Source organism: Panthera tigris, chromosome C1, assembly GCF_018350195.1.
Source record: "Panthera tigris isolate Pti1 chromosome C1, P.tigris_Pti1_mat1.1, whole genome shotgun sequence".
Classification (NCBI taxonomy): Eukaryota; Metazoa; Chordata; class Mammalia; order Carnivora; family Felidae; genus Panthera; species Panthera tigris.
The window spans coordinates 24,991,297-25,057,043 of NC_056667.1; the positions used below are offsets into that span (position 1 = coordinate 24,991,297).

The 65,747-nt window shown below is 52.0% G+C and overlaps 2 protein-coding genes across 3 annotated transcripts in view; one reads left to right on the forward strand and one right to left on the reverse strand.

Moving 5' to 3' along the window:
• The first annotated feature begins 22,217 nt into the window (after window positions 1–22,217).
• On the forward strand, window positions 22,218–60,614 carry ZNF362 (zinc finger protein 362). 2 transcript variants are annotated; one of them, XM_042996368.1, is made up of 9 exons: window positions 22,218–22,345; window positions 34,525–34,650; window positions 39,984–40,047; window positions 40,235–40,481; window positions 44,648–44,969; window positions 45,728–45,952; window positions 54,791–54,869; window positions 54,981–55,139; window positions 58,808–60,614. In XM_042996368.1, exons 2-9 carry the CDS (start codon window positions 34,613–34,615, stop codon window positions 58,922–58,924), a joined length of 1,251 nt encoding a protein of 416 aa, XP_042852302.1. In that variant the 5' UTR covers window positions 22,218–22,345; window positions 34,525–34,612; the 3' UTR covers window positions 58,925–60,614. The 2 variants fall into 2 exon arrangements, with proteins under 2 accessions (XP_042852302.1, XP_042852300.1); XM_042996366.1 differs by lacking the exons at window positions 22,218–22,345; window positions 34,525–34,650 and adding an exon at window positions 35,628–36,376.
• A 3,976-nt stretch (window positions 60,615–64,590) lies between these two features.
• Window positions 64,591–65,747, reverse strand: part of A3GALT2 (alpha 1,3-galactosyltransferase 2) — a 2,287-nt gene continuing 1,130 nt past the window's right edge. The window contains exon 4 of the mRNA XM_042993829.1: window positions 64,591–65,278. Coding sequence (XP_042849763.1) covers window positions 64,591–65,278 — 688 coding nt within the window. The remainder of the gene's footprint in view (window positions 65,279–65,747) is intronic.

Below are 65,747 nucleotides of genomic sequence, written 5' to 3' on the forward strand. Positions count from 1 at the left end.
TCCATCTATCATTGCTTCTGTTCTTCTGGAGAACCCTAGTACAGAGGTGGAACTCAGCTTATCCAGAACGCAACCCCTTGGGCACTGATGTGGCCTGAAGTGAAATGCTGTTGAGGCTCCTGAATCAGAGACACCCGGGTTCAAATGCTAGCTGTGTGACCTTGAGCAAGTTACTTCGCCTCACTGTGCTCCATTTCCTCATCTGTAAAATGAGGAAACCGATCTCTACCACGGAGGCTTGTTATGTCTATGAAAGATTCACCTGGCACAGAGCCCAGCATATAGTAGGGGCTCAAATACCTTCAGTTTCCTTGCCGCCACCCCGTGTGATAATTTTTGCCCGGGGCCACATCAGAAGAAAGGATGTTAGGAAATTGGCATCTGTCCACTTAAAATCTCAAAAGATAAAGTAGTCTTTGTGATTTAAAGACCCATTCCCTGCCCTGTGCTGTCCAGGCCCCTCCCCCACCATTCCAGGGGCCTTTGAACTTACTCAGCTCTGACAGGAAATGGACCCCCCACAGCAGAGGGATCGGAAGGAGCAGACCCTCCCTGCCTGCTTCCCGCAGAGCTGGAGGAAGCTGAAGGAACACTGAGGAGTGGAGGCAGCCCTGGGTGAGCACAGTGGCCCCCCACGCAGGTTCCCCAGTCACCCACTGGCTACCTGTGCAACCTTGGTGGGGGCCTGCTCCCCTCAAGGCTCCATTGGACCCATCTGTCCAATGAGGTTGGGTTCCATGACCTCTGAGGTCCCTTCTGGACCAGGCATTCTGGGATGCAGGAAGTGGGACCCCTCGGCTGCTAGGGAGATCAAAGGGTGACTTCCCAGAGGAGGCCTCACAGCTGCCTGCCCTCTGGAGCAGCTCCTGGCTTCCTGCTCCGCACGGAGCCTGCCGTGCAACCCTGGGAACTGCGGAGGCCTCAGCCAAGGTCGGACATTGGGTTTCCTCAACCCCCTCATGCTCCCAACCCGTCCTGAGTCATAAGTTTGAGATACTTGACTCCATTTTCCTCTGTTGGCCACCTGGGATGGAGGTACCATGCTGTGTATTCTTCAAGTTTAATTGACCGGAAATGCCTGTCTGTGCCTTAGGACCCTGGGGAACTTCCCTCTTCACCCTTCCGGAACCTCCCAGGACTATGCAGGGTTAGTGGATCCTATCCATGCTCCTCACCTGGCCTTTGACACTCATGATGCTTTGCCTGGCCTCCCATCCTCCAGTTGTGGCTGGTTGATCTCTCCTTACTGTGCTCAATGCCACCCCTACATCTTTATAGGTGCTGTCCCTGCCCTGCACACCCGCTTCCTGCGCCCGTATGCCCAGCCTGACAGAGGACAGGTGCTTTTCTAGGTCATCTCGCTTCTTCCTGGCAAAAGCCTCTGAGGGATATATTGTTGCTGTCTGCATTTCCCAGGAGGGGGAAACAGAGACTGGGAAAGGTGAGGTGCCCTGCTGAAGGTCTCTGGGCTGAGCCCAGTCTAGAAGCCGGCCTCCTCTCTCCACCTCCTGGGCCCGTCCCACACCCTCCCCTCCCAGCTTCCATTGGCTAGGACTCTTGGGTTTGCACAGCACAGAAACCCAACTTGAAGAAGCTTAAGCCAAAAGGAAAGGTACTGATTTCTTAGAAAGATACAGAGTAGATTTTAGAGTGGGACTCAGGAGCCAAACTGTGGGCAGCAAACCCTGATTATGCTATTTTCTACCATGCAGCCTCCGGCAAGTGAGGGCACCTCTTAGTGCTTCAGTCTTCCCATCTACACGACAGACAGAGTTATAATGACACCTCCTTCCCTGCGTTGTTGGGAAGGGTCAGTGAATTAGGGCAGTGACTGTAACCCACAATCAGAAAGCTTTTTTATATCAGAGCCCAGTACACACATAATATAAAACAGAAGTCATAAAACAATATCTACCCTTATTATGTGTGATGTACTCTGATAATTTCTGTTGTAGTTTAGTCTAATCTATTTTGTTTATTAAAAAATACTGGTACCTGGGCGTCTGGGTGGCTCAGTCGGTTAGAGCGTCCGACTTCGGCTCAGGTCATGATCACGCGATTTTTGGTTTCGAGCCCCGCGTCGGGCTCTGTGCTGACAGCTCAGAGCCTGGAGCCTGTTTCGGATTCTGTGTCTCCCTCTCTCTCTGCCCCTCCCCTGCTGCATGCGCGCGCGTGCTCTCTCTCTCTCTCTCTCAAAAATAAAAAAATGTAAATTTTTTTTTAAAATATTGGTATTAATCCCTTCATGGCCCCTCTCCCTACCATGGGTTGTGGCTGATGTTTGAAAATTGTTGGTGTCTAAAAACTTTTCTGGCATATAACATTTGCTACACTTTTTTTTTTAATGTTTTTATTTATTTTTGAAGGAGAGAGAGAGAGAGACAGAGACAGAGCATGAATGGGGAAGGAGCAGGGAGATAGGGAGACACAGAATCAGAAGCAAGCTCCAAGCTCTGAGATGTTAGTACAGAGCCCGATGCGGGGCTCAAACTCATGAACTGTGAGATCATGACCTGAGCCGAAGTCGGATGCCCAACCGACTGAGCCACACAGGCACCCCCATTTGCTACTCTTAACGTTTTTTTTAAAGTTTATTTCTTTATTTTGAGAGAGAGCAAGAGAGAGCTCTTGCTGAGAGGCAGAGAGAGAGAGAGAGAGAGAGAGAGAGAATCCCAAGCAGTCTCCGTACTCTCAGTGCAGAGTCTGACACAGGGCTTGAACTCAGGAACCATGAGATCATGACCTGAGCCAAAATCAAGAGTTGGACTCTTAATGCACTGAGCCATCCAGGCTCCCCTTATTGTTGTTATTAATTGCAGACCCACCAAGACTAGAGAAGGACAGGTATGATTACAGCAGGTGCTTTAGTGCAAACAGGAAGGACTCTCACCTTGGCTTCTCCTTCTGTGTCAGCATCTCTTCTTCATGCTTGGCCTTCCCCAGTCATATGAGCCATAACTGCAGGCAGCTCTCAGATGACATTGATATGGCTCTACTACCAAAAAGGAAAAAAGTGCCTTCCTTTTCCCCCATCTAGCTTCAGTGATAATCAAAACTAACCTTTATTGAGTGCTAATGAGGGCCACTGTTCTCTTTACAGAATTCTCTGACTCAATCCTCATGATAACCTGGAGTCCCTGGCGAGATCGGCTGGATGCTCATCGAATTCATTTCCTCTTCCCGGACCCACAGATGAATTGCATTTCCCAGTCCCCATGCACCTGGCTGGGGCCATTGGACTAACTCTTGCCAATGGAATGAGTAGAAATGATCTCTGGTTCGAGGCAGTACAGCCTTCTTTGTGCTCTCTTTCTTTAACCTGCCAGTGGGCTGGGGACAGGGCAACCTTGAAGCCATGTGTTAAGGATGATGGAACCGCACGAGCGTCGGTCTCGGAATGACCTCACAGAGCAGAACTGATAACGCACCACTGGCCTCTGACCGTCAGCAGTGGAGTATGACAAACAGAAGAATTTTGTTGTACCAAGTCAATGAGATATTGGGGCTGTTTATTACAGCAGCTAGCATCACCTGGCCTGATTCAAACAAAATACTTATTTGTCCATATTTTATAAATAAGGAAGTTGAGGCATCGAGATGTTAAATAATATACATTTTGTTGCAAAATTAGCAGGTGATGAAGCCAGGATTTGAATAGGAAGCTGCATTATGAACACAGATTCATTTTTCTATGCTGTAGATCAAGTTCAGCAAACTTCACCTGCCACAGACCAAATGCTACCAGTGCTGTTCATTTATCATCTTTGGCTGCTTTCACCTGCAGGGGCAGAATTTAGCACAGAATTGATCATTGTGAAAGAGACCATAACCCCCTTGCCCACCAAAGCTGAAAATATTTACTATTTAGCTTTTTATACATAAAAAAAAATCTTGTCAGGGGGCACCTGGGTGGCTCAGTCAGTTAAGCCGCTGACTCTTGATTGCAGCTCGGGTCACGATCTCAGGGTTGGTGAGTTGGAGCCCCAAGATGGGCTCTGTGCTGACAGTGCAGAGCCTGCTTGGGATTCTCTCACTCTCTCTCTCTCTCTCTGCCCCTGCCCTGCTCACATGTGCATGCATTCTCTTTCTCCCTCAAAATAAATAAATAACTTTTTTTTAAAAAAAGCTTAGAACCTCTGCTCTAAATTGAAAGATAACTTCTCTTCCAAAGTCAGTCTGAGTCATGTGTTTTGGGTGGACTATTCCACATAGGGGAGGAGAGTGAGGTGCTGTGATTGGTCAAGTTTAGGTCAGGTGCTTGCCCCTCGGACAATCAGTGCAGCCAGGAAGGCAGGGTTGTATAAAAGCATAGAGCCAGAACTAAAGGAGAATGTTAGGGACTGAATTGTGTCCCCCTAAAATTCTCATGTTGAAACTCTAACTCCCAATGATTACACTTGGAAATAGGGCTTCTAAGGAGGTTAAATAAGGTTAAATAAGGTCATAGGTTAAATAAGGTCACTGGTGTCCTTATAAGAAGAAGAAGAGGGGCACCTGGGAGGCTCAGTCCGTTGAGTGTCTGACTTTGGCTCAGGTCATGATCTTTTGGTCAGTGAGTTTGAGCCCCGTATCAGGCCTTTCTGTCAGCCAGCTCAGAGCCTGGAGCCTGGAGCCTGCTTCGGATTCTGTGTCTCCTTCTCTCTCTCTGCCCCTCCCACATTCATGCTCTGTCTCTCTCCCTCTCTCAAAAATGAATAAACGTTGAAAAAATAAAAAAAAAAAGAGGAAGAGACATCAGAATTTGCTCTCTGTTCATGTGCGCACAGAGAAAAAACCACGTGAGAATGAGGAGAAGGTGGCTCCCTGCAAGCTGAGGAGAAAGTCCTCACCAGGAACCAACGCTTCTTGGCACTTTGATTTTGGATATCTAGCCACCAGAACGTGAGAAAATAAATTTCTGCTGTTTAAGCTACCCAGGTTATGGTATTTTTTTTTTTCAACGTTTTTTTTTTTTTTTTTTATTTTTGGGACAGAGAGAGACAGAGCATGAACGGGGGAGGGGCAGAGAGAGAGGGAGACACAGAATCGGAAACAGGCTCCAGGCTCCGAGCCATCAGCCCAGAGCCTGACGCGGGTTTCCAACTCACGGACCGCGAGATCGTGACCTGGCTGAAGTCAGACGCTCAACCGACTGCGCCACCCAGGCGCCCCCAGGTTATGGTATTTTGTCATGGCAGTCCCAGTAGCTGAGTACAGGAGGAGTGGTTTTCCGAATGGCGTTTGTTGGTTGAGGGCATGGGAAACACAGACATGATGAATTAGTACTGGGAGAATCACCGTGAGCCAGGTAACAAACACCCACATCCCCCAATCCGTCCTGCTGCACCATGATCAAGTACTACTAACATAGTATCTGGTGTTGCAGCCCAAATCCAAAGGAGATCTCAGATTTGCTCTCTCCTGCTCCAATATTCTTTAATGTTTATTTATTTTTGAGAGAGAGAGAGAGAGAGAGTAAGCAGGGGAGGGGAAGAGAGAGGGGAGGACAGAGGATCTGAAGTGGCCTCTGCACCGAGAGCAGCGAACAGGCTCTGACAGCAGTGAGCCCGATGCAGGGCTCAAACCCGCAAACTGTGAGGTCGTGACCTCATCTTCAGGGAGCTGAAGTCGGATGCCCAACTGACCAAGCCACCCAGGCGCCTCAGCCCTGCACCAGTATTCTTGGCAGGACCCTGCACACTGGGCCCCAATGGGGTCCCCAACATTCCATTTGGGGGACCCTGGGTCATTTTCCTGGTACTGACATACATATTGGCACACAGACACATACTGCTATGCATTATACATATTGGTACACAGCAGAAGGTAAGGAAGTGCTCAAAAGAACGATGGGACATATCAAGAGGGTACAGGAGCTAATTTGAAGAGGCTCCCACTGGCCAAATCAGGGACAATCTGAAAGTCAAAATAATAAATGATAATAATGGATTATAACCTGTTGAATGAAATAATTTATGAGTCCATACAGAAGGAAAGGAAGGAAGGAAGGAATGAAGGAAGGAAAAGAAGGAAGGAGGGAGGGAGAGAGAGACAGAAGAAAGAAAGAAAGAAAGAAAGAAAGAAAGAAAGAAAGAAAACATGTCATCTACTAAATATAGAAGGAATAAGAATTAGAAAATCACCAAAGAATGGTAGAACTAGTGGGTAAACGCTCACAAGCAAGAGGATATTAATGTGGTCTCAGAGTATCTCTCCCATGCTACTTAAAAAGGGAAACATGGAAACTTTACAAAGGTTTCTACTTTCACCAAGAGATCAAAGCTAACATGGCCAGTATCAGGAAGAGTTGACATGTGTGCTTCCTGATATTATGCCCTGGATCAGTGGCATATCAAGGGTGTGGCTGTGGGGCAGGGACTCACTGCCCTGCATGCAGGCAGTAAGGAATAAATTGTGCTCTAAAATTTTAAAATAGTGAAACTGGCTAACATTGATTTCTTTTTTATTATCACCATGTACTAGCAATTTGGTGATGAAGCAGCCCTGTCTGAAATCATCTAAGCCACTGCTGCTGTTACTTTGAGTTTTAACTATATATTTAAGTATATATTTGGTATATATTTAATTATGTGTATATGTATACATATATACACAAATACCCGGGTACGTATTTCAAATTAGCACATTTTAATCACTTATGTTCTAATAAACGTTGGGATTGACATGGAGTTTATTTGGCAAATTCCCAGTTACACAGCTGGCCCCGGTGTATGTGGATTCTGCAGAATGTGTTTCTTTTTTCAGAGTAAGTTAATTTCAGTTCTCATCCATTCAAGCTAACTGGTGCAGTTTTTGCCTCCAACCCCCCCACCCCCCGCCCCCGCGCCCCCAGCAACTGCATATCCCGTGTTCAAATAGTGGACTCAAAATAAGCAATGGGAGCAGAGTGATGGCAAAGAAACTAAGCCCCAGTCAGTTTAATTCTGACATCCTGTGTGACTAGCTGGGGTATTTTTCCCATGCGTGACATTTTTTGGAACTTTAGAAAAAATGAAGTCGTTCTTTTCAGCCTCGCTTCATTGATGGGAAATGCTGCAGAATGAGGAACAGTGAAAAGGCTTTCCCAGACAAAATGATTGCTCACACGAAGCTGTGCATGTGCCGGAGACGATGTTTGAAAAGTTAACCTCAGCCTTTGAAGAACCGTGTGATCCAAAGAAGGATCCGTTCCGATTGTGCTCTCTGCCGAACATGACTATTTTCTCCTGAGTTTATCAAGTGTGAAGTTTTAGGTGAGGTCAATCAGACACAAAAATATTTGAATCAGCCAGGATCGACCTTGATCACTGGACGGTATAATATCCAGCTTTAACACTGCTTCTTGAAGGCTGGGCGGACAGAAACTGTGGGGAAGTCCATTAACTATGCAGCAACACATGTAGGGAAGTAGACATTTACAGAGAAAAAAAAATAATCAGATTTCCAAGAAGGGAGCGGGGAGGAGCAACAGAAGATGCCGGTCTTACTCTGCCAGGAGAAATAAAAGGGAAATGCTTGGATGCTTGCAACCGTTTTCAGCAAGAATTGGATACACTTGAAAGACAATGGATCAAACAATGTTAGTTTTCAGCCATTTTGTCTGTTTTTGCAAAAGAAGAAAAACTTTGGAAGTTGTTGTTGTTGTTGTTTTTAACCAAGTATAATAGAAATATTTGACGAATGAATTTTCTGGTGAATGGGTTTTAGTGGAAAATTTTTTGACAGTAGAGATGTTTGAGTCAGTATCAATCCCAAAGAAACAAAGCCAGGAGCTGCACTGCAATTTCTTGGATTTATTGTGAAAGGGATTTTTATGAGTCTCTTCCAAACTTGCCCCTGTGTTGAATACTTTTTCTAACTATCGTATATCTGATGATTCATACGAAAGAAACTTTTCTAAATAGTTAACATTAATAAAAAGTATTCTTTGATCAGTTGTGAATAGACAGATTTACAAACCTGGCTACATTTTCTGTTGAACATGAACATATGAATAAGGTGGAATCTGATGAAGTCCTGAGAAATTTACATCAGTTAAGGCACAAAAACAGGAACTGTACGGTTGTTATGCATTTCTGTGACAGATACGTTTTTCTTCCCTATTCTTATGTAATTAAACACTATTAACGATTGTGTTTTCCTTTTGTGTACTATAATTTTAAAAAATATGTTCTCATATTTTTAGTTTAGTGGTATTTCTGTGTTTCTTTTCTAGGCCATTATTATCACTCATATCATTTCATGATTACTTCTGAAAATGATTGTGTCATATAGAAGAGGGGAGTATAGAGGCACCTGGGTGGCTCAGTCGGTTAAGCGTCTGACTTCGGCTCAGGTCATGATCTCACGGTCCGTGAGTTCGAGCCCCGCGTCGGGCTCTGTGCTGACAGCTCAGAGCCTGGAGCCTGTTTCAGATTCTGTGTCTCCCTCTCTCTCTGACCCTTCCCCGTTCATGCTCTGTCTCTCCCTGTCTCAAAAAATAAATAAAACGTTAAAAAAAATTAAAAAAAAAAAGAAGAGGGGAGTATTAATTTAAAACAGATTTGTTCTGGGGGGTCAAATGCCCTAGGTCAGACACAGACATTCAATGGTATTCCCACCAAAAATGTATCATCTGATTCTGGTCATGAGGAAACATCAGACAGACCAAACCTGGAAGACATTTTATAAAATAACTTGTCCGTGGAATCTTCAAAAATCTCAAGGTCAAAAAAGACAAAGAAAGTCTCAGGAATTATTTCAGATTAAAGGAGACTAAAAAGATACGACAATTAAAATCATTGCGTTGGGGTGCCTGGGTGGCTCACTTGGTTAAGCGTCCGATTTCAGCTCAGGTCTTGGTCTCACAGCTTGTGAGTACAGCCCCATGTCGGGCTCTGTGCTGACAGCTCAGAGCCTCAAGCCTGCTTCGGATTCTGTGTCTCCCTCTTGTTGCCCCTCCCCTGCTCATGCTCTGTCTCTGTCTCTCAAGAATAAATAATAAAAAAATAAATAAGTAAAATAAAATCATTGCATCATCTTGGATTGGATCCTGGACTGGGAAAAAATAATTATAAAGAATATTATTATTATTTTTTTTTTTAATTTATTTTTGGGACAGAGAGAGACAGAGCATGAACGGGGGAGGGGCAGAGAGAGAGGGAGACACAGAATCGGAAACAGGCTCCAGGCTCCGAGCCATCAGCCCAGAGCCTGACGCGGGGCTCGAACTCAGCCCAGAGCCTGACGCGGGGCTCGAACTCACGGACCGCGAGATCGTGACCTGGCTGAAGTCGGACGCTTAACCGACTGCGCCACCCAGGCGCCCCTAAAGAATATTATTTGAACAATTGACAAAATTTGAACATGGACAGTGGATTAGACAAGAAAATCATATTAATGCTAAATTTCCTGTGCTTGATGATTGTATTATTGTTCTTTATTAAAAAAAATTTTTTTTTGAGAGAGAGACAGAGCAGAGACAGAGCATGAGGGGGGGAGGGAAGGGCAGAGAGAGAGGGAGACACAGAATGGGAAGCAGGCCCCAGGCTCTGAGCTGTCAGCACAGAGCCCGACATGGGGCTAGAACTCATGGACCGTGAGATCATGACGGGAGCCGAAGTCAGATGCTTAACCGACTGAGCCACCCAGACGCCCCTATTGCTCTTTAAGACACTACTTTTGTTCTTAGGAAATATACCCTGAAATATTTAGTGGAAAGGGGCAGGGTGTCTCCATATGGGTGTATATTGTGTGTATGTGAAGATACATGTTTAGATAGAGATAAAATAACAGTGAACGAGGCAAAATGTGTACAAATGGTGAACCTGGGTAAAAGGTATCCGGGAGTTTCTTGTGCCGTTACTGGAACTTTTCTATAAATTTGAAATTATTTCAAAATGGATGTTTACCAATCGACAAACAGACAGGTGAGGCTGGACCCAGCTGCACCCAGCTGGACCCAGTGGTATATGGGGTAAAGGCAAGAAAAGACCTGAGAAGCATACTTAGCTACTGATTGTGGAAGAAATTACACAGAGAAGAGAGAACCAAGGATGAACCCTAGGGAGACTAAGATTTTTTTTTTTAATTTCTTTTTAAATGTTTATTTATTTTTGAGAGAGCATGTGTGCGAGCAGGGGAGGGGCAGAGAAGGAGGGAGACACAGAAACCAAAGCAGGCTCCAGGCTCTGAGCTGTCAGCACAAAACCTGACATGGGGCTTGAACCCATGAACCACGAGATCTTGATCTGAGCCGGTCTGGTGTTTAACTGACTGAGCTACCCGGGCACCCTGTGGGACCAAGACTTAAGAGCTAGCTGAGACCAAGATTTAAGAGCTCCACTGGCTGGCTCAGTCAGTGGAGCATGTGACTCTTGATCTTGGCGTTGTGAGTTTGAGCCCCATGTTGAGTGTAAAGATGACTTAAAAATAAAATCTTAAAAAAAAAAAAAAAAACTAGCTGAGGAAGAGAAGTCAGCAAAACAAACAGGAGTAATCAGAGAGGCAGAGGGAATGTTAAGTGACAGTGGTGTCACAGAAGTCCTGGGAGGTAAGAATTTCCCCAGGAGGAAGTGGTCAGTGGCAACATATGCTCTGAAAAGTTAAATAGGATAAGGACAAACTTTTAAAATCGGATCCAGCAAGCAGCTAGAGGCACACCCACGATCGTACCTATGAAGACTCAGAAAAAGACAAAAATTCATTAAGACATTGAAAACCAGGGTTGAAAATCAATCCATGGTCAGAATCAAGGCTTCCCACTGATTGGAAGGTGGTGGGGATGGATTGAGAAGTGGAGCTGGTAAACGACCTGCGGTATCTGATTTGCAAAGTGCTTTTACAAACGTTATCTCATTTTGCAGACTTTGCCAGCTGGATGGGACCCCGGGGTCATGAACTCCAGCCAGGGTAGCACATGGGAGACCTCTGTGCTCCTGTAAGCTCCCAGCCTCAGGAAGGCCGGCCTCCCAGCACCCCACCCCGCCCTGCCCCAGGTCCCCTGTCGCCTCAGCTCCTCCCAGCCTGCTCCACTCCCTGCCTGGACAAAGCTGCAGGCATTTCCTCCTCATCTGTGTGTGCAGAGCACCAGGTATATGGGGTGCCCGTGGGCCTCCGTTTCCAGATCCCAAGACCCATCTGGGGCTCCCTTCTCTGGGGCTCTTGAACGTTCTAAGCTTTGTTTCTCCCTCCCCTCTGATTCTCCTTCCTCCTTTCCTATCTCCAGGGTAGGAAAGGGTGGGCGGGAAGGGGTGTATTTTGCCCTCTCAGGGATTATCAAATGTTCTCTTAAGTCATAGGTCTAATGTCAGGGCCTAGGGTTTTGTTACCTGTGTTGTCCTGTTATCCTTTCCCTGAGGCACTAACCGCAGGAATGCCCTCTCTACCCACATTATTTTCTTCAACAAATATTTATGGAGTGCCAGCTCTGTGCCAGGCACTATTGTAGCCACTTAGTGTACAACTGTGAATGAGACAAAGTCTGAAGGAGGAGGGACATTCAGAAGGTCGTCTCGCTGGGCTTCTAAGGGCCTCGATGTTACTGCTCGTGGGGAGGAGACACTCAGGGGGAGAGCTTTGCTGAGGCAACGTGGTGCACACAGGTGCAGCATGCGGGGTCCCACCGGGCCCCACCGTTCACTTGCTCACCTGGGCCTGCCACATCTCCCTGAGCCTCAGCAACTTGGTTTGTAAAATGGGGATCCCGAGAGCTGCCACATAGGTTGTACTGAGGATTGAAGTGAGGTCAAGGGCAACTGAGTGTGGGACCTGGCACTCAGGGTGGAGGAGGACTGGGTGGGGAGCAGCTACCAATATTGTGTTTTCTTGATCTCTGGGATTTTCCTATGTGACTGCGAACCTCATTTTGTCAGCCTTCGGATTCCTGTCCTTCTCTGGGGCCAACAGACTTGGAAGGAGGCACTAGCCCTCAGCTCTGCAGAAGTTTGCTTTTGTCGGGTCTAGGGAACCTGATGAATGAACGAGGCGTCATGTGGTTACTCCTCTGTAAGGACCTGGGTTCTCTGTCCGCCACCAGGGCTCAGGAGACCAGCTGGATGGAGAGTATAAATGGTGAGACTGGGTCTTCTGTGGGCCATTTCATTTAATCCACTCAATAACTCTGTGGATATATTGTATTAGCCCCATGTTTATAGGTAAGAAACAAACCCTGAGGCTCAGAAAAGGATCACATTCCCCTAAAGGAGGTAGAATTAGTTTTTCAAATGTTCTGAGTCCAGAACCGGAAAAACGGGGTGGGGGGAGGAAGGGGCGGGGTATCAATCCATGCCTAATGCCAAGGCACATATGAGTGAGGGTTCTGTGGGTTACAAGGACACAAGGCAGAGCACGCCATAGAGGGTTAAATGGTAACCCCTGTGTCCTAACCCCCAGAACCTACGAATGTGACCTGATTCGGAAAAAGGATCTTTGCAGATGTAATCAAGTTAAGGATCTTGAGATGAGATCACTGTGGGGTATGGGGGTTGACTCTAAATCCAATGACAGGTGACCCTATAAGCGACAGATGGAGAAGGCCATGTGGAGACAAAGGCAAAGGGGGAATGGATGCAGCCACAAACCTAGGGATTCCTGGAGCCGCCAGAAGCTGGAAGAGGCAAAGAGGGATTTCTCTGTAGAACCTGAGGAGGCAGTGTGGATCTTGATTTGAGACTTCTGGCCTCCAGACCTGTGAGAGAATAAGCTCCTGCTGTTCTAAGTTCTTGTGCTTGTGTTACCTTGTTAACAGCAGCCCTAGAAAACCAGCACACCTGCCCAAGGGGAATTCGACTGGCTCATCACAGCCAAGCCAAGGTAGGGGGACTTGGAGTTAGGCTGCACTCTGGGGGGTGGGTGGAGGCATGGGGGTCTGGGTGGAGGCATGGGGATGCTGCCTAGGGCCTTCTTCCCTGGACTCTGCCCCTCTCAGCAGGGGATTTCTATTCTCTTGGACGGTCTCTTCTGAGACCATTGCCTTAGGTGCCCAAGGCAGGAAGAAAAATTCTGATTGGCCTGGCTTGGGTCACGTTGACGTCCAGTCCTCACTGGAACCACCTGGTTAGAATAAGAGTTGCAGCATTCCCCCTACGAAGGACGGGGCACCGAGTGCCACCGACGGGGGGCACTCATGGAGTATTTCCCCCAGGCCATTGAGAAGCCTGGAGACCGCATCTCCCCTCGTTGCTGAAGCATACAGAATGGTGCCCAAATAGGACTGGGTATACAGATCAGCGAGCTCTTGTCTGAAGCCTCTACAGCTTTCCCCTGCCCCCTCCCAGGCAAGCCTCTCAGCATTTCTGTATTCCTGGTGATTTATACCATTGCTCTGGTTTTATGACACTTCTCTTTCGCTTTTCTACAGGCCCTGGGCAAGAATTTCGCTTTAGTGAATAATTATTATTTCACCTGCCCAGTGCCCCCTACCTCTTGTGGGCGCCCTTCTCACTCCATCCCTATCAGTCGCCAGGGGTGTTATAGACGCTGCCCTACTAGCTGCAGCTGATTGGCCCCAGGGTGGTCACCTGACTCAAGCAGGGACAATGAGAGCAGAGTCCGTTAGGCGGCTGAAGCTCTAAACCTCAGGTTAGTATAGCTGTTGGTGCGCTCGGCAGGTAAGTGGAGAAAGAATAAAGTTGGTATATGAGGGAGGCAGAGAGGAGGGAGGCCTGAAGTGTCCTTGACCCTGGTTCACTTGTTCCCAAGACCTCTGCTTCTTGCATGCCAGTAACCTTTTTCTGCTTATGTGCTACCCTGAGATGGATTTCTAGCTCTTGCAACCCAGTGGCAAAAGAATTCCTTAGTATTATACATGAATAGAATAAAGCCTAGAACAACAGACTTATTGGTCAAGTGTTGGTTCCATCTCATTTTACATATGGGAAAAACGAAGCCCAGAGAGGGTAAGTGAACCAGTCACAGCCACACAGCTTGTGAGCATTGGAGCCGGGACCCCAAACACAGGCCCCCAGCTGTCTGCCAGTCTGAGTCACTTCTTTAAAGGTCTTTTCATGACTCCGACATCCTGATTGGTGTATGGCATAGGATGATGGCTCGCTTTATTTCTTTCTTTGCCTCAATTTCCCCATCCTGTCCCTGTGGGCACACAATTCCTGGCAGAAGAGAAGAGAACCAGATGTTATCCATGTGGGCTGCTTTGAGTTCTCAGGGCCTACAAAAGGCTATTATTATTTAATTACTGCAAATGGTAATTATAAGGGAAGGTAATTGTCTGCCCTTTCATTATGGCACTTTTGCCCTTTTCTTCTGGCAGCCCTCGGGCCAGTCATAAAAGACAACTGGGTCCAGATCTTCTGTGACAGCCCATCACTGAAGGATTGGAGCAGTTGGGGGGAAGGGCTGTAAATAGTTACTGCCATCACCTTCTGAAGGTGATGTGTGGATAATACAGCCCTTCCATACCCACAAACTCCTTAGATCCTATAGGAAATGGGGAATTAACGCTCCCTGAGAACTGGCCAGGTCCTGGGCACTGTGCCTTCCCCAAGTGAGATCATGCCCATAAAAAGCCCAGCAAGATGCCTCACTTATAATAAATGTTTGGTAAATGGTAATGTATACAATTTCTAAGCCTGACACAGTGTCCTGTGAATTAAGGATTCTTACCCTCCTTTTATAAATGAGAAGACCGAGATGCCTTTAGGTCCTACAGCTAGTGGGAGTATTTGAACCCCGTGTGCCTGATCTGAAAGCAGTCATGACTTTCACCTACAACTTGTCACAAGTTCCACTGACCTACTTTGCAATGGAAGAAATTGAGGCCCAGCATTGCAAGGTGGCTTGCCCCAGTTCATCGAGGGATTTACCAGAGTCATGACCTGGATCCACATGTCTTGCCCTGCCTGGTTGGGGCTCAGACTTGCTTCTGGCTCTGCTGTACCCCTCTCCTCCCCCATCCTCTCCCCCCATCCTACAAGCCCCATTTCACTACTAATGGTAGAGACACAACAGGTAAGACATAGTCTTGGCGCTCTGGCTGAGCAAACACTAAGCTAAATGGTAGACCTGGGGGCCCCAGCATGAGGCTGGTCTATGTACTTAGCTGTCACTGCTCATGATGGACATTGCTAATCAGTCACAACATTTTCTGTGTTTAAAGCCCAGATTTTGAGTCCTTTGAGATTTAAACAAAAATTTGCTAGAATTTCCTCCCTCACATCGTGTGGAATCCCCAAGATTTCTTCAAGTTCCAGTGACTTATGAAGTCCTGATCACTTACAGCTCCTGCTTTCTACTCCCAGTGCCCTTGCGTTCTCTCCTCTGCTTGTTTTTCCTCTCAGCTCGGGGACAATCTGGGCACCCCAGTGCCAACCAAAGATCCAGCATGCGGCTCATTTTCCTGAAGGTTGGAGGAAACCGTGGGGGGGGGGGTGTCATGGCAACGCAAAGGGCAGAAAACTGAGTAATATTTCTGTTTCGACAAGTTCTGCAGTCGACTATTCACTGGCACCCCTCTCCGCTGGCTCACCCATTTCACCAATCATCCCCACATCTCAGGACAATGCTCACCTATTTCAGCTTGTTCATTTTCAGAGCCTCCTCGCCTTCAAAAACTCAACCCCCCTCATTTATTTTTTATTGGATGAATGAATCAACAAATATGTATTGAGTACCCAGTTCATCGTGTGATGTCAAATCATGGGATTAGAAATCTGAATGCAGAATCACAGCTGGGGCAAGTGTACAAAAACCGCTGAGTCCGTGGAGCTATGAGGGCATCCTGAAAATAACGGAAGGCTCCCCTCAGCATGTGGCTATGAGCCATGGTGTGTTAGGTGAGTAGGTGTTCACCAGGTGATTGGGGACATGGTGGGTATGGTCAGGCAGGGAGCACATGCCAAGAGGAGGGTACTGCAAAGGCTGTGTGACAATAGGAATCAGCATGCCTTCCATGAGCCCACAGGAGGCCTGCATGGCTGGAGCACAGTGGCCGAGGGGAAAAGTAGTCCTGGTTAAGGATGGAGGCTTTTCGAGGGGCCAGACCATGTGACATTTGGGGGCCATAATCCCTGTCATTTCATCATGTAGAGCAATTTAGGTCTCCATCTCCTGCTCAGCTCCCAGACAGCCTTGGTGTAGCCTAACCTCCATTAATATCTCTGCTAACAGAGGCCAAATACTCAGAGTCTTTCCAGAGGAAGCAGAAGTTTTTCCTCCCCTTCTCCCCTGCCAAAAAAGCAAAAAAAAACAAAAAAACAAAAAAACAAAAAAACCCAAAACCCAAAAAGCAAAACAAACAAGCAGAAAACGGAAAGGAGAGTACAGAGAGATGTGGCTTCACCCCAGTATGAGTTGTGCCACCACTTTAAGAAGGCAGAGTGGCCAGTTTGGGATTTAAATGACCCTTCTCCGGGTTATAACTTGGATGGTACAAACTGAAGGGCTTGAGAAGTTCCTGTTGGGGGTGGGGAAGTGTGGGGGAGTGTGGGCTGGTGTTCTCAGGGAAGATTTTTCCCCGGGGAGGGGTGGAGGGGGGTGGGTCCCTGAAGTTCAGGTAGCTGCATTGCCACGGCCTCACCCATGATCTCATGGGTACTTGCCCTGTGAAGTAGGCGTCAGCACTCTCAGTTTGCACAGGACAACACTGAGGCTCAGAGAGAGGAAGAAATTTGCCTGCAATTAACAGCTGATAAGTGACAAGCCAGCGTTCAACCCAGCTCTTACTGGACTCTTAAACCTAATCTATCATCTTAAACTCCACAGCCCCCTTGAAGGGAGCAAAACGAACAAAGGTGAAGAGGGTGAATGGGCAGAGAGCTCGCATGCCTACTCTCAGTCTCTCAGCTAACACCACGTAGCGCCCACTGTGAACCAGGTGCTCTGGACCGGGGGTTGGAGGGCATCAGCTGCAGGCCTGACCCCGAAACTTAGCCAACCATTTTCCTTCTTTGGGCTTCAGTTTCCCCTCCTGTGAAATGGGAGATAACATCCCTGCCAGCCTCCCTCCCAGGGGCTCCTGTGGCGTCCGATTAGTAAGTGCTTGTGTTGACGCTTGAGATTGGTTTAGTTCTTCTCCTTCTTTTTTAATGTTTATTTATTTTTGAGAGCGAGACAGAATGTGAGTGGGCGAGGGCCAGGGAGAGAGGGAGACACAGAATCTGAAGCTGGCTCTGGGCTGTCAGCACAGAGCCTGACGGGGGGCTCAAACTCGCAAACCGGGAGATCATGACCTGAGCCCAAGTCAGGCACTTAATCGACTGAGCTGCCCGGGTGCCCCAAGATTGGTTTAGTTCTGATGGGAGGTACAGCCCGTTTGAAGGAGGAGGGGGCTGCTGGCTAGCGTGGAGGGTAAGGACAGGAAGATGGAAATCTCATAGTATTGAGGTCTCACTGTGAGCAAGCTGGGGATATAATGTTGGGAAGCCAGCCTTGTGCTCAGCATGACAGGAGTCGCAGGGTCTGAGGGTTGCCTGGATACCTGCTGCTTTGCAACTCCCCACATCCGTCACCAAGTCCTTAATACGTCCCACATATTGTCCACTTCTTTCCATCTCTGCTAAAGCCACCACCACTGTTCATCTGGGAGACTCTGAAAGTCTCCCTACTGGCCTCCCTGGTTTTCTGCCTTGCCCATTCCAGTCCATTCTTTCCCCAGCAGGCACATGGACCTTTTAAAACGAAATGCGATCACATCACTTCTCTGCCTAACGCCTGCCTCCTCACGATTTCCTATTGTTCTCAAGCTAAATCCCTGCCAGGGAGCCCCAGGGTCATTTTGCAGTCCCCCTCAGTCACTGCTGCTCCGTTGTCCTTTGTGGCCCTTCAGCAGGGCCAGCTCCTCCGGGCCCCAGAACCTCCACACATAGTTCTTCTCTTCACCAGAAACGCTCTTCTCCCATCTCTTCCCTGGTCTCGACTTAAACGTCCCTTCCTCTGAGAAGCTCTCCCTGATCTCTTATCCACTCCCCAGACACCCCAAATCTCTCTTTTGCAGCTCTTAGGAGACAAATAATTATCTGCGTAACTACCTGTTACAATCTGTCTCCCTAAATTAAAGTCCGCTCCTCTTCTCCTTCCAGAGGGACGCACTTCCCAGCCTCCCTTGCACTTGGGCTGGACCACGTGATGAGTCTTGGCCAATGGGGCGTAAGGAGAGGTGGTTGGTGTGTGTGTGTGTGTGTGTGTGTGTGTGTGTGTGTGTGTGTGTCCCTTCCGGGCTGAAGCGGAGGAATATGGCGCACGATTCCCCCAGTCTGTAGTCTCCTGCCATGGTAACTAAATCGGTCGTATGTTTCTTTCCATGGGTGCAGCTTCAAGATGGCGGGGACTCGTCCGCCTAGGTCTCCAAAGCACTAGAGCAGAGGATCCAGGATAGGCATGTGGCACAAGAGAAAAAGAAACCACTCTTATGTCACTAAGGTTCCAGAGGTCTTTGGCAATGCAGTGTAATCTGGTTTATCTTGGCTAATTAATAATCCTAACTGATGCTCTATCAGAGCCGGGCCTGGACCTTATGCACTGCCTCTCCAGTGCCTGGGACCCTAACTGTGACATAGAAGAGGTGCTTTGTAAATACTTGTTGAATGCGTGAATGAGTGAAAAAACAGAACATGGAAGACATGGTTTCCTCCTCAAAGAATTTATTCTCATGCCAGGGACAGCTACTTACGCGCACAGTAGTTAGAATATAATTAGGGGCTAAACTGTAAAAGTTAAAGAAGAGGGCCACGGTGGAGGGCTTCCTGGAAGAGAATGAGGAGGGCTTGAAGAATTGGAGAGGATGAGAGTGGGTTTGCAGTCCACCCCATCATTTGCCCATCCATTCAGCAAACATTTATTCTAATGCACCATGATAAGTGCTTTGCCAGCAGTGTGGCCAGACGACCATGGTGCTCTTGGGAACCAGTGGAAAGTGCCTCTTTCCATGTGCAGACGATCTAGAACAGCTTCACAGAGGGGCGCCCGGTGGCTCAGTGGGTTGAGTGTCTGACTCTTGATTTGGGCTCAGGTCACGAGCTCACCGGTTCATGGGTTCGAGCCCTGCTCAGTGGCAGAGCCTGCTCGGGATTCTCTCTCTGCCCCACTCTCACTCTTGCCCTCTTTCTCTCTCTCAAAATAAATAGAAAACTTCAGAGAGGAAGTGATGTTTGAGCTGAGCTTTGACAAGTGGGTGTTTGCCAGAGACTGAAGACATGGGGAGAAAAGGACCAGAGGTCCCAGGCAGAGGGAACAGCATGTGCAAAGGCCTCGGAAGGGAGATGACCAGGACCAAGATGGCAGCCCACTTTGGCTGGCTGGAGCATAGCTTTCCAGGTAGTTAGACAGGAGGCTGGTGAGGCAGAGATGGACCAGATTATGGTACTCTCTGGACATAAATCCCTTATAAAGACCACAACTCAGCAATCAAAGCCTTCAGGATTCTGTCCCCCATCTCTCTCTTCACCCTAAACTCCAGTGCCTTTGCACGTGCTATTCCAGGTGCCTAGAATGACAATGATGGTGATAATAGCAACATAATAACATTTGTTGGGCCCTTAGAATGTGTTAGGTGCTTCACCAACCATCATTTCATTGAACAACGGCATCAACAACAATGTGGGTTAGTACACTTTTTTAGGAATTTCTTTTTCTTATTAGCACTATACTTTATTGGAACAGTTTTAGATTTATAGAAAAATTGAGAAAGTACTATAGAGTTCCCATATATCCCCCACCCAGTTTTCCCTATTTTTAACATCTTATGTTACTGTGTTTATCATATCTTGTTACAAATACTGATGAATGCTTTTACTGATACATTATTATTAACTAAAATCCATAGTTTATTAAGATTTCCTCAGTTTTTACCTAATGTCTTTTTTCTGTTCCAAGACCACAGGGTATTTAACTGTATGTCTCTAGGTTCCTCTGGGCCTAACAGGTTCTCAGTAACAGGTTCTCAGACTCACTTTGTTTTTGGTGACCTTGACAGTTTTGAGGAGTATCAATTAGGCATTTTTTAATTTTATTTTTTAACATTTTTAATTAATCATTTATTTTTTATTTTTTTAATGTTTATTTATTTTCAGGGAGAGAGAGAGACAGAGTATGAGTGGGGGAGGGGCAGAGAGAGAGGGAAACACAGAATCCGAAGCAGGCTCCAGGCTCTGAGCTGTCAGCGCAGAGCCCCATGTGGGGCTCCAACTCACAAACCATGAGATCATGACCTGAGCCGAGGTGGGACGCTTAACCGACTGAGCCACCCAGGCGCCCCTGTCAGGCATTTTTTAGGACGTTCTACTACTTGAGTTGGTCTCATGTTTTTTGTCATGACAAGACTGGCGTTATATAGGTTATTGGAAGACCATAGACATAAAGTGTCACTTTTATCATGCCATATCAAGTGACTTACTGAAAACATGGTTTGTGGCTGTTGGTGTTGGCCTTGATCACCTGCCTATGGTAGTAGCTGTCAGGTTTCCCCAATGTGAAGTTACTCCTTTCACCTCCCTTTCCATACCGTGCACTTTGGAAGGAAGTCACGATTTGCAGCCTACACCTTAGGAGCCTAGGATTTGCTCCCCCTCCTTGAATATCTCCATAAACTATTTTGAATTCTTCTGCATGAGAGATCCTTTTCCATTTATTAATTATTATCGCACTGAGCTTCTCAGCAATGAGTTGATACTTTTATCGCCCCCATTTTCCTGGACACTGGAAGGTCCTTCCTTCTTCCCCACCTGGTTCACCCTATATCTAATTTCAGAAGACCTCCACCTTGCTGAGGAAGAGTGGCCTCCTCTGTGTCATCTCCACTCCTCCCCTCCCTGCCCCCTCCTTGGGCTTTATAATTCCAACTAATTCCTGCCACATTGTTTAGTGCCCTCCTCTGTGCGGCACTGTGCTTGGGGCTTGGGGCTTGGGGCTTGGGGCTTGGAAACAAATGGCCTACATAGGCCCGGTCCTCTAGTTGCTCACAGCCTTGACACCCTGTACAAGACTGAACTCCCCATGGGACAGGAACTTTGTCCAACTTGTTCATGGCTGTGTTTCCAGCCAACCAGGAAAGCGTGGAATGGTGGATCCTCAGTCACTATTCACCCAACTGGGAATGCTTCCAGGAGGACCAGCAAACAACTGGCAGGTGATTGTGTGTGTGTGTCCTTCCCTGGGGACTGGGAGCTCCCTGAGGACAGGGCCAGCCTTGATTCCTCTTGGCCTAGAGGCTGGGTGGCTTTGAGTGTCACAGAAGTCTGAGTCGGTGAAAGGACCCAGGGACTGGCCGCCTCCTCAGGTAGAAGTGAAGTTTGGAAGCTGACACAGCCCGGGAGGCCGAATCCGAAGGACTTGGTGACTGATTGGCTGGGGAGGGTGAGGCGGGAGGAGGAGTCACACACAGATGGCTCGAAGGTCTGGAGCTGGGGGACAGCCGGTGCCACCTCTGACAGACTTTGCGAGAAGAACCGCTGACAGCCTCAGGCGGCCCCACCCCTTGGGGGCTCGGGCCTAGGGCCAGGGAGGGCCGGAACCTAAAGAAGGAGGGGTGGCCCGGCCAGTACAAACTTCTGCCCCCATCCCCATGTCCGCCTCTTAAAAAAAAAAAAAAAAAATCTTAGCCTGGATTTTGAGCACCGTCGTTGGTTACCAGCCGTGGGGACCCATTCCGGGGGTCCCCTCCGGCCTGCCGTCTGCGCAGGAGACCCCCAGGGGCAGCCTGGCCCCGCCGGGCCCGGGTCCCCAGCCCGCCATCACCCGGGAGGGGGCGGCGAGGCGGCGGCCCGGCCTGGGCGGGACAATGGCCGCGGCCGCCGGGGCCCCGGGAGCCCCCGCGCTGGGGAAGGGGCTGGCCTAGGGCCCGGCGCCGGTGCCCTCCCCGCTCGGCTCTGGCGGGCGGAGGGGGGCGAGGAGTTCCTTTGTGGCTCTGCCTCGGGCGCGGCGCGGGCGGGGGGCGCGGCGCAACTTTGCCAGGCGGCGGCGGCGGCGGCAGCGGCGGCGAGCGCGAGACGAGGCCCCGGGGCCCGAGCGGGGCCCCCAGCGTGCGGCCCGCCCCCGCCCCCCGCCCGGCCCCCTCCCCTCGCGCGCCGTCGCCCGCGCCCGGCGCTGCCCACTCGCGGGAGCCCCCGGGGCCGGACGGGCTGCGCAGCCGGAGAGGCGGGGGCCCGACGCGGCCCCCCCGGAGCCGGGCGCCTGGCGCGGGGGCTCGCCGAGCGCACGGGGGGCCGCGCGGCGCTGCAGACCCAGCCTCCCGCCGCCGCCGCCGCCGCCGCCGCCGCCGCCTCGGCGCTTGCAGAACCCAGAAGTGAACAGCAGGCGACCCGGAAGGTTTGCGCGCGGCTCCGCACCGAGCCGGAGCCCGAGCCGGAGCCCGGAGCCGGAGCCCCAGCCCGGCCCTGCGAGGGCCGCCGGGCGCGGGGCTGCGGCCGCGTCCCGGAGCCGCCGCCAGCACAGCCAGGTCCGTGCGGGCCCGGGGCGCGCGGGGAGCGGGCCCGGCGGCGGCGGGCGCCCGCCCGAGCGCCCGCCCGCGGGAAAGTTGCGCCGAGTTGCGGGCTGGGGCGCGGGCCGGGCGCGGGCGCTGTCAGCGCGGGCCGGGGCGCTCCGAGGGCCCGGGGCCGCCTGCGCCTCGGGCCCGGCCCGGAGCGGCGGCGGCGGCGGCGCGCGGGTAGGAAGTGTCTCCGGCGGCGTGTCTGGGTCTGCTCTCCGAGTGTGTGCGTGTGCGTGTGTGTGTGTGTGTGTGCGTGTGTGTGTGTGTGTGTGTGTGTGTGTGTGTGTGTGTGTGTGTGTTTTCTTAAGCCGGGCTATTCAAACCTGCTGCAATTCTCCGGTAAACAATGATTCATGGGGCTTAATGCAAATAAACGGATTGCAAACGGCGCGGTTCGCGCACTTTGCAGCCGGCCCGGTGGAGCGGCCAGTGCCGGATTTCTCCCCTTTTTTGCAGATCTGCAGAATATGGCGTCCCTGTCCTGTTTTAAAAATAAGCCAGGCTGCCATTTTTGTTTTTCTTTTGTCTGAAAATTTTAATAAAACTGTCTGAGAATGTGGGAGAGGCGGCTGGAAGCAGAGGGGGCACCCGAAGGGTTGGCTTTTTTTCCTTTTCTTTGGCGAGAGCCGCGAGCCTTTCGGGGAGGTGAGACACAATGCAATTGCACTTTAAAGGAAAAAAAAAAGGAAGCCGCTGGGCGATTTGGGGGGGAGGGCTGGGAATTTAAAGTTAACTCCGAAAGTTTTCTTCTTTTTTTTTTTTTAGCTTTTTTTTTTTTTTTTTTTTTTTTCGGAAGGCGGTGAAATGCCGCGAAAGGATCTCGCGGCCCATTTCTCCCCCCCTCCCCCCCCTCCCAGGCAGCCGCCTTTGCAGGATTTTTGGGAAAAAGTTAACTGCCGGTTTCCTCAGAGCTGCGGGGGGCACGTGGAGGGTTGGTGATGGGGACTTGGGGGGACCAGGAAATGTCTTTTTGGAAGAGGCTCTATAAAAATGGCATTGTAAGGAACTATATCCACAGATTTGGCAAATATGGCAATAGGGGCTCTGAATGGGCCCACGGTTTCCAACTCAGACCCCTGGCATGAGGAAATAATCCTGCTCTCCCCTGTCTTGCCTTGGAGCAGTGTGTGTGGGGATGTGGGGGTGTCTCCTTCATGGGTGGCCAGGGGGCCCCCTTGTAGGCAGGAATCATGCCCCGGGCGCTGGGGTGGCTTCTGGAGCCTCCGGCAGTGTGTTTGGTGTTTGGTGGTTGGCAGTTAGAGAGCCCCTTCTTTGATCTGGTGGGCCTCCTGGCCTCTGGAGGTGGCATCTGGTGACACATACCCCCCGGGGTGGTGGGCTTTTGTCAGGGTTCAGGCTAGGGGGGGCCCCAGTGGGTTTTATCTGAGGGGAGGGGCAGGAGAGGGCTGGTCGGTGTGTGGGGGGCACTGGTTTGCTAGTCTGAGCCTCTCCCTGGTGGTCCTCCTACCCTTTATTGCTACTTCTGTCCACACTCTGAAGGCACCTCTCTGGGAGGTAGTTTGGACTTGGGCAAAGTTATTGAAGTATCTTGCTGGACAGGTCAGAGCCTGCTGGCTTTGAAGGCTACAGGAGGGTCTGAAGGCCAGGCCCAGGCGCTGTCCAAGGCTCCAGGGCAGGTTGGGCCTGGTCTTTCCCTCTTTGGGAAAGTTTGTTCAGGAAGGACCTTGAGCCTTTTTCTAGCCCCTGTCCCAGCATCTCCAGGAGGGGAGACCCCTCTAGTTCTCAACTTCTGGTTTGTATCTTGTCTCCACATGACAATGTGAGCTCCCTGAGGGCAGAGTCAGGGATTGAAGGCGGGGTGGGATGGGGGGTGGTGGTTAGGGGTTCAGGGCTGCAGAACTTGGCATGCCTGGGCCAGAGGGTCCCAAGCTAGGTGTTTTTCAGATGAAGAAACTGAGGTTCAGAGTGGGGCAGTGACTTGCCCAAAGTCACACTGCCAGTTAGGAGAGCTGAGATAGGACCCAGATGTCTAGGCTCCCACTTCTGGGCCCTCTCCACTGTTCTCTGTGGAGGCCCTGACTGCTGGAAGAATCATTTTGGACAGAACTGAACTGGAGTAGGACAGCACGTCACCCTTCACTGCCCGCTAACCGACCATGGTAACCCTGGTTTATGAATGGAACTTTACAGTTTGCATAGTGTGGTACATGGTTGTTACCACATCAGGCTCTCCCCGAAACTCACCTGGGTTGAAATTGTCGAGGTGGGGATATTTAACCCCATTTCAAAATTTAGGAAACTGAGGCTTGGAGATGTTAAGCAGTGGCAGATGAGGGCTTAAACAAGCCTCCAGACTCCTTGTCCAGGCCTCTAGGTGGACTTTGGTGCTTGTAGATAAGACTTTCCCCTACCTTCTAGTGTTTGGTCTCTCAAATTCTTCTGCTGACCCAGCGACTGTGTAAAAATCTGGAGGCCCCAACCCTATAGAATGTCAGAGCTGAAAAGGCCCCGAGAGGTCACCTGGTCTCAGAGAGGGGAAGCCAGTGGCTTGAAGTCACCCAGCAGTTTGGGTCCCAGCTAGGACCAGAACCCTGGTCTCCTGTCTCCCTTCCTCTATGAGACACACAGAGGGAGAGTGAACCACTCTACCCTCTGCTAGGCTCCACTGGGCCCTGGGAAGCAGTGATTGCTGCTGGTGGTGATTGCTGATGGGGTAGTGGGTACTGTAATGGCCAACACCTCACCAGAGACGTGGGTTTGTCCAGGGGCTGAGAAATAGGCTATTTTCAGGCTTGGGGAATGGAGGCAAGATGGCCCCAGATGGAAAGGAAGCTGTGTGTGGGTGAGGTGTGGACTGGGTCTGAAGCTAGCCTGGCCTGCCCTTTCCTGGGCAGATACTTCCTTGCCCTGCCTTTCTGTAAAGCAAAGTCAGCCCGTCCTTCCTTCCTTCCTTCCTTCCTTCCTTCCTTCCTTCCTTCCTTCCTTCCTTCCTTCCATCCTTCCTTCCTTCCACTACTCTCAGTGTTTATTTGTTCATTGGCTTTCTAGATCATCCCTTTATTCTTTTCATTATCCATTTGTGAGTTTAGTGGTTGGCCATTTCGGTAGTCCATCCCTCCATCCTTCCATCCATCCAGTCCCCAGCTTACCCAGCACAGGTTGGATGGCCACGTGAGGTACAAGTACAGTCTTCCCGGGCTCTGAAGCCAATGGGGAAGAGGTATGAGACTTCAGGTACGTGGATCATAGGGCAGTATTCGTGGGTGCCTACATGTGTCACAGGGAAGGTCTTTTGGTGAAGAGGAGCCTTAAAAATATCAATGGTTTTAGTTCCACAGACCATCATGATGGTGGATCCAGGTCCTGGGACCAAGTCCCATTTGTGAATCAGACTTTACAGTTTGCACAGGGTGGTACATGGCTTGTGTCACTTTGGACACATTCTTCCCCTTTTTCAATCTCAGTTTCTTCATCCTTAAAATGAGGTACACTGTGAATCTCTTGTGGGTTTGGGGGAGTGATGACAAGAGTGTCTGGACTGTCTCCAAGCCCTGGCCAGGCTATGTTGTAGGAACTCAGTGTACGCGACCTGGATGGTAAGGATTGCTGATCACCAACCTAAGCCCGCCTTGATTTTGAAACCCATCATGATGTCGTCAAAATGAGCGAAATGAGATGGGGACCCTGAACACCCTGCCCTGGCTTGTCGTGCCCCTGCTGAAATTCTTCCAGTGTTTCCAGGGCATTTCAAAGAACAAAAATCCGAAGTTCTTTGTGAGCCTACAAGGCCCTTCGTGGTCTGGGCCTGCCTGGAGCCCCTCGGCCCCCCTGCACACCCCCTCCCCAGGCCCACCACCTCCGCCACACCAGCTTCTTTCTGCACCTTGAATTTACAGGTTGTTGGCAGGGCCTTTGCCTATCCTCCACCTAGAACCCTCCCAAATGTTTGCATGGCCAGCACCTTCTTGTCTCACAGGTTTCTGCTCAGATGTCACCTCCTCCGAGGGGCTTCCCTGACCACTTGCTCTGGAATAGCTTCCCACTCTGTCACGTCAGCACCTTTCCACTTTCTCTTGTGGCCCTTATCGGTATCTGAAGCTTTCTCATTTATTCTTCATTTGCACTTCTTGCCTGTCTACACTGCTGAACATGCTTCAGCCCCTCGCAGGCGAGTCGGCAGGTGTTTCCAGCACGGTGTGGCTGGGGCTTTAGTGGAGGTGAAGAAATGCCAGGAGCCCAGGTGTGGCAGTGGCCCTGCATGTAGAGCAGTGCCTGGGAGATGAAGTGACACTGAGCTCTGTCCTCTTCTCCCCCGGGAGGCTCCTGGCTGTTGTTAAGAAATAACGAGGTGATTAAATCATGGGATCTGAGAATCTCCGTCTCTTCCAATCTCAGAACCTTTGACACTTGGAGTCTTCATGTGCTCTGATCTGGGATTTAGAATCTTAGAAAAAGGACTTTCTCTGCCTTACTTATTTAACCGTGCAGAGTACTTCCTTTGGATCAGGCCACGTTCCCCGAGAGTTTATAAGTGTTAACGTATTAAATTCTCATTGTCGTCACCCCCATTTTACAGATGAGGAAATCGAGGCACAGAGAGACTAGGTAACTTGCCCGAGTCCACAGACCTTGGTGGGGGCATTTCAGGATTTGAACCCAGTACTCTGGGACTCCTTAGAATCCTACAGCTATTGAAGGGAAGTCCAGCCTCACCCGACACTCCCCGCCCCTGCACAGAGCAATAATCCCCCTCCCACATCCTTGACAAAAGGGCCTCTGATCTCAGCTGGAGTGGTGGGGCGCCCCCAGCCTCTTCTTGTCAGACAAATTGTCCTTGCCAGAAAGATTTTCTCTACAAAGTATAAAGTGCTGCGCTTCCCCTGTGAATAACAACTGGGTGGTGATGTTAGCGTTATGGAGTCCCAGTGCTTTTGACCTTGTGATTTCATGACTTTGGCAGCCTTTTTCTCCCCACTGAGTTGTGAGCTCCTTGAAGGGCAGACCGCTTTGGTGCACGGTGCTGAATGTACGGGCGAGTGAAAGAATGAGTGTGTACAAAGCATGGGTCCCGAGTTCCTCCTGTGCCTGGAGCACTGTGCTAGGCACCTGCCCAGGGTATCGGACAGGCCTGGTGTACTCGGGGAAAGAGGACAGTTCTCTCTCCACGTAGCCCCAAGAAAGTCTCCCTCTGATGATGTTTATGTACCCAATTCCTTGAGAATCATTTGAGATCTAAAGTCATGCACTAACTGGAGAGAGGTAGGCCTCACAGATTACCCAGGCAAACCTCACCCTGTCCACTGGGGGAATAAAGCAGGAAGGGAGAGGAGTAGGTAGGGCTTGTCCAAGGCCACACACACCTTACAATGCTTTGCGTGGCACGCTTTCTGCTCCCCAGGTGCCAACAGGCTGCCACAGTATGTGGCTTGGGGTTTAAGGGCAGGAACAGTGCTTGTTGGGGAAGCTGCTCCCTCTTTAGTGCCCGTCTCTTTACATCCATAAAGGAGTCACATTCCTGGATGTACAGGCCCCATAAGGGGCCCGGTGCCTCACCTGGCACTTGGGTGGGATTGAACAGGTGGGCATGGCTTCCTGGAACCTGCGGCTGGGGCCGGGCTTTGGAGACTGGGTAGGATTTGGGGAGGGGACCAAGTGGTGTCTTCAGTGGATAAGGTGTGTAGGGAACGCCAAGGGATTTGCTTCTGGGGCCCAAAGTGTCCTGGCTTGTCCCTGCTTCATCCATATAGCTATAGGATACAGCTGGGGGAGATGGGCCCCCACCATCTGGGCCCTTCTCTGAGCTTTGGGCAAAGGTTTCATGCTCCTTAAGGGGACAGACTAGCCATTTCAGGTTCTTTGATGAGGGGGAGGGTACCTGGCTGGGGTGGGCACACCCCCAGATACACTTAAACATGCACATTCATATGTAATCACACTATCAACCATTTCACTACCATCCCCCTTTTTTTTTTTTTAAGTTTATTTATTTATTTTGAGAGAGGGAGAGGGAGGGGCAGAGAGAGGGGGAGAGAGAGAATCCCAACCCAAGCTGGCCCCATGCTTAGTGTGGAGCCCGATGCGGGGTTCGATCTCCCAACCGTGAGGTCACGACCTGAGCCGAAATCAAGAGTCAGACGCTGAACCGACTGAGCCACCCAGGCGCCCCTCGCTACCGTTTTTGACGTGTTCCGCCTGCCCGGTTTTGCCAACTTGGGCTGCTCCCCTGCTATTTCAGAAACACCACCAGGCATACCCGAACCGGGCCTGCAGGAGCCAGCAGTTCAGGAGGCACGTCTGCTGGAGTGCACATCCACACACACGGTACACACACATCACACACACACATGCACTCCCGCCACTCACAGGGTTACCACCCCCGCCTATACCCTCCCAGGAAACGATGCGTAGCTACAAGCCTGTCCCTCATGTGCGTTCCCACACCAGCTTCATCATCTGCACACGGGCATACTTGGGCACGCGTGTGTCTTACATGTAGGTACATCTTGCAGGCACACACTCGTTTCCACCCACGAAGGCGTAGCCTCACATCCTGGGCCTTGCGCACGAGCCCTCAGGTGTACCCTCGCACTGGCGTGTGGACCCATGCCCTGCCTGGATCGGCTTGGGGCGGTGGAGCCGGCAGCTCAGCTTCTCCCCTTGGTTCAGTGGTATTTCTTGAGCATTTACTATATCCCAGGCCATGTGCTAGACGCTGCTGCAGGTAGAGGTGAGGAGCGTCGATGTGGTCCCTGCCCTCGCAGGGGAGACCCACATTACACCGAAGAGCACACGGATGGTGATTGATTACAGATTTTGGCAAATGCTAGGAAGGAAATACTTCTCTGGGAAGCTACGCTTCCCTGTAACTTCTTGGTTTTAGGTTTACTGTGGTGTATGTAGGGCAGAGGTGCTTCTGGGAGGGAGTGCTGAAGTGTTCCAGGTAAAGGGCATTCTGGCCAGAGAATGGCCTGGGCAAAGACCATGAAGTGGGAAATCAAGGAACATGGAGAAGGTGATGGCCCCAAGACCATCCCTTGGGGGTGATGTAAAGGGAGGGTGTAAAGGGCAAGGGCAAGGTGGGCTTGGTGTGGCAGGGCCTGTAGTAGGTCTTCCCCGGCCTGTTTGCCCCTCTCCAGGCGTCTAGCCTGGGCCCTCCCCACCCTTCTCTGACCAGCCAACCCTCTGCTGACTTGCCCTGCTTAGGGCCCACTCTCTTTGCCGGCCTCTACCCCAGGCCTGTGCTTTGCCTGACCTGCCCCACAGGCTGCCTGCCCCCCCCCCCCCCCCCGGGGATCCTGAGGCATAGCATGAGAACAGGCTGTGACCACCTGCCAGGGCTTCCCAGCCTGGGACCTCTAGGACCCGACTAGAAAGCTCCTGGGGACCAGGCCAGAGCCTGGGGGGTTCAGCATTCGGCTCTCCCGTTTGGAGTTAATCCCAGACTTGGCTCTCCAGCAGTCGGCGGAGCAGCCCCTGGGGGTCCTAAAAGCCTGCCTGAGCTGCTGTACTCCCCCCACCGCAGCCCAGTTCACCTCCTTGGTTGGTCAGATTTCCATGTGGGTCTTTGGAATGTTGGGAAGGGCTCCCTTACGCCTTAGAGAACCTAACAGAACAACAATAGCTAAGGCTTACAGAGCCCTTACTGCACCAGGCACCATTCTCAAGACTGGGTACCTACGAACTCCAAATGACAGCGACAGCCCTGTGGACACACCATTGTCATCCTCAGTTTGGTAACAATCTCAAGGCCCGAGCTGGGGTTTTGACCCGGGCTGTTTTGTACAGAAACTGCTTTTAGCCCCTGAGTTGCCATTTGTCCCTCAGAGGATCCAGGAACCCAGACTGTGATTTCGTTGAAACTCTGTTTTATAAAGGTCACACAGCAAGCTGGCGGCAGTGGGTTCAAGCTCCCTCTGCCCTCATCAGCTGTGTGACTGGGCCGGAGCCCCATTCTTGACTCCAAACAAGGAAGAGATTGGGGTAGAAGCCAGGAGGGCGGGGCCCTCAGGGGATGGGAGAAGGGACATGGGGTCGGGGCCTGTTGGGTGCCCGGGGTGTGTGTTTTCTAAGTAGTCATTTAGTTGTTCGTCTATGTTCTTAGCATCTTTCTGAATGTGTGTCGTGTTTCGAAATGCTCACAGCATCTACTTCACAGGGTCGTTTGGAGCCTGAGAGAAATGCTTGTCAACTGTCTGACAGTGCCTGGCATGGAACACAGGCTCAGTTACTTCTTCTTCTTGTCATTTCACGCCGGCAGAAGGAGTTCCGTGTGGGGATGGGAGCTGGGAGTCCCCAGGGGAGATGGAAGCAGAGAAGGGCATGTATTCTAAGCCAGCAGAAGGGTAACTAACCTCAGGAGCTCACAGCTATGCCAGGGACTGGGTGGACAAGGAACCAGGCAATTCTAGCTTAGTGGGATCAGTGCTGTGGTGGAGGAGGCCCAGGAGGCTGTGGGAGCTCAGGGGAGAGGCTGCAAATACAGCTGTGGGGGGGGGGCTGGTGAGCAGGAAGGCTTCCCTAGGGCTGTGACGCCTGAGCTGACTGGTGGTTGATGGGCACCTGGCACAGCTTTCGCTGGATGATGGAAGGACACAGGCTGTGCAAAGGCACGGTGGCATGAAAAAGCAGCTTGTTTTGGGGGAACTGCAGGTGGTATTGTGGGGCTGGAAGGAGGGAGGCCATGGGGATGTACCTGTTGGGATGCATATGGCCTGCAGAGCCTCACTGGCAAAGGCCTCTGTGCTGGGGATTTTGAACCATACCTCAAAAGTGATGGGAACCCGAGAGAGATTTCAAGCAGGAGTGAGTGACCTGGGCAGGCTTTGGCCTGAGCCTCCCCTCCGAAGCCTCCACCCAGGACGGGGAGCCCCTTCCTGGCTCTGTGTTCCTGACTGGGGTCTGGGGTGTGGCTGGAGGCTCACTGTGGGACCTTGAGCAAGCCCCTGGCCCTCTTCTAGCCCTTCTCTCCTCCTGGGTAAACCCGCAGGGCCTGAGGCCAGAATCCTCGTGGAGCTGTGGGCAGGGGTTGGGCTGTGTTGCTTAGCCTAAGCTTGCTGAACCTATAGTTTTATTAATATTCCTTTTAAAAAGTCATGTAACTACCCTGCAGAAAAGTCAGAATAGGGAAATGAGGTAAGTCCAAACCTGCCATTTCTGCTCTCACCCCAAGCCGGAAGCACCGTCACTGTTAGCATTCTGGCTTTTCCTTCCCTCCTCTCAGTACCTGGTTTTTATATGGATATCATTGCTCCGTCCGTCCGTACAATTTAGAAAATCTGCTCCCCTACCCCATCCACCTGACAAATGTATCACGAGTGCTGCATGAGTGCAGTGGGGTTCCAGTCCTTTCTAACAGATCCAGTGTTGGGGTGGAAAGCGTGGGCTTTGGAGCCTGACTTTCTGGGTTCAAACCATACACGCTTGACTTTGGGCGAGTTACCTAATCTCTCAGTGCCTCAGTTCCTTGTAAGGTTGATATGAGAGTTAAATGAGTCATTACAATGCCGGTAAACACTGGCCGTTATTAATGGTTGTAGACTATGTCACTGTGTAACATGATTTACAGAGCCATCCTCCCATTGTTTAAAATTTTAGCTGTTTTCAGTTTTTCAATATGGTAAAAAACAAAACAAACAAAAAAAAACAAAACAAAAACCACTGAAGCAAACAGCTTTGTACATAAACCTTTGTCTATATTTGGGTTATTTTCTAGGGACAGATGACCAAGAATGGGATCACTAGGCCAGGAAGTCTGAACATTTTTTTGAGCTCTTGTCACGTTATTGCCAGACTGTTTTTAGAAATGTTCCAATTTGCACTCCCACCAATAACGCATAGAAGTGCCAATTTCATCATACCCTCACCAGCATAGCGTATTATCATTTTCTTATTTCTCTTTGCTATTTTAAGAGGTGAACCTCATTTCATTTTCACTGCCAGGGAAGCAGAACTATTCTTTGTTTATTAGCTGTTAACATCCTTTTTGGTCTGCTAGCCTTTACAGAGCACACATAGCCCCTTCTCAGACCAATTAGGAAGATAGGGCTTAGATATAGGAAACAGGGAACGGAGTTTAGTGCCAGGGGAGGGGAGGGGACTTCCCTCTATCTAGGCCATAACACTCAGTTGCCTCCACATTGAGCATCCATTCATTCATTCATTCATTCAAACACTTATCAGGTACTCTTAGGGCCTAAAAGGTAAATTACCCAGCCATGATTCTGCCCTGACAGAGAGCATGTCCAACAGCAGAGATGGACAAGAACACAGACAGAAAATACAGGGATGTGTGCTCTGATGATAGATGTGTAGGGCACAAAGGGAACAGAGGAGAGGCTCCCAACACAGCCCAGGAGGTGATAGTGGTAGAGCAGTTTTGGAAGGCTTTCAGGAGGAAGTGGTCCATAAGCTGGAGCTTGAGGATAATCTGCAGTTAGCTAGTGAAGTGGGGAGGTCAGACGGTTCCAGGGAGAGGGGGCAGCCTGACTGATGGTGAGGAAGTAAGAAGGGAAGTGGAGCACTAGGGGATCTCTCTCTGGCTGGGCAGAGTATAAGGTGGCCATTGAGGCCACAGAGTCAGCAGGGACCAGACAAACAAGGCCCCAGGAATCCAGACCTTGTCTGGAGGGAAGTAGGGAGCTATGGAAGGTTCTAAGGAGGTGAATATTGTGATTTGCTTTTGTCTTTTAGAAATCTCACAGCGACTGCAGAAGGAGAGTGGAATGGGGGGTGTGGGTAGAGGTGGGGAAACCAGTGAAGGGACTCTTGCAGTAGCCGAAGAGGGCCTGGCCCCGGGCAGAGAAGGTGCTGGAGACCTTCTTTCCCTACCCTGCAGAATCCTAAAAGCAGCCTCACAGTGCACAGCGAATGTTACCTCTGCTGGGTAGCCCTTGCTGACATCCACCACTGCCAACCAGGTCATGCCTTCCTGGAGGACGGGGCGGTGCAGGGCCTGGCACGCAGTGGTCAGTTGAGTGCCTACCACCAGCTGACCCTGATCCCACCCCTGCCCCTCCGTGCCTCCAGACCCTCTGTCTCTTCCCCCTCTGCCTTGAGCTGCCAACAGTTTTCTGTCTTTTCTTTGAGAATAAATTTATTGTTTTCATTATAAAAGCAACTGAACGGCATTACGGAGACTCTGGAAATCAGAGAAACAAAGACAAAAACCAGATCAGCTCCAGCCACCTCTCCCAGCCCTCCCTCTGGGTGTGGTTCCCTGCAGCTTGCTTTTTCTGACGCAGGTTTTTATTTTTGCCTCCTTGTAATCATAGTGTCCGGACCGTTTTGGGTCCTGCTCTCTCCCATTTGCTTTGTTGGGAGCTCGTTCCTCTGTGGCCATGGGGTCTGGGCAGATCTCAGTTTTTGATGCCTGTGGGATGGTTTGGGGATGGGGGTGGGACAGGGTTGTTTAACCGCACCCTGCTGTCCTGCAGTGGGCAAGGCTAGTCACATGCCACCCTGGGCTGCCTGTCTGCATTGTGTCTGTTTGTCTGTACCTGGACCACCCCAGCCACCTGGTGTACCCCTTCTTCAGTGCCCCTTTGTGGAGCTTACAAGGCTGGCCTCAGGGGCCACCTTCCTGGGAAACGGTCATGGACAGATCTGGTTTTAAATCTAGACTTGGCTCTGTGACCTCAGGCAAGTTACTTAACCTCTCTGGACTTCAGTTTCCTCATCTGTATCATGAGTCTATTGCCCCAGTAAAATAATGGCTGTAAAAATGCCCTGACACAGTTCCTGGCCCACTGTAAGTGCTCAAGAAAAGGTAGTCAATATTATTGTGTTTTTTCATTCTACAAAGAGTTTCTGAGACCACTCTGGGCTAGGTGCTGGAATGGCAAAGATGAATGAGCACTAGTTATACCTGTGAAGAGCTCGTGGTCTGGCAGGGAAGTCACCCAGGGAAACAGATAAGCATACCAATCGGCACTGGAGTGCTGGACCAGACCTGGGTGGTGTCCTAACTCCATTACTTGCTAGCTGTGTGACTTTGGGGAGGTTGGTCAACCTCTCTGAGCTGCAGTTTCCTCTTCTGTTAAATGCACATCTCACAGGATCATTGGGAAGATTCAGTGCCATGATGCATATGACACACTCAGCACAGTGCCTGGCACGTAGTAGGTGTTGAAATCAATAGTAGCTGCCATTTTATTATTACTGTTATTGTTATTGTTATTCCCATATACAAGGTGCTGTTGGGAACACAGAGGAAGTGACTGACTGGGGGTTCAGGGAAAGCTCCGTAGAAGAGGGAACACTTGAGCTGGGTCTTGAAGGATGAGTAGAAGTTCACCAAGTGGGAAAGGACACTCTAGGTAAGGAACCTGTGACTCCAGGTTGAAATCTGTCAATGAGGGGTTTGTTCTCTGCGGGCGGGGATTAAGGAATTGTGATCATCCCAACTTCAAGTGCCCTCACTGCCTCCCCCTGGATCTCCCCTGGGGGCCGTGTGCACTCCCCTTCCTGTAACAGCACCCACCTGTCTTGGCAGCTGTGGGTTCCTGCTCTGTGTCCCCATCTGTCCGTGTGTGAGACTACAGGTCTGTGTCTGTCATGTGTGTCCGAGTTTGGTGCTGTCTGCATGTTCCTGTGACCATGTTTGTCTGCGTGGGTGTCCGGAGGGCCTCCTGGGCCACGTGGTGGGGGGCGACCTGCATGCTTCCTTGGCCTCCAGCTCCAACCAAATAGCCAGGCCTCCTCGGTCACTCTCCTCCCTGGCCCAGCTCGGCCCATGCCTCTCACTTCCATTCCATTCTCCAGGGGCCTCCTGACGGGTGTCCTCCTGCTGCCCCTCTCCTGGCCTCTCCAGTCCCTTCCGCACGCAGCAGTCAGAGGGGTCTCTCTAGACCACAGATTCTGCCCCGTCACCCACTGCTCCGAGTCCAGACTCCAGGCCTAGGATTCAGGAATCGACCTTCTAGGTCAGGTCCTGACTGCTGCTCCAGCCTCCTCCCCCCTCTCCCAGTCCTCGCTGGAATGCTCCGCTCTCCTCACACAGCGCTCCTGCTTCTCACCTCTGGGGGTGTGCCCAGGCTGCTGCTTCCGCCGGGAATGCTCCCCACTCCTTTGTTGCCTGGCTAACTCCCACTTACCCTTTAAGACCCAAAGCAGGCATCACCTCCACTGGGAAGTCCTCCCTGATCCTTTTTTCCATCCTGGGTCAGGTCCCTGGCTCTGGGCTGCTCATCCCTCACTTGAGGGGCAGGAGCAAGTGCTTTGCCCAAGATCACACAGCCGGTGAGTTGGAGCCGAGATTTGAATCCAGGTACATTGGGCTCTAAACAAAGCAGGCTGTTCCCTGGTCCAGGTGAGGTGATCGTAGCTAGGACTCGGGGAGAGGAGTGGGTGGATTTGAGGGAGAATTTGGAAATGCAGTCCCGTGGATGCGGCTTGTGGTGGATCTGAGCTGGGAGGGGAGGGCAGGGACGTGTCGGGGACCCGTGTGTGTCTGTGGCAGGAGCATCTGGGTGGTCGGGGATGGCTACGGGGGTACATGTCCTAGGGGAAGACCAAGTCTCTCAGCCCACGAGACAGCAAAAGGGAGGTAGTTGGAAGGTGGGCCCGGAGCTCCAGAGGCAGGCTTGGTCTGGGGGTGCAGACTTGGGGCGTGGCTGGGTTTTCAAATCCTAGAGTGGATGGGCCACCCAGGGACGAGGTGGGCGGGAGAGAAAAGCCTGGCCTGCGGGTGGGAGCTGTGAGAGACGCTGAGATGAGGAGCCCAGGGTCACAGCACACAGAGCTTCACAGAGGGCTGAGGCAGCGTGAGGCCATGAAAGGTCAGCCTGGACCACGTGAAGGTCCTCGGTGGCATGTAGCCGGTCTCAGGTGAGAGTTCTCTTTGGTAGACGCTTGAGGGGTCACATGTCTGCTTCCTCCACTTAGCTTGGGGCTCCCGGATGGCAGGACTCTCCCGTTTGCCTCAGGATCCCCAGCGCTGGTCCCGGTGTGGCCCAGAGAACGTATCCAGAACAAATGGATGGACAGATGGATGGATAGATGGGCCGGCTGCCATCAGGATGCTGTTGACAGAAGCAGCTCTAGGTGTTTCATTCATCCACCCATCCAACTTTCTTCACCTTTTAGAGCCAGAAAAATGAAGTGACAGTGTGCTTGGCCCGCTGTAAGGGTCAGGGCTCGGTGTTTCACGGCTCACAGCACAGTCTGGGCTTCTCTCTGGGGCTTGAAGCCCGGTGTGCACGTCCTGTCCGACCACCAGCAGTGTCTCTTCTGCCTGTCCCCACGGGAATGCTCAGCCGCAGCCCACCTGGCTCCTCTGCCCCTGCCCCCATCTCCTCTCCCCTGCCCCGGCCCTCAGGCTGCGCCCTCTGACCTCAGGCCCCTTAGCTCTGTTGCTTCCCCAGCCCAGCACACTCCCTTGATGCCTTCTCCCCGCCAGCATCCCAGCCCAGCCCCAGTGGGCACTCCGTACCCCCACTACCTCCCCTCTCCAGCTCTCTTTTTGGTGCCTGAAGGTGGCTGCTCATGGACCCGAACCTGCCTTGACCTTTCAGACCTCCATGCCTCTGCTCAAGCTGTGGCCCCTGCTGGGAAGGCCTTTCTGCTGTCCACCTATTGTAAACACACACCTGACCAGTCTTGCTCCTGCTTAAAACCCCTCCCTTAAGACAAGGTCTGAGCGCCTTAGCCCAGCCCTAGCCACCCTCCCCACTCGCCTCTTGCGACGGCCTGCCATGTCATGTAGGTCCCAGGGTTGCAGAGGTGGATACCCACCTCACAGGCTTTCTGGGAGGCTCACACGAGCTACTCCTGAAGTGCTCCTAGCAGTGTTCCTGACACTCAGTAGGAGCTCAGCAAATGCCCCCCCCCCACCCCTGCCTGCCTTCCCTGCATCTGACACACAGTAGGTATACACCAGGGCAAGGGTCACAGACTGAATCACTAAATTACTTAAGACCAGCCAGAGGAGGATGAGGAGAAATTAGGAAGAGACTGCGGGGATCAGATTAAGTGGCCCAGGTCAGACCCGTCCCTTCTGTGGGCCTGTGCCAAGCCAGGGCGAGGGGCCATCCCTGCCTGGCCAGGAGCCAGACAAGTAGCAGAGAGGTTGCTCTATTCCAGCCATGGGACCCTAGGCCAGCCACCTTCTTCCCCATACCTCCCTAGCCAGGGAGGGGCTTTGGGAAACCTGAACTTGGCATTGAGCTGAAGAGAAGTAGGAAATGCCAAGGAACAGCTGGTGTGGTAGGCAGAGCCCTGGGCCGGGGTGGGGCAGGGCAGGAATGAGGCAGAGCAGCCTGCTTCACCCCATTTCACAGATGAGGAGAACTGAGGCTCTGAGAGCCAGTGCCCAACCTGGCGGTGCAGTGCTGCCTCCGTCCTTGTGGCCTGGAGCAAAGTGCTTCCCTCTGTGAAATGGGGATGAGACTATTCCCTGCTTCCTTGGGCTCTGAGGAGAAGGCCTGTGGGTACAGAAGAGCTTTGTCAACCGTCGAACTGTATGTGGCTGTCTTGAGTTCTGATTATTATTCCTTTATGTATTCATTCCGTCATACAACTCCTGTTGTTGGTCACCTCTAGGCCTGGCTGCTGGGGATGCTGAGATGAGTGAGACAGGTGTATCCAGTTCTCGGCTCCCCTTCCCCCGCCCCAGCCTGGAGCCTCCTCTCCCAGGCTCTTCAGCTCAGTCCCCTTCACGTTTTCCCTGGTGGACGACAGCTGGGAGGGACAGCTTCTGGATGTGTGGGTGCCTGCCCCCGAGCTGTGCGCATTGTATCCTAAGACAGGGCATATTCACAAGCCTGCAGTCAGGATGCCTTGTCTTTCCCTTGAACAGCTAAGGGACTAATCAGCTGGACTTTGGAGTCAGGCAGATTAGAGGGGGAATCTCAGCTCTACTTACTTGCTGTGTGACCTTGACTAAGTCACTCCACCTCTCTGAACTTTGTTTCAGTTGTAAGATGGGGATGATGAGAGTACCTGCCTTTCAGTGTCAGTGGGCCTGGCACAGGGTAGACACTTGGTAAATGGCAGCCTCCTCACTGTTCTTGTGTTGAGGTCTTTCTGAGAAAGGGATCTGGAACAGTCAGGGAGAACTCCAGGCAGGAAGTGCGTCTTGTTCTGGGCTGGGAGGGAAGGGGCAGCTTGGTGTCTGCAGATAGAGGGAGCAGGAGGGCCCTTAGAGGGCAGGGGCCGACCCAGCCACCCCAGAGGAGGGTACTATGACCTTCCGCCTGGCCAGGCTCAGACCCTACCCAGCCCCCAGGCTGGGAGTGAAAGGGCAAAGGTTGTTCTGTGTAGGCCACTTGCATAAGAGATTTGCTCAACCAAGGACTGGGGGGTTGCAAAGCGAACTCCCCAGAGGAAAGGGCTTGAGCAAATCCACTTTCTAGTTTGACTCTGGTACCCTAGCCTGTGGTCTTGGACAGGTCCCTTCCCCTCTCTCCAAGCCTCAGTTTCTTCACCTATAAAATGGGGTAATAATACCTCCCGTGCCTATTTCTCAAGTAAAGATTACAAGGATAATTTATGTAAAAGATCTTTCTTAAAGTGTTGAGATTAGATTGTATTGAGAATTTTCCCCTAAACCCCTCTGCCTGCCATTCTGGTAGGGGCTCCTCAGGCTTCTAAGACCAGGAGATGAGGTGGAAGGCATTTCGTTTTGGCCTTGACGGTCAAACAGTCATTTAAACAGCAATACCAGTAGGTATTTAGTTAGTAATTACTGTAGGAGCAAGATAAATAAGAGAATTTTGATAGGGAGTAAGGCCTAATGGAAAACTCCGTTCAGCACGGTCCCTGTAAGTCACTTCTTGACTTACTCTAGGGTTGCAGGAAGACTTGAACCCTCTGGAAGAGTAAGATAGCTCTGAAGGCCCATCCTTCACACTGCTCTGGGTGAAAGGCCTAATTGCACAGCCTGCCAAGGAAATTGCCAGAAGTGAGGGCCACCAGATAGGCTGTCACATACTTCTACTGAAGAGCCCCCAACTGCCCTAGCCGCCAGCCTCCTCAAGCCCCTCCTTAAGCACAGTGTGTGGACACGTCCTTGTAGGTAAAGTGTTGCACGTGCCCGTGCTTGCTTCTTGAAGATAACTTTCCAGAGGTACAATTTCCTGGGTCAAAGGGCAGTAATCCTGTGGGTCTCTGTAAACCATCTTGCCAAATTGCCCTTCAGAAAGGCTGTATCTGATGACCCAGGATGCCCCCCATGTTCTGATGAGGCTGTCTGCACTCAAAGGGGCAGGGGTCAGAAGGGCAGGGATCAGGGTTGGGCGCTTGCCTCCGTTCTGTGGCCATTTACGAAGTTGCCCCAAGACTCCCCAGTGTGTCTCTGTCGGGTGGGGTGGGAATCAATCCATGGGTTCACGGGGGGCTCTGCAGCTTCAGGCCCTTCTGGGGAATGGGGATCGGTTTGCGGGCATCGGGGTGATGGGGGACCTGGGAGCACAGCTGGCCTGTCTCTGACTTTTGCCCTCTGGGGCCCACGGAGGGAGACACTGAATTCCTGACTTCTCAGCCTGGAGACGTGGTTGCCCGGGCCTGGTAAGGGGCCTGCCCTGCTGCAGGGTGAGGGTCCTGCAGAGGTGGGGGTCCCAGACGTGGGGCCAGACTTGAGTGGGTATAGCTGACGGGAGCTCGCCCCAGGCGGCTGGGGAGGGTCCCTGTGACAGTCGCTCTCTCCCCGCAGGATGGCCGAGCCTCGATTTAACAACCCCTACTTCTGGCCCCCTCCTCCCACCATGCCCAGCCAGGTAAGACTGAGCGAGCGTCGCCCTCCGGCCGCCCTCCCCCTCTTGGAGCTGCTCTGCTTTGCCCCGGGCTTCGGCCCGGCCCACGGGGCTCCGGGCTCAGGGCTCGCGGCTCGCGGGGGACCGGCGGCCCGGGGAAGGGGCCCGGCGCGGCCCAACCCCCTCAGTGCCTCTCCTCTCCCGCCCGCAGCTGGACAACCTGGTCCTGATTAACAAGATCAAGGAGCAGCTGATGGCGGAGAAGATCCGGCCGCCTCACCTGCCGCCCACGTCGGCTTCGTCGCAGCAGCCGCTGCTGGTGCCGCCGGCGCCGGCCGAGAGCAGCCAAGCCGTCATGTCGCTGCCCAAGCTGCAGCAGGTGCCGGGGCTGCACCCGCAGGCCGTGCCGCAGCCCGACGTGGCGCTGCACGCGCGGCCGGCCACCAGCACCGTCACAGGTACGGCGGGCCGGGAGTGGGCGGGGCCGGCGAGGACGGGGCGGGGCTGAGGGAGCCCGCCTTTCCCAGGCCCCGGCCAGCCTGGGAGGACAACCCTCCCCTCCCCGCCCCAGCCTTCCCCCACCCCACCCCACGCGTGACATTGACAGGACGGGGGCGGGTCAGTGCCAGGGAACTTAGGGAATCCAGAGAAGAACCTTGACCAGACCCGCTGTGGGTGAGGGGGAAGGGTTTATGTGCCGGGAAAGGTTGGCTGTTGATGAGGGAAGCGAAGCAGGAAGAGGGAACCGCACGTGCTACGCGGGTGTGTGTGTAGAAAGCAAGCGTAGGATGGGTGGAAGGGCCAGATGCTGATGATACATCACAATGACTACACTCACGATATGGCAGCTGACTCCAGTTGAGCACCTGCGTATAGCCAGCAGTGTGCCTTTATTACTCCCAGCAGTCCTGTGAGGTGGGTAGTGCTAGTATTAGGTTGAACAGTCGACCATTTTTGACTTCTAAGACAGCACTTTCGTGTGCACCCTAACCTCTCCATTTAACGGATGAGGAAAGTGAGCCAGAGTTGCACAGTCGGTAGGAGGCAGACACAGGCGGTATGGGTCCTCAGAGCCCATGTGGATTCTAGAGTCCATTGGCTCTAGCTGGTCCTGTTGACACTAGAGAGGAAGCCGACCAGATGTGAAGGGCCTTGTGGGCCACCCCTGCAGTTGGGACTTTACCCTCCGTCAGTGGGGAGCCGTGAAAGATTTATAAGTAGGGGAGGGAGATGCTCAGAGTTGGGTTGGAAAGCCGAGTCTGGCTGCGAGGTAGGGACTGGCTTGGTGAGAGGGAAGGAGGCAGGGAGATCTATAGGAGAGGGCGGTGGCCTGGACCAGGCAGTGACAGTGGGGATGGAGAGAAGGGGACAGATCTGAGACACGTTGAGGGAAATGGACAGGACTCGATGCTAGACTGGACATAGGGGTGAGGAGCAGGAAGAAGTGAGGGGGCATCCCAGGCACCGCCAGGGAAGTGGGATCACAGGAGGGGGTGGGGGAAAGAGGTGAGCTCAGTGTTGAGTGGGTTGGGACTGGGGTGCTGGGGGCATCCTGAGGCATTGTCACGGGGCTGGGTCTGCCTGATGCCTACCTCAGAGCCTGGTGGACAGGCTTTCTCTGGAGGCCACAGCAGCCAGGCCTTTGTTCCTCCCCTGGCTCACCCCTACCAACGGCCGGGTGCCTCTCTCCTCATTCCCCCCTCCTCTCAGACGCCCAGGAATTATGGGGCCCAGTGAGCCTCCCTGAGGCCCCAGTGACACTCTGCGCATTCCCCCCTTATTATGACTTTATTAAATTTATTTTTCTCATTATAAAAGTAATATTAAAAAAGTAATATAAGCATATTAAAAGAAATTTGGAAAAAAGAAAAACTAAGGGAAAAAAACCACTCATAATCCCAGCTCCTAACCCAGCCGCTTAGAGAGCCCTTTGGTTCATTTCCTTCCTTTTCCATCTTTTTTGTTTATTTTTTAATATGTGTGCGTATTTTGCTGAGCTTGTAGTAGGGCTGTACCCATTACTTTAACTTGCTGTCATAAGCATTCTATCATAAGCATATTTAATGCTTTTTTTTAATTATAAAGGTAACGCATAGTCCTTGCAGAAAATTGAGAACTCGCAGACAACCTGAAAGGAGAAAAAATTAGCCCTAGTCCTACTACTGTTGGCATTTTCATATGTTTTCTCTATAATTTATTTTGTTTTATCCTTTAATCACAGATGTAAAAAATGAATGAATTCACCAGGTAAAAAAATCAAGTAATATAGAAGCAGCTAGATAAAGTATGGAAATGTCCTTTTGCCAGAAAAGTATTCTTCCTCCCTAGAGTGAGCCATCTTTTATACACAAATTGAGTTGGATGCGTCTTCTCAGATCTCTTCCTGTACATTTACACACACATATGTATTGTCTATTACATACATATGAGGTTTAGGCGTGTGTGCCTTTAAACAGATGGGTTCATACTGTCTATGATTTGCTTTTTCACCTGACAACGGCACATTCGGGCTTCTCTCTCCGTCACTGCACAGCGTCTTTCTTGTTTTTGTGGCTGCCCAGTCCTTCACAGTGAGGATGGACCACATCTCTTTACACAGCCCCTGCTGAGGACAAACAGGTTGTGTCCAGTTTTGTCTGAGCAGAATTTTATATGGAAGGTCCCTGTACACAGACATTTGTGCTCATGGGCAAATATTTCCTTGCGGGCAATTTCTAGGAGTTGTGCACATTAGGGGCGCCTTGGTGGCTCAGTCAGTTAAGCGTCCGACTTTGGCTCAGGTCATGATCTCACGGTTTGTGAGTTCAAGCCCCGCGTCGGGCTCTGTGCTGACCGCTCAGAGCCTGGAGCCTGCTTCACATTCTGTGTCTCCCTCTCTCTCTGCCCCTCCCCCATGCAAGCTGTGTCTCTCTCTGTCTCTCAAAAAATGAATAAATGTTAAACTTTTTTTTTAAAAAGTTGGGTACATTGACACATCAATGGCTTGTGCCAAACAGCCCTCCACTGAGGGTGATAGATGTATCCTTCCACTGCCAGTGGGTGACACAAACATGTGTCCATCTCTGGAGCTTACCTTTTTCAATGCGTAGATTTTTGGTTTCTTTTTTATTTCTTAAATTTTTTATTTTTTAAAAGTCTTTATTTTTGAGAGAGAGAAAGAGAGCATGCACACAAGCAGGAGAGGGGCAGAAAGAGAGGGAGAGACAGAATCCAAAGCAGGCTCTAGTCTCTGAGCTATCAGCGCAGAGCCCGACTTAGGGCTTGAACTCACAAACCGTGAGATCATAACCTGAGCCAAAGTCAGACACTTAACTGACTGAGCCACCCAGGTGCTCCTGGTTTCTTTTCAAAAGAAGCAATGTTTTAGTCATGCAATAGATACCGTTTTCATCTTTTGTCTGTTTAACCTGGTATTGTAATGTTTCTAGTCCCCCTCCCCCTTTTTTTCAGTGTTTATTTATTTTTGAGAGAGAGAGACAGAGTGACAAAGTGCAAGCGGGAGAGGGGCAGAGAGAGAGGGAGACACAACATCCCAAGCAGGCTCCAGGCTCTGAACAGCCAGCACAGAGCCCGATGCTGGGGCTCGAACTCACAAACCTTGAGATCATGACCTGAGCTGAAGTCGGATGCTCAACCGACTGAGCCACCCAGGCGCCCCTGTAGTCCCCTCCTTTTTAAAAGAATAACTTTTATTAACAAAAGTTTATTTTATTTTTTTCCTTTTCCCTTTTTTAAAGGTTTTTTTTTTTTTTTAAGTAATCTCTACACCCAGTGTGGGGCTCAAACCCACAACCCCAAGATCAAGAGTTGCACACTCCTCCAACTAAGCCAGCCAGGCGCTCCTATATATATATCACAGAAGTTTCTTAAAAAGTTCATTGTCAAAGAATCAAAGTATAGCTAAGTAAAAAAAACAAAATAAAACAAAACACATTTTAAAAATTACTCCTAATTGCATTATCCACATCACTTTTGGTACATCTTCTCCTACTTACTTTTTCTGTGCATACGTAGGCCATTTTGTTGTTTGTTTTGTGTGTATATTTTGTTTTACAAACATAACCTCTTTTTATTTTTACTTATTTATTTTTAATGTTTATTTATTTTTGACAGAGAGACAGAGCTTGAGCGGGGGAGGGGTAGAGAGAGAGGGAGACACAGAATCCGAAGCAGGCTCCAGGCTCCGAGCTGTCAGCACAGAGCCCGACACAGGGCTTGAACTCATAGACCGCGAGATCATGACCTGAGCCAAAGTCGGACGCTCAACCGACTGAGCCACCCAGGCGCCCCATAATAACCCCCTTTTTAATGGACACTTAATGTTCAGTAGAGAAAACTGATCACAATTTATTGACCCCTTCCCTAATGTTACACATTTCAGTTCCTCTAGCTTTTTGCTATTGCACATAACACAGTAGTGAACATCTGTGTGCTTGTTTTTTTTCTGCAGTTTGAAGTATTTCCAAAGTGCCTGTTACCAACCCAGTTTAGTCCTTAGGTATCTAAGGCATCCTACACACACACACACAGCCTCTCATTTAGTTCCCCCTGGGGTGATTTACGAAGGGAAGTGGGGGTGCTTAGAAAGGCCTCTGCAGCTGCCCCCACCCCATGTCTTCCACAGGTCTGGGGCTCTCCTCCCGGACCCCGGCTGTGAGCACGTCTGAGTCGAGTGCAGGCACGGGGACCAGCACCCCGTCCACGCCCACCACCACCAGCCAGAGCCGCCTCATCGCCTCGTCCCCCACCCTCATCTCAGGGATCACCAGCCCCCCCCTCCTGGACTCCATCAAGACAATCCAGGGCCATGGCCTGCTTGGCCCCCCCAAGTCCGAGCGTGGCCGCAAAAAGATCAAGGCGGAGAACCCAGGGGGGCCGCCCGTCCTCGTAGTCCCCTACCCCATCCTGGCCTCGGGCGAGACTGCCAAGGAGGGCAAGACATACAGGTGGGGGTCTTGGCGGGAGGGGGTCCACGTGGGCGTGGGGTGGAGGCTCACACCAAGGGGTGCCCTAGGAGCCCAGCAGCTGGGGCTGGAAAGAGGGACTGCAGAGGCTGAGGGTAGGGGCCAGGTCCAGAGGAGCGGGGTCTCCTGGTGAGCCCCACCCACAGCCCATTCACAGGCAGGCTGGGGCTATCCCCCCATGCATATGCAGGGTTGCCAGAGGCCAACCTCACCACAACCTGGTGTCGTGGGAGTCCTGTTCTTCCTCCCTTCAAGCTCTCGACCCTCAAGTTGGAATCATCTGGGGAGCACTCAGAAAATGCCAATCCCAGGGCAGCACCTCCAGAAATTTTGATATAATTGGTTAGAGGGCGGACATGCAGAGGGCCAGTGAGCCCCTCTTGAAAGCTCCCCAGATAATTCTGATGTGCAGCTGGGAGGACTTCTTACTCCCAAAGTTAGGGCATGTGGCCCCGGGCACACCTTCCCAGGATTGCCAGGCCTGTCTTCCCTGGGAAATGGAAACCGTTTCCCCCACTGCTGGGAATGGGCCCCTGGGGGAAGAGCCTTTGTCTCCAGATTGGAGGGTGTCCAGGCTGGGAGCCTGTACCCCTGGGCTCCTCACAAGGAAGCTCTGTGCCCAGGTGCAAGGTCTGGGTGCTGTGGAAGGTGCCCTGAGCTTACTGGTAGGGGGCAGGGGCGGGGCGGGGGTGGTGGCGGCGGCCGTCTTCCCAGGTGTGAACGTGCCTCTTACCCCACAGGTGTAAGGTGTGCCCGCTGACCTTTTTCACCAAGTCTGAGATGCAAATTCACTCCAAGTCACACACCGAGGCCAAGCCCCACAAGTGCCCGCACTGCTCCAAGTCCTTTGCCAACGCCTCCTACCTGGCCCAGCACCTGCGCATCCACCTGGGCGTCAAGCCCTACCACTGCTCCTACTGTGATAAGTCCTTCCGACAGCTCTCCCACCTCCAGCAGCACACCAGGTGAGTGGCCCGCCTGGTGCTGCACCCCCTGCAGCCGATTTCAGCTCAGCACCTGCGCCGGGTGCATGGACCTGGTGCAGGAGGGGCAAGGACCTTCTCTAGGTGCCCACTGCCCCGAGGGTCAAGACCAAACTCCTTTACTTGGCATTTGAAGCCTTTGGTGATATGACCTCTGTGGACCTCACTGGCTTCTGCTGTCACTACTATGCCACCCTTCCCACCGTGTCTTATCTGCTATGTCCTTTGCCTGAAACACCCTCCCCCATCTTTATCCTTTTTCTCTGGCCTCTCCTAGCCATCTCTCAGTCCAGCCTCCCCACGCCCCGACAGGCCCTACGCATCCCCATCATGGTAGCGATAGGCTGTCTCGTCCTTGCCGGCTTCTTTTCCCAACTTCCAAATACATTGATGGCTCTTGAAGGCAAGGTCTTGGTCCCCTCCATCCCCATATCCCCAGTGTGTGGCACGTAATAAGCATCTGGGCATTTGTTTAATATTTGTGGAATAAATAGAACTATCTTTTATAGGTCATGTGATTCATCCATTTGACAAGTATTTGCAGAGCCTCTACCATAAGACAGACATGATTCTAGGTTCTGGGAGCGCAGCAATGAACAAAACAGACAAAACTCCCTGTCCTTATAGGCGTACAGTCTAGTCGAGCATGTCAGAGAGAGATTCAGAAATACAAATGCTTTCAGGAAAGACCAGTTTTTGCAGGGGAGTACAGACATCAGAAAGACTGACTATCCACCCGCCAAATAAAAACACCATAGGTGTTTAGAGAAACAAACCAAAGGTTACCAAGATTGCAGTTCATCTCTTCAGAGGGGAAGAAACACAGAGGTTTTCTCTCCCCTGGTGATAGCATCTGTGAGCATTGCTATGGGTTGGCCGCTATCTGCTTTGTAAAAGTCAGGGGTAATGTTTTTGTGTGGAGCTTGTAACTTGCAGGAAGTGCTCAGATGTTTTCTCTTTTGAGGACTGATGCTAGACAGAGAGACCCTAGTTTTTATTTTTAGGTTCTTAAAAATTGTTGTTCTTTTTGTGATTTATTCATACACATCCATTGCCTTTGTGTGCTTTATCGCGGGGCACAGAGTGCTTTGTCTGTTCCTTGGACTCGGAGGCATAATGTGTAGGTTTGATGGTAAGAAACAAATGACAGAGTGCCAGTAGGACAAGGCATCCGTGGTTTCTCCTGGTCCTGAGCCTCCTGAGGCATAAGGATCTGACCACAGAACTTTCCGCAGGTTTCTGATTTTTTGTCATTACTTTGATTATTTTTTAAAGTTTGGCCAGTTTTCTGGACACAGGCACGAGTAACGAGGTACTGATGAAGAAAGAAAGTCCTGCTGGTTAGAGCATACGATACTAAGGTTTGAGAGCTAACTTCTGTCAGATTTCACAAAACCCCTGGGTCCTCCTTTTAATCTGTGTGTGTGAAAAAATTCCTCATGATATTATTTAAGATCAGTAACCTAGAAGGATCCAGTTCACCTGTTGGGTTGTGCCTGTACAGCCTGTGATGGAAAGGGTACCTTGTTTTTGGAGACACCCCCCCCCCCCAACCCAGTGCGTTGGTGTTTCGGGCTGGCAGGAGTAACTTCATGTGTAACCTTGAAGGCTGGGGTTCCATAAGCCAGGGAGCAGATCTGGTCCAGTTTCCTGGAGCCTTAGGGAGTCCACATTCCCACGTGTGAAGGACAGTCCTTGTGTTTTACTATCAGGCTTATAGTAATCTAATACTATAATTAAATGAAATTTGTCTTCAAATGTGACATTTCTGGCATGGTGGTGGTTACAAATTTGATTTACCCAATTATATCCTGTTGGGAAGGAGGACAGATTCTTACTGGCCCTATTTACCAAACTAATGGTCACGAAGAGCAAATGGTCTCAAATTGTTGGCAGTTGGTCGGAGCAGGTTTTTTTTTTTTTTTTTGATATTTATTTATTTTTGAGAGAGAGAAGGAAACAGAGTGTGAGTGGGGGAAGGGCAGAGAGAGAGGGAGACACAATCCAAAGCAGGCTTCAGGTTCTGAGCTATCTGCACAGAGCCCGACGTGGGGCTTGAACTCAAAAACTGTGAGATCGTGACCCGAGCTGAAGTCGGTCGTTTAACTGACTGAGCCACCCAGACACCCCAGTCTGAGTATTTTATTCCTTGTTCAAAGATAGCTTAAATTGAGGATTAGAGGTAGATCAAAGAAGAAATGGGTTTTCTCATATGCCCTTTAGGAACTAGAAATTAACCCCAACTAAATCACTTTCATTCCGTCCAAAGTCATAATTCCTGTTCTGCTGATTTCGGGTGGTTAGTCTGCTTTGCCAACTTGCCTGCTTCTGGAGTGAAGACTCTGGGACCCTGGCTTGGCCTCACACAGTGTCTGCTCGAGGTGATGGTGTCCGTTTGGAAGCTGTGCCCATTCATCTGTTCTCTGGAGCATAAAGAACTAAGTGCGTGTGCTGTAGTCCTCTACTGAGCCCATAATCTCTTGATGTCTTCTTCAGAAGACTCAACTTCAGACCTGAAGCAGAGGTCTTTTGGCAGGTGTGAGGGGGACCTCAGATCTGTTGCTGAGACCAAATGACTCTGGTCCATTTATTGTAACAATCAACAATGTCAGAGTGGAGGAGAGTGTAGTCTTTTATTACGATATATTGCATGATCAATATTTAAGATTAAGAACAGATTTTAGGCAGCAAGGGCATTGACCCATCTTCAGACTCTTTTAATTTATCTCATAAGATGTGTTATAACTGTCACTAATTGGTAAGTGTAGTTAGTTAAATGTAGAACAAAATCTTTTTTTTTTTTTAATTCAAGTTGTTAACATACAGTGGAGTATTGTTTTCAGGATTAGAACCTAGTGATTCGTCACTTACATATAACACCTGGTGCTCATAAGGACATATCTTTTTGATTTTTATTGTATGTGAAAATAAGTTATTGTTTTTTGGTCTCCATTTTAAAAAGTGCCCAAATGTATATATTTATATTATATAGCATATATAATTCTGTATGATATACTGTATAATCGTATAAGTTACATATTATCATACATATAAAATGAATATAAGTGTATAATACATTTTCTGTATGTATATATGCACATAAAATATGAAATTAATGCAGGGAGATTGGCCATCTCTTCTTTTGATTTGCCAGCTGCCTTACAGTAGTATCTTCATAGGACAGCCCTCGCTCTAGTGTTTGGCTAATTAAAAATACAGAAAATACAAAACGCTCAATCATTTGGAGCATCCCCTCTTTTAGTAAAGCAAAGAAGGAACTCTTTGGTGTTGCCTGGTGGCCATCTGGAAAGTCCAAGAGCGTTTGGGTGTAAAAGATACTTTGATAACATTATTCTGATTGGGGGCCTGGATTCGAGAAGGCTAGGGCACAAGGTGGGCAGCCTAGGTAAGGTATGAGCATTGGTTTGGTAGTAATGGGGCACCTGGGTGGCTCAATCGGTTGAGCGTCTGACTTCAGCTCAGGTCATGATCTCGCGGTCTGTGAGTTTGAGCCCCGGTTCGGGCTCTGTGCTGATAGCTCAGAGTCTGGAGCCTGCTTCGGATTCTGTGTCTCTCTTTCTCTCTGCTCCTCCCCTGCTCACGCTCTGTCTCTCCCTCTAAAAAATAAGTAAACATTCAAAAAACAATTATTTTTAAATGGGGCACCTGAATGGCTCAGTAGGTTGGGCGTCTGACTTCGGCTCAGGTCATGATCTCACGGTTTGTGAGTTGGAGCCCCGCATCAGGCTCTGTGCTGACAGCTCAGAGCCTGGAGCCTGCTTCACATTCTGTGTCTCCCTCTCTCTCTGCCCCTCCCCCACTCATGCTTTGTCTCTCTCTCTCTCTCAAAAATAAACTTAAAAAAAAAAAAGAAACACAGTAGCAAGTAGTGATAATTAGGACGAATCCTAGTTTTTTCAGAAGTAAACCTTTGTTTTAAAATACTCATCAAGACCGTGACCAAAAAAGCAACAAAAATTTCACAGGCCTTTGAAGGAGGGGATTTTGCTGATGTTCCTTATCCAGGGATTGCTCTCCATTCCCAAGGACACACATTTTTTTTTTCCTCGAGTGATTTGAGTGCATAATGGTGGGAAACCAAACAAGCAATAGAAGAGGGTCCTATTAACATTAGAGACAAATTGTTAGTCATTAGACAGTGACACATATAATTAAACCGATGTGTCCTCACCCAGTGACAAAGAGGTGGGTGTCCCGAATACAAGTTCCAGAATCCGTTAGACAAACAAACAAACAAAAAGCTAAACACAAAGAAGCAACCAGATTCCAGGTTCCTTGTTTCCTGCCGTTCCACAGAGACTCTTTCCTGCTTTTTGCCCCTCCGTAGAAAACCAGACAGTCAAGGCACATAATCAAATCCATCTTCCAAGGGTGATGCCAGTAATGAGGGGAATAAAAGAAGGTCACGTCCAAGGCTGAACCAGCCCTGGTTACATAATAGAAATAGAGTTAGAAACAGGTTGAGCAAGATGACTCTGGTTATGGAGAAAGATGTGCCTGGAAACATTCTGGGGGGCAACGTAGTTTCGATGTGCTGAAGCACTTTGGTGGGGCTCTCTTCCATGAAAGGAAGACAAAACAAGTAAGGAAACACAGGTAGCTGGCAGAGTGTTCCAGAAGTCCAGAGTTCAGGGGTGACCCCATAAATAATAAAAACCACATGTATTTCAAAAGAAAGTCAGCAGAACTTTGCAGAGAGTCTGGTCAGCGTAGAAAAATGGCATCTGTCACACCTGCGACAGCAGTTAGCACGAGTGCGAGGTCATGTACCTGCAGCCTTACAAGGCAAAAGTCGGGGATCGCACCCGTTTTGTGAGTGGGTAGGTGAGGTCTAGGAAGAGGCTCGAGTGACCGGATGTGTTTGTCTATTCAGGCTGCAGACCGGTTTGCATTTGTTTTCTCAGCTATGTGACGTTTGTGTGCGTGTGCCGGGGTAGGCATACTGGTGGCAGGGGTAGGCGTCATTCCGTTTTTCTCGAGTCTGATGATCGTAACGGTAGTCAAATTCTACCCACAACTAGTCTGTGTCCAGGACGCCCGTGTGCCTGGCCCTGAGGCGGGTGTTTCCATACGAAGTCCTCCTGTAGTGTGAAGCTGTGTTTCTAAAGAAGAGGTAGCGAATCTGAAAAGTGGCACAGAGAGTGAGTCATCTCAAGGAAGGTTAACTTGTGCTGACCCTACCGTTGTGTTAGTTCCAAAGCATTCACCCGGCTGAAGTCGTTCAGTGTAATTTATTACCTGGGAAATAAAAGAAAAAATGAGAACTGATGAATTGTCCATAATTTTATTTAAACATTGAATAAATTCTCCTTGTTGGTTTGTATAACTTGTTTATCTTAAATAGAAAGTATCTCATGAACACCCTTTGAAGAAGTCACTGAATCCTTACGGTCATTACAATCCGTATTATTATCGCCATTTTTGGACTGAGGAAACTGGGTTGAGGGAGGCAAAGTCACTTGCCCAAGGTCACTGTGCTACGAGGAGGCAGAAGTGAGATTTGAGCCCAGATCCCCCAGGAGCCCGTGCGTCACAGGGAAGAAGGGGCTGCGGAAGAAGCTCCTATGGGTGGAGGTGCCAGCTACCACAGGGCGAGTCTTCGGGGCCCCAGGGTGGGGGGCTGCGGCGGTCCAGGGGCACTGATTTCAGCTCGGCCCCCCTGCGCTGCCTGTGGTCCGCACATGTGAGCACATGTGGGGAGCGGGCTGGGTGCTCCCCTACAGAGAAGATGCCCTGCGGAGACAGGAGTCCGATGTTGGAACTGAGCAGGGGTGGAGTCGGGGGAGGTGTTCCCGGCAGGGGCGGCAGCATGAGCACAGGCTCAGACGCTTGCTGGGGGGGGTGGGGGGGGGCGGTGTCTTCATGTGCGTAGCTCACTGGAAAGTCGGAAAGACTCCTTGCCAGGGAGAGCAGTGGTGGAGGGGAGGCTTTGGAAACCAAGGCCTTGAATGCTGGGTCACAGGGTTTGGACTCTGTCCTGGAAAAGGGGGAGACAGTGGAGGTCGCCAGGCAGGGCCATGACGAGGTCAGATCCCTGTGCTGCTGCTGTGGTGGAGGCCAGGAAGGGAGAGGCTGCTGCTGGGAGTCCAGGGAGGAGGCCAGGCAGCTGTGGTACTGGGACTGGGAGGCCACAGGGGGCTTTCCCACTCCAGAGGGCTTGGCTGGGGCCCTGAGGAAGGACCTTTGGAGGGTGCAGTCAGTCAACAAATACTTGCATCCTATATCTGAGGATGGACGTCATTGGCTATGTTGAGCATATTACTGTTGCCAATGACCGACATCAGAGAGAAAACCCTCTTTGATTCAGTCCCTGCCTATGTACAGGGTCCTCTTGGCTGGTCCCTGGGGTGATGCTGGTGAACAAGACCAGGGGAGCCCTTGCCCTCAGGAGGCAGCCCAGGAAACAGTGACTAGGCAGTGACAAAATACACATTGCTTGGGGGTGGGCTGCAGGGCCCAGGCCTGGTGTGGGGGCTCAGGGAAGGCTGCCCAATCGGGGGCTTTTACGCTGAGAACAGGAGTGTGGGTTTTCACCGGGTATTAGCTGGGGAAGAGTGTGCCCGGAAGAGGGGGCAGCCTGGATAAAGGGAGGAGCTTGGAGTCTAGTGGAGTCGGGGAGGCTGGTGGGGCCAGAGGCTGGGGGCGGGGGAGAGGAGCGGTGGGAGGCAAGGACTCTGGGGTGAGCCCTGGAGGGGTTAAGACAAAATCAGCACATGCCCTGGGGTCCCTTAGTCCCCTCTGCCACCTGACCCCAACTGAATGAATTCCCCAGCCCTGGAGGGGGTGAGGGGAGGATGGAACGGAGGGGTTGTGTCAGTCCAGATGGCCCTTAAGGTCCTTCCATTGTAGGGACAGGGTGCCATGGTTGGAATGATGTCTCCAGATACATGACACCCAGAAATGTGCAGGTAGAATGGGGTTCTCAAAATCGGGCCAACCAGCTCCACTTGGCAGGTTTCTGTGCAGCCTGTGAACTGGCTCTGGCCTTGGCATCTGAGCCTGGGCCCTGTGCTTGCCCTCCTCCCTGTTGCGTAGAGGAGATGGTGGGCGGGGAGGGGAGGGAGGGGAGTGGCCCCTGTACTGAGGATGCATCCGGATCACAGGTTTGGTGGGCAGAATCATTAGTCAGACAAGGTTGCCGGGTGAGAAATGGATCTTGGACCAGGATGTAGGGTGCATAGGAGCAGGGAGGTGAGGCCAGAGCACACGATGAAGGGCCTTGAATGACACACTAAGGAATCTGGACTCTTCCCGTGTTCACGGTAGGCAGCCAATGTCTTCCTGATGGCGGGGAATGTTGTTTATTCAAGCCTATCCAGCATGGGGCCTGCTGGGACAGGGACCTTAGTTTGTTTGATGAGTTGATGGGCAGAGCAAGCCGCCTCGGTGAGGTGGCCTGGGGCATTAGGGACACTGTGTGGCCAGGGCTGGGTTCTCCCTTCCCTTGATGCTTGGTGGCAAATTAGGCAAACAGCGTTCAGGACGGCCAGCATTTCACGGCCCACCTACTTGGCAGAGAGGATTTGCCAGAACAGGTGACTGAAGACAAGCTCAGGCTGATGGCGGAGGGCTTGCACGGAAGATGGGGCTCTGGGGCGTCTGCGCACCTGTCCAGGCCCACCTCCGTCCTCACCTGGGCCCCCTGGGCTGTCAGGCAGGCACGAGCAGCACCACTGACCTGAACAGAAAATCCAGCCATCCACCTTTGAGTCATCACTCTGGAGTCACCTGCTCAGTGAGGCCCACCCTGACCTTGTGTTTAAAACTGAATCCGCCCCCCCCGGCATCTGTGCTCCCCCCCCACCTTATTCTCTGTCTTCTCACAGCACTTATTACCTTCTATGTGGGATTTACTTACTTATTTCATGTTTGTTGTTTGTTTCCATGAGGCAGTGGTTTTTTTGTCTGTTTTGTTCATTCTAAGTACCAAGCGTGGTCCCTGGCACAGAGCTACCCAGCGTAATGAATGTTGAGTGAATGAATGAATGAATGAATGATGGTAATACTGGCAAGTGTTGACTGAGTGCGGACTTTGTGCCAACACTTGGCCAAACCCCTTAACACCTATTATCTAACGTAATCTTCACAAAGCGAAGTGAGGTCATATTTTTATGCTCATTTTGCAGATGAGGAAACCGAGGCTCAGTGATTTTTCCCAGGGTCGCCCAGCTAGTAGCTGGTGCAGCCAGGATGAGAACCCAGGAGTGGGAGGGGACAGAGGGTTCACAGGAAGGACAGAGAGGGCTGAACTGCCGGGCCTCCCCGTCCTGCATTCTCTCGGTAGCTGGGGGTGACCAGGTAGCCATCCCAGACATGAATCTGATGTGGGGACAGGGCAGGGGACAGAAGTTGGGGGCCAGTCAGAGACATTTCCTTCTGAAGGCAAGAGACAGAGTGGACAGGCACGTTCCTGGCAAAGCTGTGGATCTGTGTTCTTTCAGTGGTGGTCTGTAGGTGGGTTTTTAAGAAGAGAGGGGCAGAAAGCAGTCAACGTGGGCCCCTGAGGCTGGGGGACTGGGCCGGGTCTCTGAGTGGGCGCTGGCGGTGGGCGGGGTTCAGCAGGGAGCTGTGGGGAGCAGGAGGGCTCTGGTTACAGACCGGCAATGGGAGGCCAGAGGAGGAAGGAGAAGGGGGTACCTGTGAAGTCCCCGGCTCTTGCCTGGGGCTCTCTGGGGAGTGTATGGAATGGAGGCAGGGCGGCTTGGGAGTCAGATATATGGTGGAGGCCATCCAAGGGCCTGGGGGGCCGGAGCCGGCCCACGGTATCTGTCAGGGACTCCACCTCACTGCCCATTGCAGAATCCACACAGGCGACAGACCCTACAAGTGCCCACATCCTGGCTGCGAAAAGGCTTTCACTCAGCTCTCCAACCTCCAGGTGAGTACCTGCTTGCCCCTTGCCTGCCTGGCCCCCTGCAAAGGGAGCCCAAGCCGGGGTGGGGCTGGGGGGAACCCTGGCTGGCCCCTGACCCCTCTGTGCTCCCCACAGTCTCACCAGCGCCAGCACAACAAGGACAAGCCCTACAAGTGTCCCAACTGCTACCGGGCCTACTCGGACTCCGCGTCCCTGCAGATCCACCTCTCCGCCCACGCCATCAAGCACGCCAAGGCCTACTGCTGCAGCATGTGCGGGCGGGCCTACACCTCGGTGAGTGCCTGGGGTCCTCGGGGGACCTCTTCCTCTCCCGTGGCCTCAGCCATCTTGATTCTCCCCACTTTGCAGACAAGGAAACCGAGGCCCAGAGAGGGGAAGCGACTCCCTGAGATCACGATGAGTGGCAGAGCCAGGGTTTCGGCTCCCCAGTTCTGTTTCTGGCTGCCCTGGGCCGAGCCTCCAGCCTCTTGGCAGCCTGTAGCCGCCTGGTTTCCTCCAGGCCCCGGAACACTGAAGGCAGTGGTGGGGGGCCAGGCACCCTGCTCTCCAGAGCCAGAGCCGGGGAAGGGCCTTCCCCGCTGGGCAAGCTACAACCCCCATCGTGGCCACGAGAGGGCGCAGTGGCTCGGCCCAGAGCTTCATCATTTCAGGAAAGGCCTGAGCAGTACCAGAAAGGTCATCTCATCCAACTCTCTGTCCCTGGGTGGGAATTTCCCTAAGCAAGGGCCTTTCAGCAAGAAGAGGGAGGCTGGGCAAATCACCTGAGTGTGTGTGCGTCTCCAGCTAATCAGATATTCTGGTTAATAGACCCCCATGCAAATCCAGACAGAGATCACTGAGCCTCAATTTCCTCATCTGTAAAATGACGAGGTAACAGTTCTCAACTCACAGGGCTGTTGGCCAGCAGAGCCAGTGCCTAATAAACATCCGCTAATACAATGATTTATTCTCTCAGTGTTTACTGAACACTTGTGCCAGGCTATTGGGAGTCAGGATGAATCAAACAGACATATTCTCTGCCCCCAGGGAGATTGGACTCTACTGCTGGAGACAGATATTAAACAAGTAACCAACAAATAAATATGGAATGACAAATTATGGTAATTGCTGTAAGCAGGGTTTCTCATCCTCGGTGCATGTTAACATTTGGGCAGGGTACCTTTGTGCTCGGGGACTGTTTGGTGCATTGTAGGATGTTAGATACGTCCTTGGCCTCTGTGCACTAGCTGTCCCTCCCCAGGCTGTGACAACCCAAAATGCCAGACGTTGCCAAGTGTCCCGGGCCAGGCGGTGAAGTCACCTCCGCCTGAGAACCACTGGTCTGAAGGAAACACAGGTTGATAAAGCAGCAGGGGAGGCTAGAACAGAATTGGGAAAGGGACGTAGGTCTGGGTAGGTCAGGGGAGGGGGTAATATTTCAATGAAGCCTTGAAGGGTAAGGAGGGTGAGAAACTTCGAAGCAGGAGCACACCCTGAGGTGGAACAAGCGTGGCAGTTTCCAGGGACTGAAAGAGGATTAGGTCACACGGGGCTGTGGGGCCTTGTTAGGGAGTTTGGATATTTGCCAGGTAGAATGGGAAGCCACTGGGGGGAGGGGACTGTCCGGGAGGATATTTTTGAGAGGTCACTGACTGGAGGGGGCACACGTCGGGCGGTGAGGAGTATGGCAGGTGCCAGCCAGGCCTGTGGTTGCTGAGCACTGGGTTCATGACACTGCTCCCTCCCTGGAGTTCAAAGGGCAGAGGAGAGTTGAAAGACAGAGGGCAGAACCTGCAGGGAAAGGGCCCCAAGGGGAGAGGCAGGGCACCCCAGAGACCTAGGAGCCCCACTCAGCCGGCTGACCGTCAGCTGGCGTCGGCCTCAAGTTCTGGACACCCACCTCCTCACATCTGCTCCCAGGGGAGGGACCACAGGCGTCCGTGACTGAGATTCTAGATGGAGTCTGTCTGAATTCTGGGGGCAGCGGGGGTGTCCCAGTCCACCTGACTTGCGGTGACTGGACTCTATAGAACTGGGCCTGACTGGACTCTCTAGAACAAGAATAATTACCTTTATTTTAAATTTATTTTTAAGTAAAGTATAGTTGGCATGATATTTTTTTAAGTAGGCTCCATGCCCAATGTGGGGCTTGAACTCAGGACCCTGAGATCAAGAGTCACATGCTTTACTGACTGGGCTAGTCAGGTACCCTGACATCTTTTTTTTTTTTTTTTTAATGTTTATTTTATTTTTTTGAGAGCGAGAGAGAGAGCGCGTGAGAATGCACATGCAAGCAAGCAGGGGAGGGGCAGAGAGAGAGAGAGAGAGAGAGAGAGAGAGAGAGAGAGGGAGAGAGAGAGAGAATCCTTAGCAGGCTCCGTGCTGTCAGCACAGAGCCTGACTCGGGGCTCAAATTCATGAAGCGTGAGATCATGACCTGAGCCGAGATCAAGAGTTGGACGCTTAACCGACTGAGCCACCCAGGCGCCCCAGTGACAAACCTTTAAAGGAAAAAAACCCAAAAAACATTTTAATGGATTGAATTTTAAACTACTTTAATACATAAAAGAAACATTTTAGAAGAGTGAACCCCCACGTTCCCATTAGCCCCCAGAACCATCAACCAATCTTGGCTCATCCATATCCCTATTTTCTGTCCCTATAATGTCTCTGTAGACATTATGTTGTTTCATCTGAAAATTTTCACTCTGTCTCTAAACATCAGGACTCCTCTTTTTTAACATGTTCACGGTATCTTTACAATTCCCTTAAGTCCTTGGTACCATCAGCTACCCGGTCAGCGTTCACATTTTCTGTCTCCTGAATTAGGCCAGCATTTTGTTTACTTCCAATCTGATTTTGTAATCAAGATCCAAGGAAGGTCCCTACATTGTACCCTGTCAATATATCTTTTAGTCTGTTGATCCCCACCCTGTGCCCCTGCCCCCACCCGGGTCATTTTTTTCTTTGCAGTGTATTCACTGAAGAGTAGTTTCCTAGTTTGCGTGCTGCTGAGGCTTTCCCTCTGGTGGTGTTTGATAGCCTGTTGCCACCGCATTTGAGGGCTTCCTCTACATGACTGATTCTGAGCAAGGTGATGTTTGAGACCGGGGGACTGTCCTGTGGGGCGAGTGGTGGCTCACCAGGTATTCCCACTTCCTTCTACCTGAGTGTGAGAGCCTCCGGGCCTGCAGGTGAGCCCGTGGGTCCCCTCACGCGCCCAGTTGTGGGTGCCTCAGGTCAGACTTGGCAGAGCCGTGGGGACAGTCAGGGGACGAGCCGAGCATGCCCAGTTTGTGCTTCCCCAAGTCACCGGTCCTATCAGGTCCGGCTTCTTCCCAAGGGAGGATTGCGTGGGGGGGTGGGGTTGCAGAGGCCGGGGCTCCCACCACCGCCTGGAATCCAGAGTAGAGACTGGGGGAGGAACAGTCCCCTTGACCCTTACCGCGTGCTGGGAGCTCTATCTGCCATAGCGACCCTTTGAGGTGGTTCCTTCAAGAGGAGGCTTGGGCATACGAGATGACGTATCTGAGGTTCCACTGCTACGAGGTGGCAGGACCCAGCTCAGACCAAGGCCTCCTGCTTCTCCCTCGCTGGAGCACCGGCCAGATGGGGGCGGCTGTGCTCGATTCCCCAGGCAGGCTGAGGTGCAGCCAGTTGGCCTGGCCCTCAGGAGGTCCAGGTGGGCACTTCCGAGGGACGAGCCTGGTGCGTGCCAGCTCTCCAGCTGGCATGCTGTGGGCTCACAGTCTGGTAAATGGGCCAGCACCCACGCATGGCGGCAATGCAGCATCATCGCTAGAACCGATGCTCACTGCCCACCTGATGGCCTAGAGCCGGGCTGCTCGCCACCAGCTGGCCCACCTACCACGGAGCCCTCCCGTGGCCACTTGTGGGAACTGCAGCCTCCCCTGCGTGTCTTGCCAAGGGTTGCATGTTCTGAATCTCACCCCTGCCCACAGGAGACCTACCTGATGAAGCACATGTCCAAACACACGGTGGTGGAGCACCTGGTGAGCCATCACTCGCCCCAGAGGACGGAGTCCCCCGGCATCCCGGTGCGAATTTCCCTCATCTGAGCCGACCCAAGGCGCCGCCCCACCCTGCCCACTGGCAGACACAGACCCAGGCAGCACCAGGCCCCAGCTTCCTCCAGGGGCCCTCCAGGAACAGCCGAGCTCTCTCATGACCTTCCTGACCTTCCAGAAAGCCTGGGCTGCAGAAGCCCTGCCCGGTCCAGCTCCGGGGGCGGCCAGGCCAACTGCAAGATTCTGGACTGTTTTGGTGGCATCCAAAGACGATCTCAGAGCACTTTGAACCTCTCTGTTGGGTTTCTTTTTGTTCCCCACCCTCCACTTGCTTCACTGTTTTTGTTTTTAAGTTTGTTTTGGAAATAACAAAAAAGATATTTATTGGCCAAGAAGTTGGTGCTGCTAAGACCGAGAAATTAAAAGAATCGGACAGATGGACACAGAGAACCAGAGGGCAGCGTGGGACCTTCTCTTGCCACAGCCTCAGGTCTTGAGGGAAGGCTCAGGCCTGGGTTTCTGGACTGCAAAGGGGACCCCCCCCCAGGTGGGAGGGGACAGGAAGCATCTGGAGTGAGCCACTCACCCCTAGGTGCCCAGCTCCAACCTCTCGGGCTACACCCTGGGCATTACTGAGCAGAGGGATGAGGCAGCTCTTGGGGCTGCCCAGGCTTCAGGAGGCAAAACAGGAGAGGGGCTGGGAGATCCGCAGGACCAAAGGGTGCAACGTTGGGCTGGGCTGGGCACAGGCCCAGGGAAATGGGGTGAGGGTGGGCTGGGTAAAACCTGGTCCTCCACTGCCCTGAAGACCACCCCAGTCTACCTCGGTGCTGGCCAGGAAACCTATTGGCTACCTCTCCCACCATCCCAGACTGTGGGCAGGGGGGTGGGGAGGGAGTGGGCCTAGGCTTAGGACCCCCCCCTCCAGAATTTCCTCCAGATGGGGCAGTGCCCAGGGAGGGGTTATGTGTCTTCCCTGTCATGAAGGGGGGAATCCCCAGTCCAGGCCCTAGGCCCCTCGGCAGGGAAGGGATCCTCGGGGAGGAGGGTCCCAGGAGCAGACCCTGCCCTCAGCCCCCACAGACACACCCCGATCTGAAAGCCATGCGTGTCCATGTATATAGGAACTATGTACAGAGCCCGGAGAAGCCCCCCTTCATCCCCCGGGGAAAAAAAAAAAAAAAACTAGACAGAAACTCATCTATATATTCTGTATCTGGAGTTCCGTTTTGAATATTAACTGTGTTATTTTTATACACTTTTTAAGCCTTAACTCGCCATTGATTTACCAGTTTAACGTTTCCTGGGGATTTTTTTCCCATGGGGTTCTCTGCCCCAGCCCCCACCCCTTTGTTTGACTTGCGTCGTCGGATACTCAGTATTGTAGCTTTTTGTCCGCATGTTACTACCCTGTAAATACGCTGTCATACATACTGTTAACACCCCATTTGCTTTTTTCTATGGGACCTCCAGGCCACCATATTTAGAACTAGTTACCTTATTAAAAAAGAGAAAACAGTCTGTCGGCTTCTCAGTCTGCATCTTGGTGGCAGGGAGGCGAGGGCAGGTGCCCCTCGATGCTTCAGGAAACAGGTTTGCATTCTATTTAAGAGAAGGGGTGGGGAGCAAAATAAAAATCCAGTGTGGGGGAAGACACTACATGGGGCGAGAGACAAAGAATTCCAAACCCTCTGCTCTTTGTATTTCTCTGTTGTGAAGAATAAACTGTACCTGCACCTGGGTGGCGGTCGTGTCTAGCGTGCTCCGTGCGAGGGCGGGGCTGGGGGGCACTTTTCCATTGCTCCTCTCCCCTCCCCCGCCCCCCAGACTTGGGGAAGGAGGGAAATGGCCCCTTCCCGTGGGCTGGCCTCACCCCAGCTGCTGAGCCAAGTGCTCGGTGTCTGGCACCCTGTGGCCCCCTATGAAGGAGGCAGAAAACCAAGAGGGGTTTTTTTTTGTTCCTGTTTCATTGTTGTTGTTGTTTTTGCCGAGGATCATGCTGTAATTAAGTGGCAGGAACACACGTCTCACCCAGGTTTGTCTCATTCTGAATGAAGCCTTTTTGGATGTGTGGGGTCCAGTGGGGTTCCCAGCCCCCGCTCCCAGGTGGGGGGGTGGCCACATCCCAGTACCCTGCCTATCTTCGGGGGTCCACCGCAAGTGCCCTGACTGGGACACGATTCCCGTGAGTGAGGGAACCAAGAAGTCCCCTTCAATCCACTTTCCCCACGTGGGTCAATGTTTTGATTGTGGAGGAGGGAAATGCAGGAATTAATGACCCCAGAGTTTATCAAGGCTGGTCCTCTGTGGGGCATTCTGAGTGAGACAGAAGTGACTCTACCAAGAGTCACCATGGAGCTCACCTTCAGGAATTCACTCTGAGCCCTCACAGGCCTTGTGAGTCAAGACGTGGCTGCAAGTGTAGAAAGTCCAACCCAAACAAGGATTTTTTGGCTTTCATAACAGGACAGTGCGGGAGTCAGGCCAGCCTCAGGGCTCACTGTTGTGTCTCCAGCTCTCCACTTTGCTTTGTTCTAAGAGCTGGTTTCACCCTCAGGCTCCAGCCTCACAGGCTCCCCGCCGGGTTTCCTGCAGTCAAGCCTCTCTCTCTTCTAGAAGCCCCAGCAAATATCTGGGTCTTGCTGGTTGGGACTGGGGTAGGTCCCATCCCTGAACCAATCACCGTGACCAGAATGTCTATACTTGATTGGCTTAGACCTACAGCCCATGCTCTAGGCCTGGAGCATCAGGTGAAACCCCAATCTGTAGTACATCTCCCCAAAAGGAAACCAGATGTGTTGACATGAGGGGGGGTAAATGGATATGGAGTAGCCGGGAACCTGTCTTCGGTAACCTCACGGGCCTCAAGGCGTTCTCGGAAATTGACCTCCCACAGCCTGCTGTGCTAAGGGGTGAGCTCTGGCGGCCATGTTTGCATCACTTGACCCGATCCCAGCCACAACCGAGTGGCCAGCAGCGGACATTTGACTCAGCCGTTGAAGTCTTAGACCAATGGTAGCGATGGTGCCAGTGGGATGCGTTGGCTGTCCTGGTTCATGAGTGGGTTGTGCACACCACACACACGTGGCCGACTCCACATTCGGTGAATGTGGTGGTGTTGAATCGGCCATGGTGGGGTTTCTACAACAGAAACTGGCAAAGGCTACAAATCTGGGCTTTCTTTTTCCTGGAGGAGCCAGTTGCTAAACATTTGCCAGCACACCACCGGCTGACTCTCCAGATTTTCCAGTCCGTGAATTAGGAAGAGGTCCAGTTCAGGAGCCTGGAAGAGCCTGTGGCCCAGGGGTAGGGACGTGTGTTGGGCCACACACAAGCAGGACAGAGGCAGACAGAAGCAGAGGCGGACAGAGAAGACCTAGACAGAGCCTGTGTCAGACTCGGTTCCTGACTTTGGGTCTCCATCTTCCGGGCAGGTTTGATTTCCCGCTTGTTCTCACATCAGTGAATTTAAGTTGCTGGTGGCACGACATCGGGCAAGTCACTTAACCTCTCTGTGCCTGATTTTCTCATACGTAAAATGAGGGAAATGACAGCAACCAACATATAGGGTGGATGTGGGGATTAAATGAATCAATATATGTCCAATGCTTCAAACTTTGCCCAGTGCATACTAAGTACCAGTGAGTGTAATTGTTACTGTTATTATTTGACATGGCCCCGGTGTATCTAAATCCCTTATGACCAGTGAGCCCTGGCTAGACAGCTGCTGGTGTTTGGGGATTTCTGGGGATGACATCTGAGCTGGCCTGGCAGGGTGGGGCAGCAGGGGCAGGTGAAGATTTTGCACGTAGAAGCGACACTCCGAGGACTGGGAGGACTGGCAGCTTTTCACCTCCTCACTTGGAAGCTCTCAGGAGCTTCCACTGTCTCTGAGGGCCCCGGCCTGGGTGCTGAGGACAGTGCTGACTGACAGTGACACCGATGGAAGTGGCCGCAGAAGAAGCTTATCTGCCCTTGTTATTCCTGCTTCTGCCCCAAGTCCCTCTAATGTCCCCCCATGGGCCTCTGGGTAAGACAAAGGAGGGAGACACTCCCAAGAGGTTGTCTGTTCCACACTGCATCTTCCTTGACTCTTCGCTGTCCTCCGGAAGGTCTCTACCCACAGTGCGAAGCTGTCCCTGTCCAGCACCTGGAAACCCCTGACCCAGCCATCATTTAAAACAGGAAATGGCTGTTCTTTCGGCAAAGCCTTTGACTCCATGAACTTGGTGGAGAAGGGACAGGCAAGGACGGGGAGAAGGCGAGTCACATTTTCTGCAGCATCACGACAACCTCCGCAAGGAGGGTGATGGGCACCCCCGCTTTACAAATCTGAGGAAACCGAGGCTCAGCAAGGTGAGGAACTTGTCCACAGTCACGCGCAGAGTTAGAAGAGAAGCAGATCTTACTGGCTGGTGCTCAGGCCTCTCATGGCCACGGGGTGTGTGTGAAGGTGGTGTGGGTGGCCCTCGGGGGATGCTGCAGGGTAAGGGAGAGGAAGGAATGTGCCAGCTCAGAGCCATCAAGCAATAGCCTGTTCTAAGGTACAGCTGGCCTGTGCTTATCTAAACCAGAGTCCAAAACGCCTTCTGGGTTTTGCTAATCCAGTTTGGGTGGGAGGCAGTGGGGAGCTTTGAACTGCATTTGAGAGGGGAGAGATCTCTTATTTCACATCATCAATAAGTGGAACCCGCTTGTAAAAATGATCAGATTGTGAAAACCATCAGGACGGATTTACGCTGGAACTGCTGTCCTTCCTGGGAACAGTGGAGGCTCATAAAAATGCAAGGTCTGTGAGAACACTGCATACTGGATTCGGGAGACCTGGAGTGAAATCCCACCCTCCCAGGGCCTCAGTTTCCCCAAGTATCAGACGACAGCGCAGGGGCTTCCAAGCTGCTACCTTCCCTGTCTCCTTGGCCCCGTAACCACCTTTCCTGCAGGGCCTGATGATTTCACCTGCTGTTCAGAGCCTGTGTTTCCCACTCCCCCCCGCAGCCCCCCACCCGGGGATGAAAAGTCTAGATAGCAGCCACGAGTAAGGAAACTTACCAGGCCCAGACTATGGGCCCCGCATCAAGGAAATGTCCTTTTTGTGGACACTGTCCAGGAGAGAGGGCCATAAGGATACCTTTGGAATAATTTTATTATAATATTACTTAAATACGTACAAAGTTGCTTGAGGGCGGGGGGGGGGGGGGAGCAAAGCCAAGGACTCAGATGTTTCTTTCTGTGACAGCAGCTTTCTCCTGTTCACCCAGAAGCTACTCTCTTTGGAGTGAGAGCCAGTCCTGGCTCTCCAGCTGCCGCCCAGACAGACTCACAGCTTCTCTGTGCCTTAGGCACTTACGTTCCCTTTTTGTGCTTCAGTCTCCTTATCAAAAAGGGGGTTGGGGGCTGGCTTTGGGGGGTGGGGCGGGAAGGGCTAAAATAGCTCTGCAGGAGGCATCAGCCGAATCCAGTAAGGTCAGAGGTGAAGGGCAGCTTGGAGGCGCGCTACTGTCGCGGTGCTTCGTCGGTGGCTGTTGAAAGTGGAGGAAAGGGACCTTTCCCTCCTGTAGAACAGCTAGCTCCCCAAAGGCCAGGGCCTCCTCCTCCCACCGCTACGATCCCACGGCCAGGCGGGCAGGGCTGTTTCGATCCAAGCTCTCGCTGCCCTCCGGGGCGCCCCGACGGCTTCAGGGGCCCCCCTTCCCGGGCCGGCGGGGGGTCGGGGACTAGTCGCGCAGCAGGGCGTACTCCTTGGGCGCCCAGAGCAGGCGGGGCCGCCGGATCTCGGCCCTCGAGCCGATGTCGGGGCTCCAGCAGAACTCGGGCGACAGCACCTTGGCGGGCTTGTGCAGCCAGAAGAACTTGTTGAGGTGGCTCTCGTCGTGCCAGCGCGCCTCCAGGCCGAGCTCGCGGTCCCGCCGCTGGCCCTGCGCGCAGTGCGCCGTCAGCCCGCGCAGCGCCGCCACGCTGCCCCCGAACACGGCCGCGTGGTAGTAGAAGTCGCCCTCGCCCGGCGCCAGCGCGGCGGCCGAGCGCGCGTCGCGCTCGTAGGGCAGCAGCCACCGCGGCCAGCGGTAGTGCCAGGAGTGCAGCTGCGCCACCGACTCGGACAGCGCCTCGGGCCCGAAGGCGCCGTGGAAGTACTGGTCCACGTCCATGCAGAACACGAAGCGCGCCTCGCGGCCCAGCCGCCCGCCCAGCGCCTCGTGCAGCGTGTGCATGCGCTGCATGGACACGTCCTGCCAGCGCCGCTCGCGGGCCACGCGCTCCACGCGCAGGAGGCGGCCCGGGGCCAGCGCCACGCGGGGCACGGCGTCCGGGCGCTCGGTGAACACGTAGTACACCACGCGCTGGCCCACCATGAAGTGCTGCTCGGCCGTCTCCAGGAAGCGCGCCAGGTACTTCTCCAGGTACCTGCCGGGCGGGGTGGGGCGGGGCGGGTCAGCCCGAGCGCGGCACCTTCCTCGGCCCCCGGCCGCGCTCGGGCTCGGGCTCCCGGCTCCCTGCAGCCACGGGCTCCGGAGCTCCGCAACCCTCCAGCCGCAGCAACTTTCAAGGCGGGCGCAGAGGCTTGCAGATCGCTCGCCTTCGCAGCCCTGGGTTCCCTGCCTTGACCGTGGGCTCCCAGTGCCCGCCTGGATCAACAGGGTCCCGCGGCAGAGGGGCCGTGCTGGCCCTGGGACGGCCGACAGCGTTAGCCTTTGCCTCGTTAGGGCTCTGAGCCTTCGAAGCTTAAAGCTTACGAAGGCCTGGACCCGTGATGCCGCGGCGACGTGAGGAAGCCCAGACAGCCTCACGGACAGCATCGTGAAGACAGGTGCCGCACCGGTGTTCAGCAGTCGGCCATCCCAGGGGAGGCCCAGACATGGGGGAGCAGCGGGGA

What these genes read in the sequence shown, in the direction of transcription:
- ZNF362 (XM_042996366.1), top strand. Translation starts at nt 36,312, where the DNA reads ATGGACAGATGGATGGATAGATGGGCCGGCTGCCATCAGGATGCTGTT. An exon ending in AAGGAGGGCAAGACATACAG is followed by an intron (nt 44,970 to 45,727) that starts GTGGGGGTCTTG and finishes CTTACCCCACAG; the next exon opens with GTGTAAGGTGTGCCCGCTGA. An exon ending in GCGGGCGGGCCTACACCTCG is followed by an intron (nt 55,140 to 58,807) that starts GTGAGTGCCTGG and finishes CCCTGCCCACAG; the next exon opens with GAGACCTACCTGATGAAGCA.